Source organism: Pinus tabuliformis, chromosome X (assembly GCF_031772625.1).
Source record: "Pinus tabuliformis cultivar Carrire ecotype Pingquan chromosome X, CPIR1, whole genome shotgun sequence".
Lineage (NCBI taxonomy): Eukaryota > Viridiplantae > Streptophyta > Pinopsida > Pinales > Pinaceae > Pinus > Pinus tabuliformis.
Window position 1 is genome coordinate 568,075,563 of NC_142308.1, and position 72,089 is coordinate 568,147,651.

At 39.3% G+C, this 72,089-nt stretch overlaps 1 protein-coding gene across 1 annotated transcript; it reads right to left on the reverse strand.

Annotated features, from left to right (window-relative positions):
* Positions 1-17,177: 17,177 nt before the first annotated feature.
* Positions 17,178-46,849, reverse strand: LOC149141285 (mediator of RNA polymerase II transcription subunit 10b-like). The gene is made up of 5 exons (XM_089447192.1): positions 46,459-46,849; positions 19,758-19,838; positions 19,496-19,598; positions 18,283-18,372; positions 17,178-17,470 (listed from the first exon to the last, which is right to left on the reverse strand). Exons 1-5 carry the CDS (start codon positions 46,632-46,634, stop codon positions 17,399-17,401), a joined length of 522 nt encoding a protein of 173 aa, XP_089303318.1. The 5' UTR covers positions 46,635-46,849; the 3' UTR covers positions 17,178-17,398.
* Between the last annotated feature and the right edge of the window lie 25,240 nt (positions 46,850-72,089).

Consider the following 72,089-nt stretch of genomic DNA (forward strand, 5'->3'; position numbering starts at 1 on the left):
AAAATTTTACTAAGGAAAATCTAAAGTTACAAGTCCTAAATTTTCCTAAGGCGATCTGAGGTTTATGGCAAAGTTAAATACAAAGTGATAGAAGATGTTCCAAGACATTGTTTTGAGGCTAATCTGAAGTTTCCTCTATGGTTGATTCGAGCTTCTCATTGGGAGCAGTCTAAGGCAATTTCTTGTTTTGATCAAAGGCATATATGAGATTTGTTGAAGACCTATTTGAGGCAAGATTGGAGGCATGTGTTCACCTTCTTTGCAACCATTCCTATTTATTTTTTGAACTAGACTAAAGTTTGTTCTGGAGCACATCTTGAAGAAACTTGTTGGTCGGGTTGAGGAGCTAGTTAAGGATATTTGAATGAAGCTTTGGAGGTATGGTTTATAATCATTTTTAGATTGTATGTTTAGATAATTACTACAAGTCAAAGTTACAGCAACAGACATGTAAACCTGAATTAGGATATAGCAAAGGCAACAATGTTTGTGAGTTATTATATTTGGGTCATTTTCTTCGGTACGGGATCCCAAGGGTTTTATTTTATCTTTTATTATTGAGGATGGCAAGGTGGTGCTAGGAATGAAGTTATAGCTTCCTTTAAGAGGTTGTCACCTCCTTACAATGGGAGTTGGTAAACCTAGGGTTGTAGCCCATCCAATTGTAGCTGGTAAATCTGGAAGTTTTAGCTTCCCTTGTAATATAAATAGATTTCTATATATATATATATATATATATATTATTCCTTTGATGTGATGTTATTGGTTAATGTTTTTGGTACTAAATTGTAAGAAAAAGTAAAATATGGATTCCCCCCCCCCCCCAAGTGTTTCCAACAATCGAAACCCAAAAAAGTGCAAACGGAGGTTAGACATTCATACTCAAATTGGATATGTTGAGAGGGAGTCTCATGCAAGTTTGAGTCCATGGGTTCATGCAAAGCCTTGCATTGCCCCACCATCGAGGTCTAGAATTAAGAGATTGTTGCATTTCAACATTCAAAAGTGGAATTTGCATAAAGAGTTGTATGTTCCCTACAGCCAATTGAAACCCCAAAAAGTGCAAAAAGAGATTAGACATTCTGACCCAAATTGGATAGGTTGAGAGGAAGTTGATGCAAGTCAAATGTTGGAGTCTGTGACTTCAACTAAAGCCTTGCTTTGCCTCTAAACCAAGGTCTAAATTAAGGATCCAATCTTTATCTTCTACAAGGTCAAATTCCACTATGACGGAACATTTTGCACAAGCATATATATAGACTTCATCCTTTATTTTTACTTTCCATAGAATTAAATACCCATCGATGAAAACTTACAAGCTTTAACCAAAGGCCATTAAGCTTTGAAAATCCCCATTGTTTTGTGCATCTTCTACCACTACGATGGATGGCATCAGAATTTCATCACTATTTAAACTCTTATGTCATTGAGGTTCATCCCTATTATGTTTCAATTAACATTGTGCTTAATAAAGAGCCCTATGGCAACTATACTTAAAGGCAAAGAACTAGAGGGTAAAGGAGCCAGAGGCAACAAGCTAGGCATTGAAGGTGTTACTAGTTATACTTTAAGACATAAGGGGACTTCAATCCCAAGGAAGGTGGTCGTATTGAGAGCTTTGCCTTAACCAACACTACTCAACACAAACACCTGATTGGAAACATCAAAAGGCCTAAAGCCACTACCTATAAAGCAAAGGAACTTAAGGCTACAGATCTTAAAATGGCACCATTGCCTACAAAATAAAGGAATTGTTGTCATTGCAATAAACACCGTCCAAAAATTCGTATACACTTGAAATTTTGGAGCCTACTATGGATCTTGTGATTGTTCCTTCCATAGTCACTTTATGGTCGATTGACGCTTTGTTAATAATTCTAGTCTTATTCTCAGTTTGTAAGTGTCAAAGTCACCTGCTTACACATGCTCTGTCCACAACAAGCTCATGAGCGCACTCTTTTATGCAAGTTTGAACAGGCATAGCACAAGTTCATCAAGATAGTGCTTGTGCAATGTTCAACCTATGTTGATAGCCAGTGTGCACTTTCATCAACAGTCTCTTACTTTTGGTTGCAGTCGTTCTTCTATTTCGGGAGTTTTTCCAACTGTCGCTTTTGCGCATCTTCGCTTTCGCAAGTGTCGCTTTCATGTTTACGAATGTAATGTGTGCTTGTTTTCACTTTAATAAGTGTTTTTTTCATGATATCTTCGTTCTCGCATGTGTCGCTTTCAATGTCGTTTGCATTTTGCAAGTGTCATCTTTTAGGCATGGAAAGTGTCCGCATAAGCAAAGTTATGGTTGTTTCAAGGGGTAACTTTGGTGTTAATGAGTCTTATTTATCATATAGACATGTATTAGATTCATTCCCAAATTTGTATGCACTGTTGCACAAATGTCATCATTGTCGTCACAAAACGTACCTTTAGTGTCGCACTTGGAGGAAGTTGTTGTATTGTTGTCGCATTGAGGGAATCATGTTGTTTTTGTCTTCTGAGTGATCAATGTTGTGTCATCGACTATTCTAAGTGTGTGATCATGTTCAGGTTTTTTCCTTGTTCACTTTGACCTTACTGCTCCCACACAGCGATTTTTTTGAAAAGCTCTTTCTTGAGCAACTTCACATCACTCAGCCCTCTAGAACTACACATTGCGCAGTCTTAACCCTCAAGCTCATCCCTTGCCTCTTGGAATTGCGCAATGCGCAGTTCCTACCTCCCAGAACTGCACATTGCGCAGTCAAAGTGCTCAACCCTGGCCCCTTGAGTTGCAGAACTATGCAGCCTTGCCTCCCAGTGAACTTCTTTTGTGCACTACCCAGTCTCAATCCTTTAGCTTTCAACCTGACTCATTGAGTTGCACAATTGCACAAGCCCTAGGCATCTCTCTCTCCAGAATTGCGCAATGGGAAACCTCAAGCCTAAATCTTGCCTCCTTGAGCCCCTCAACTGCGCAATCACCCTGCCTTGACCTTCCTGAATTGTGCACTGCATAGTCTTAAGCCTCAAGCTTCCAGCGTGACTCCTTGAGTTGCGCAACTGTGCAAGCCCTAGGAATCTCTCTTCATAACTACGCAGTGGACAACCTCAATCCTCTAGTCTACCTCCTGAACCCCTCAACTGCAAAATGACCCTACCTTATCCTTCCTTAACTGCGCACTACGCAATCTCAAGCCTCAGTCCTGACCCTTGACCTTTGGAACTGCGCACTACGCAATCCCTGAGTGAGTCTTTGAGTCCAACACCCAGTTCCAGTGCAGTTAGTGGCATTCATGAAGCATGTTAGACTAGGGGTTTTCAGACTGATGAAGGAGGAGAAGAAGAAGGAGACCATGCTGGAAGACACCCGTGCAGCTGCAAAGACAAGTTGATCATTGAACGAGAAGATGAAAGGACACCAAATAGTAATAGTCGTTGAAGATCAAGATCATAGTGGAGACTCCCTACCTTCAAGCCTTATGGAGGAGGAAGAAGAAGAACATGCACCATCCTTCAAGAAGACACAAAGATAGCCGCAGAAATAATGGCTTGACATTTCCATATCATCATTCAGTCCATGTCACCAATGTCATGTCATGTCTTATCACGTTGTCATGTCAAGATGTTATGGGAGTCATCATTTGCCACATTATTTGTGGATATCATTATTTAATTTCAATATATTAGAAATTTATGTAAAGTGGAAGTCCAAGAGTCGTCTATAAAATGTGAAAAGTCATGAAGCAGTCAAACGGTCATAGAGAAGTCAAATAGTCGTGAGAGTAGTCCAAAAGTCACAAGGGAGGTGAATGGTCACCCCATTTGTATATATACACCCTCATAACTCATGCAAAAGACTTTTCACCTTAGCTCCTCCTACCAACGATTAGAAAGGAAGATAGTTCCTTTGGAGGAGCAAGTGGTTGCTCTAATGCTCCATTATTGGAGCTATTGGTGTTCATTGTACTAATGTATCTTGGAGCTTTTGTTTAATACTCAAAGCTCGTTGAGCCAGCACACTTTTATGTGTATGTTGTAAATATTGTAAGACTATTCTTTGAATGTTTGTGATGTATGTTGTTTTCATATGTACGAAGGAAATTGAACTATTTTCGGTGACTTTGGTGCTTATCTTGTTGAAGGTGTGTTGTATATGTTTTAATAATTGTTGTTTCTATGTGAACTATTTCGCTAGCTTATCGACAGTCCACTCATATATATGTTTGTGTGTCTTTATTAGATCAATACTATTACTCCTCTTTTAAAGGCTCACTTTTATTTCCCCTCCGATAGAAGAACCTTGACACATTCTGCAATTAAACATTCCACGAGGCATATTCAGTTGTTTATCTGAAATAGCATGTACATTACTCTCTTATGTTGACCACTGTAGCCAAGGAAAATGTCTAAGAACATATGGAATTCAGGCCTTATTTCCAAAAGGGCTCCCACACAAAATAGTGTGAACTCTGATTGAAACTTTTCATCCCCCCTTGGTTAACGTATTTCCAGCACTATCAACAAATGGCGCTAGAAGGGGGATCAGATGCTAGGTTGTGTTTGTTGAGTCTGCTTTGAGCCTCTTATCTTAAATGGCTCTTCCCAAAATCATACTCCCAGGGTGTTTCGCTAACAAATCTGATGGTAAACTTTCAATCCCTAATGAGTCTCTTTATAGCTTGTCTCAATTGAAATTTGATAGTGAGGGTGAAATATCCATAGCTGAGCACATCTCTAAATTTCTCTATTTTTGTGAATTTTATTAAATCAAATGTGATGATATACTTTTCTTCATCACTCTTGAAGGTCGAGTTAACCGATGGTGTCATACCTTGCCATATTCTTCCATCCATTCATTTGATCACCTCATCAAAGAGTTTCATTTAGCATTTGATAGGTATGATTACCGAGATGTCTTTAAAAGAATTAATCCACTAAGAATGAATCTTAATGAATCAATTAAGGATTTTGCTAATTGATTCCTTCACCTTTGTTATGAATTTCCTGAAGACGATACAAATTGGGATTTCTTGAAACAAAAGTTTGAGCATTTCGTTCATATCTCTTTACATGGTGAGTCTCAACCCTTTAATGATTCAGCTCTCCCAACTTTTCAAGTACATGAGACGTTGTTGATTTTAGAGGAGAAACCTAGTATTCATTTCATTCCTTGTCCTCCTCCTTTTTCTGTGCCTTGTGTTGAATCTATTCAAATAAGAAAATATGAAAACCATATTGTTAATCTGTCTCTTCAACCTTCATCCACCTCTCATGATTTGGATCTAATGGAGGAAACCTTGAAATGGTTCATGGAGCGTAGGGTGAATTCTAATCCACTGAAAGTATTACTTCTACAAGGGACATCTGTCATCCTCTATCATCTACATGCTATGACTCTTTGTACCTTGATCTACTTGGTCAATTTGCTCCACCAACTAGTTCTTCACAATCTCTTGATTTTCAAGTTGCTGGTGCAAATTGCGATCAAGTACAAGATGGTCATATTACACAGGGATAGGAGCAGAAAAGTGAAAATACTTTTAATCTCACTTCCTTTTTTCAAAACCCTCTATGTCAAGATGTTTTTCCTTCGTTCTTGGAACATTTTCAATTTGTTAATATTGGTAGTCAATCGAATGAAGTTAATTTGCTTAATCAATCTATAGTCTTCGGCAACAATCATTCTGATGATGACGACTCTGGTTATGTATGCGATGATGAATGCCCAAGTGCACCCGTTGATATTTCGGCTTCTCGAGAAGATTTAATTTGAAAGATTTAGATCTAGAATATGATTCTGTCAAAGAATATGTTGCTAAGGAAATTCCTCTTCATCTCACTATCCCTTGTGTTCTACCGTTTGTAATGCATCAACTGCGATGAAAATACTCCATACTCTTCAAGTTCTTTATCTGATGAATTAACTTCTCAATTGACACAAGGTAGTGATGTTATCCATGATGAAAAAAGAAACAATCAAATCATTGATTACCCTTTTACCCTTGCCATCCCTTATCATCTCCTATTTTGCAGAAGGACAATTTTGCAGAAGGACAACTCTTCAAATTAGTTCTCATGAAATTTCTTCGATTCATGCATCTCTATATTTGCGACCAGAAGAATCTTTTAACTTTAGTACTCTGATTGTTGAAGTTGTAAAATCTGATCAAATCGGTGACAAAAATGGTTGTCATCCAATTAGCAGTGGTCTTAAAATCACTGAAAGTAGTTATCTTTACACCATGCATGATTTGGTTCAATCTTCAAAATGTGATTTTACAATCCTTGAAAGATTCGAGACTTGTCATGAAGTCAAAACACTTCAACTTTTGTTGATGGTTATGTTCATTGTACTGATGTATCTTGGAACTATTGTTTAATACTCAATGCTTGTTGAGTAAGCAAAATTTCATGTGTATGTCATAAATATTGTAAAACTATTCTTTGAATGTTTGTGATGTATGTTGTTTTCATCTGTACTAAAGAAATTGTACTATTTCGGTGGCTTTGATGCTTATCTTATTGAAAGTGTGTTGTATTTGTTTTAATAATCGTTGCTTCTATGTGAACCATTTCGCTAGTGGATCAACGGTTCGCTCATATATATGTGTGTGTCTTTATTAGATCAATACTATTACTCCTCTTTTAAAGGCTCGTTTTTATTTCCCCTCCAGTAGAAAAACCTCAATACATTCTGCAACTTAACAATCCACAAGGTATACTCATTTGTTCATCCGAAAGTACACATACATTACTCTCTTGTGCTACCCATCATAGCCAAGACAAATCTCTAATAAGAACAGATGGCAATCAGGTTTTATTTCTAAAAGGGCTCCCACACCAAATGGTGTGAAGTCTGATTGGGACTTTTCATCAGGGAGACCCCTTTAGTTGACGGATTTCCAGCACCGTCAACAGGAATTTAAGGCTACAAATTCTAGAATGGAACCAAAGAGACCACTAATGATGGTAGGTCACTATGGTAAAACCCTAGCTCCTTCACTTAGGGTTGTGGGGTGCTCTAATGCAATAAATAGTACTCTCCAATAGATTTGGTTAACGCTCGGCGTTATTATAAAAGACACAAACTTATGTTATTTTATTAATAATACCATAACATGTGATTAAAAGAATTCCAATAGATTCGGTTAACACTCGGCTTTTTTTTTTGTAAGCTAGAGTAGGACCTTTGATTTTCTATTTAACCAGGTTAAAATAAGTACAAACATTTGGTGGCCTCAACCCGCCCCGAAGGAAAACCGGGTCTGTTGGCCATCTTAAGTCTTTATAACCCGACCGGTAGCAAAAAAGAATAAGTCTGCTTATCCATGCCAAATAGACGTTACTACCAAAATTACTACTCTAATTTCCTATCGACATTGGAGACTATAAACAGAAAAAATGAGAGCTTATTCTCAGCGAACTAACAAGGAAAACCATTAGAACAACTAGAAGGATTAATCTACCATGTTTTCAGGTGGAGTGTCTTCGTTTTTTGTCACTGGAACTAGCTTCTTCAGCTGTTGTTGAATCTCCTCCAACTTGATGTCTTGCATGAGCAGAGTGATTTGAAGATTCTTCATTTCTCTCCTTAAATTGGGAATGCCCTGAGCCATCTCTGTCATTTCCGCTACCACCTGCTCCATTGTCTTTGCCAGTAATCTCTTCAACACCCAATATACATGTAAATCCTACTTGTATAAAGACAAGTGTCCCCTGGTATTACCCGGGTCAGGGATCAGGTTACCCCAGTCTTCCATCTCTGGTTCCGAGTCTTCCTGCGTTGCATTTGCTTCTAGTTCTTGAATTAGCATACGGATATCGGCGTCAGTTCCTTCGTTATAAGCTTTCTCTGCCTCCTGCACCATATGCCTCATGGTTTTCCGGCCTCGTCTCTGACAAACTAGAGATGGGGGTTTGAATTCCTGTCTGTCGGTTTGTCGACCTCTTCCTCTGCGCCTACGCCCCCTTCCTCGACCTGGGCGAGCTGGTTTGTTCCTCGCAGCTGTCTGACTTCCCTGCCCAACGTCGAAGGATGCGTTCCCTGTAAATTCCTCACCTCCAGGCACCTTAGTTTTCTTTTCCAGATTCGTTCCCTCCCCTTGTTGCGCTTTTTTGAGAGTTTTGTCATTCCCCGCTCCACCTTTCCTGGAATGGAATTGGTAAATCTGCTCGGGGGTCTTTTCTTCCTCCCAAACCATCTGCTTTTTCGTCTCTGACTGCCCCTTATCAGTATCTAATCGAGAACCTTGCATGCTCTTATCCTGACCTATCCGGCTCCCTTCCTTGCTAGATTCGACCCCAGCCTTTCTCATTCTCCCACCCACTGTCTTCTGACTAATATTAAGATGGATGAATTTCCCGTCCCTTTCCCTTCGTCGAACTTCTGCAGCGGTTGAACCTCTTCCCGTTTCCTTAATATTACTGGTGATATCAGAGAAAGCAATGGACAATTTTATGAATTCATACCCCTTTCTATGACGAGTTGCAGAGAAAGTCGGCCAGCCTCGAACTCCCTTCGTCTCCTTCCTTTGCCGCATGCAATCTTCAGGTCTGCCTTCTCCTGTCCTTATTAATCCTCTGCCAGCTACCCGACGTCCCATCATCCATTCGCCGTCGTTCTTACCTCCTTCCTCCTCCACTTCTCTGTCGCCTCTACTCCTCGGGATTCTGCCTAGCCTGCAGGTCGTCCCGACGTCCTGCGTAATTATAATGTTGCGTGGTGACCTGCATTGCCACCTTCCTACCTTCATTATATTTCCACACGTCGCCACCTCATCCACCCCGATCGGGGGCCATCTATAGCCTTTATCGTGAAGTTGTAATCTCATTATTATCCTGAGTAATGATTAAATTGAGGGTCTCCCATCATGGCTTTTCCAAATGAGTTGGCCATATACTGTCTACCTTCCCATCTTGTTCATTGCAACCCCAGTTAGCTAGGAAGTCCGCAGCTTTATTACCGTCCCTTCTAACATGGTTAATGATCTTGTAGTCAATGCGTTTCATTATATCTGCCAGGTCCTGAATTAGTCCGGCCGTCCTCCAACTCTTCGCTACCTGTTCCCAATCCTTCCCATTGTTCAATTTCCTGAGCATCTCTATTACAAGATTCGAGTCTCCTTCAATTTCCAACTTGGTATACCCGTTTCTGATTGCTATTTTGATGCCTTGGTAAACTGCCATCAATTCAGCTTCATTATTGCTCATTATACCCCCCTGATCAGCATAAACCCATCTGGTTTTTCCTTGATTATCTCTAAAAATGCATCTGAATCTCGCTGGCCCGGGGTTTCCCTTAGATGCCCCATCAAAATTTAATTTGATGAAGTTTTCGCGAGGACATTTGAACTTGGATGGGCTCTGGTTCTGAATGCTCTGATTTCTTTTCTTTTGAGGATAAACCATGCCATACTCCAGATTTAGACTGGTTAAGATTCGGCCTTCTTCTAGAGTTGTTTTCCAGTCTTCTTCCTCCCAGGCTTCCGTTAGGATAGTCTCTCTTATAAGTTTTTGGGTTCGCTTCCAAATCATCTCTGCAGGGTTGTCTTTGTCTTGAAATATTCTTTGGTTTCTCTCTTTCCATATTAGCCATATATTAAATCTCATTGCTAGACTCCAGGCTCTCTTAACCACAGGGCTTGAAAATTGACCTTTCCCCCATTGTAAAATGGTTTGTTTAATGTCATGGGGATCCCTGTTTCTCTTTCTAAAAAAGTTCCCGACTTCTTCCCATTGTCGCTGGGCAATAGCGCATGAGTTCAAGAGGTGTTTCCTACGTTTCTTTGTCCTGTTTGCATAGGCTACATCTAGGAGGTCCATGGAATTCTCGCTTTTGTATCTGATCCCAAGTCAAGATTCGTCATTTTCCTACTAACCAAGTGAACAAAGTTACCTTTGGCCACCAATTGTTTTGTCGTATTTGTTTCCACACGAGTGCATCCTCTTTTTGATCCTGACGGGTGGTTAAATAGTAGGCCTCCCTTACCGTGAAAGTTCCCTTTGTGGATCTACCCCATCGAAGTATATCCGGGCCTATTCTAATTTTGATTCTTCTTGATTCCATTTCTTTTACAAGTAGCACTTTCTGTTCAGGATTTATGTTGTTGTCCCATTCTTCCAGATTCCTCCAAGTTCGCTAGGTCTCATCTTGCCTTTCTTCTTTCCAATATTCACTAACATAATTTAACCCCTCCGCTCTAGCCTTCTGATATGTATTTTGCAGGACTTGTATCCCTATAATTCTCTCTCTTTGCTGCCAAGCTTCCTCCCAAAATTTAGCTAAATTTCCGTTCCTTATTTCCCAGAAAGCATGTTTGCCTATTATATCTCTGTTTTGACTAGCCAATCCCCATATTGTGGATCCCATTGGAACTTCCTCCAATCTAAGAATGCCTTCAGCAGTTGTGGGCATATTGTATTTTTGGGTCCAAATCTTTTTCCAAAGATCTTCTCCACCACAACTTCGCTCCTAGAACTTGGTTCAAAGTGTACGAGTCCCTGAGACCTAGTCCCCCTTCTTCTTTATTCTTTATTAGGCCTTTCCATGATATTAAAGCCCATTTCTTTTGCTGCTTTGGACCTCCCCAGATGAATTTTCTGAATATTTCCGTCATTTTTGTACATACTCCTTTGGGGACCACCATTGCTGAGAGAGGGTAGATAGGAATTGCTTGAAGAATTGATTTAAGAAGCACTAGTCTTCCCGCTATGTTCAGAGATCGGAAGGACCAATTAGCCAGTCTGTTCTTGAGTTTCTCAACGGTTTGCTGCCAATTTTCTATCCTCAGAGGGTTTAATGCTAATTGATTTCCCAAGTATTTTGTAGGTAATTCTCCAAAGCGAAAACCTAGAATTCTGGTCAAGTGGGCTTTGACCGCTTCTGGTGTGTTGAAGAGGAATGTGCATGATTTATCCTTGTTAATTTCTATGCCTGATGCTTCCATGAAGAGGTCCAGAATCCGTTTTACCCTCTTAACTTCTCTTAGTGAGACAGCACAAAAAAGCATAATGTCATCAACGAACTGCTGATGAGTAATTGGTAAGTTGTTTCCCCATGGCCTCAGTGCTTTGATTTTTCTCTCCCTAAGTTCTTTTTTGAAGTATCATCCCAATCCTTCGCTGCTATGATGAACAAGAATGAGGATAAAGGATCTCCTTATCGCAGTCCTCTTGTGGCATTGAAAGTCAAGGTTGGTGATCCATTTAAGAGAATGGAGAAATTGGAGGTGGATATCATATCATAGATCCAGCTTACCCATCTATTGCAAAAGCCAAATGCCATTAGGATTGTTTTGAGTTAATTCCAATTTAGACGGTCATACGCCTTTGAGAGGTCCAATTTTATCATCATTCTCATTTCCTTTTTTTGTTTCAGAGAGTGAACCACTTCCTGAGATACCACCAAGCCATCTAGAATTTGTCTCCCTTCCACAAACCCAGTTTGTTCCAGGGAGATTATACTAGATAGAATTGGTTTCAGTCTCTTAGCCATTAAAGTAGCAATAATTTTATATATTACATTACAAAGAGCAATAGGATGAAAACCTTGAGTGGTTTCCAAGTGAGCAGATTTAAGAATAAGAGATAAAAGAGTTGAGTTTAGACCAGGCCATACCTTCTGTTGTCTGCATGATTCCTCTACCACCTCCAGGATGTCTTGCCCTAGGAAGTGCCAACCTGCTTGGTAAAATTCCACTGTAAATCCGTCTGGTCCTGGAGCTTTATTTCTTTTCATCCCTTTCACTATTTCCTCCACTTCCTCCAGGGTTGCTGCCCTCATTAGAGCTAAGTTCTGATCCCTAGTGATCATTCTTGGGATTTCGTTGCATACCCTTCCTATAGCTTCTTCTCTGTCCCCTTGAGGTTCAGTAAGGATGTCTTTAAAGTATCCGACTAGAGCCTGTTCCATTTTCTCACGCTGGATTATACGTTGCCTTCCTCGTTTTTGAATGAAAAAATTATATTCCTTTGTCGATGTTGGATCATGGCTTAGTGAAAGAACTGTGTATTCTTTTCTCCTTCACGAAGCCAGTTTATACGAGACTTTTGCTTCCATAATATTTCTTCCTGCTTTCTTCGTTCCTCAAGTTGGCTTATCACTATACCTTCTCTGTTTTTTCCTCACGTTGGCCTTCTGTTATAATTTCTTGTTGCAGCACTCTCATTTTTTTCTCTAAACGTTGCTGCTCCATGAATATATTCCCAAATTCATCTTTGTTCCATTTTTTAATTTTTCCTCTGAATTCTTTTAGTTTTAGTGGGAAGGTCTGCATCTTGCTTCGTCCTCTTTGTTGGCTCTGGGTCCACCATTCCTCCACCTTTGGCATGGACCGCTGATTCCTAAGCCAAAACACTTCAAACCTAAAGGGGTGTCTTTTTGAGCTCGATTTAATATCAATTTCTAGCCTGATAGGCCAATGATCTGAGCCCATCGCTGGAAGAATCATTGTTTCAATGAATATGTCTCTATTCATAATTCGCTCCGATATTAAAAATCTATCCAGTCTCGATGCAATTTGATTTTTGCCCCCTCTTCTATTGTTCCATGTATGGATCCCGTTTGTTGTAGGAATATCAACCAATCTTTGCTCTAATATCATGTCACCGAAGGCTTCCATGTCTTGGTCTAGTCTTCTTGATCCTCCTCGTTTTTCCACTGTGGTTGTAATCATATTAAAGTCCCCACCTGCAATCCATGGCATCTTCGGGAATAGCCTTCGAATTGTTTTCATATTTTGAAGAAAGCTTCTGCGCTCACTTGATAAATGCGGGCCATATACTCCTGTAAGGATTATCCATTCCGACGAACCTATCATTCTAAAGGTTCCTGAAAGAATTCGAGGGAAGCTGACCCAATTTTCGAATTGAACTTCCTCAGGATTCCATAGGACTGCTAGCCCTCCTGCAGTACCTGCTGCATCCTGACCCATTATCTCATAGTGAGTATTAAATCTTCTCATTATTTCTTCCATTTTCTGGGTACTAATCTTAGTTTCTTGAATTATCATTATACTGGGTTTATCTTTTTTCAACCTATCCCTCAGATATCTCTGTTTTCCCTTGCTATTGAGACCTCTGATATTCCAGCTTGTGATTATCATTTTAATATTTTTTACGGTTGTTGAAATACCTCTGAGAGAGGTATAACTCTTCTTGAATTAACCAGCATCTCCCCTACCACTTGGATGGTCTCACTCATTGGACGCCTACCTCTTTTCCTTCCTCCTTTGCCAGTGCTGCCCATTCCAATACTCTGAGACCCTTGCGCTCTTATTTGTTTTGGTTGGCTTGCAGAGAGTACTCCTACCTTTTCCTTGTATTTTTGAAACATTTCTTTATATAATTGCTTTTGTTCTTTTGGTATAAATCTTTCATCTAGATTCCTCCATTCCTGAAACAGTCTCCTCATTATTCGTTCCTCTTCACTTCCTCTTTCTTTTTGAGAATCGACCTCCATTTGGGTTTGGTCATTTAGCAAATCCATGTTCTCCTCTACACCTCCTTGTTCCATGTTTATTTAGATTGATTCTTGTTCTTTTGTTTCTTTTGATAGTTCCATAGGTTCCTCATCACTTTCTTCCTTTTCCATCCCCATTTCCTCTTCCTGAAGGGCCTTAAACTTGTTTTGATTTTCCAATGGCGTACTTTTGATAGGTGATTGCAGCATGGGCGGTCCTTTTACAGATTTTCTTCTTGTGGGCACTTCTTTAAAACCCTCTTCCGTCCCTTATGTTGCCTTCTTCTCCTCTTCTTTCTTATCAGTGGATTCCTCTACAGAATTTAAAGGGCATTGTTTGAAGCATAGTTGCGGGGGAGCGCCTCCTCCCCCCCGATCCCGCTCCCAATCCGCGCTCCGGGTGGGAGCGACTCTGGAGCGGGTCGGGAGCGCGTTCACTAAAAAAAACGCCCCCTGCCTTTTTGGGAGCGTTTTGCCTTTTTTGCAATTTTTTTTTGCAATGATGTTCCAAATGCAATTGTTTTTCAAAGAAACAAATAAGTTTTTAGTGGGGCAGCTTAATGATCAAGTCTATGGCCCTAGTATTGATATGCGATTCATGGTAATGTTAAATTCTTAAAGTAAAAGTGACATTCTCTTTAATCTTCATTTTCATCTTTTTACTTAAATTTTTAACATTACCATGAAATGACTCAGGATGTTTGAGAGTGGTTCCGACCTCATTGGATTTCATATGCAAAAAGTAGAATTTTAGATTTCATTCAAAATCCAGCAGACTTATCAGTTTTTCAAGATTTCAAGATTGCATTGTTTCCATTGAATTTTGTTATGTATTAGGGTATGGAACTTGTATTTAATCAAGTGCACCAATCCCTCTATGTACCTTGATGTTAATGACATTGGTTGTCGAACTTCTCTATCATAACCCTCCTAAAAATGTACGCATCACTCAAACAAAATCTTGACTTGACATGCTATGTTTTTTCTATCTTATGTTAATGCTTAGAGGGTGATATTAATGACAAAGATCCCTATACAGATACAGAGGTAATGACAAAGATACCTCTGGATATTAAAGCTTAGAGGGTGATATTAATGATAAACATCCTGATTTTCCAACAAGACTAAAAAATTAGACATTTCTTGTTGTGGCAAGAAGCCCAAGCATAAGCGATAGATAATAAATTTACTTGTCCTTTCTAGTTTCTAGTAGTTTTTATAACTATTGACTCTTTCATATTTATTATGATATTTTTTGAAACAATATATGACAATTTAAGTTTGAAGTTGGCAATTATAACTTAGTAGTAATGAATTATAAATATGACGCTTCATGAAAGTTGAAAGTTGTTTCATTTCATTTTATAACATTTCGTTTCATGTTAGATATTATTTGTTGTAATGGTTACACTTAGCTTACAAGTACAACTTTGGTGATCAATGATGATAAATGTTATATATTGAATTTTGAAAGCTTGAAACTTTAAGATTGATGAATCATGACTCAATATGTTGTATGTTACTATGTTACTAACTTGTGGACATGGTTGATGAAGATTATAACTTCTAGATGATTGTTGTTATATGGTTCAATCTATGTTTTTTATATCTAATTCATCATTCTACATGTTTTTGTTGACATATATGTATCAAAATATAAAAATATAAATATATATATATATATATATTATACAAAAAACGCTCCGGGATTCGCTCCCAAACCTGAAGCTTCTGAAAATGTCGCTCCCGCACCCGTTTTCACTACTGCTCCCCGTTTTCGCTCTTGCTCCCAAGTAACACTCGTTTGAAGAGGTGGCCATATTCGTGGCATCTTCTACAACGGAATGGGATGTGTTCGTAATCCACTGGTTGCTGCCAAACCTCATCATGGTATTCTAACTCGATAAACTCCGACAGCGGCTCTATTATATTCATGTATACACATATCCTTGCATAGGATGTGTATCGCCCTCTTTTGGTGGTTTCTGCTACTTTAACAAATGTCCTGATTGTATTGCCTATTCCTTCTAGGATCTCCGGGTCCCAAAACTCCATTGGCAGTTCAAACAATCTGATCCAAATAGGTGCTGCTAACATTTTTCCTTGTCTGGATTATCGCAGTCCTCCCAATGCCGCATGAATAAACCAACATTGTGCATGAAGTAGGGTCCTCCCTCGAAGATCCTTTCCTTATCATCCAAGTTTGAGAATATAACTGTGAAAAAACCCTTTGCCCCCAATTTTAGATCTATATGCCCCTTAGGTTTCCACCTCTATTGTATCCATTTGGACAAATCCTTTTCAGACGGCCAAAACCCTACGAATTTACAAATTAAAGCATGATTTCTCATATAACTTCTATATTCTTCGAGTTTGTTATTCGAAATTACGAACCTGGGTTTTTTCAATGCTCTTGGGAGACACTTGCCGCTTAATCCCGCTTGCCATCGGGTTCCCATTACCAGGGGACCTCTGTAGCTTTTCCTTAAGCCACTTTGTGCTCCATTTCTGCTTGACTTCCCTGCTGTTATGTTTTTGTAGAAGGGGATCTCTCCCCTCCCCGCTTCAGCTGCCATTTCACCATTAGATCCCTCTGTTTTTGACTCCTACCTTTCCCCCGTATCTATAATCCCTGATTTGGTCAAGCGCAAGAGGAGCAAGTCCCCCTGCCCTGGTCTTCGATACCAATCTGTTCGCCGCAGTTCAGCCCCAAACCCTAACCCTCCAAAAACCCTCGCCACCCTCGGTTAACGCTCGGCTTTATTATAAAAGACAAAATTCTGTTATTTTAATAATAATACCATAACATGTGATTAAAAGAATTTAAAAAATAATAATATGTTTGTCCAGCAACAAGTTGGAATGTTTCCAGCAGATTTGGTTAACGCTTGGCTTTATTATAAAAGACACAAACTTCTGTTATTTTATTAATAATACCATAACATGTGATTAAAAGAATTTAAAAAATAATAATATGTTTGTCCAGCGACAAGTTGGAATGTTTGTCATGTGTACTATGCTCCAAGTTCAAATCTGCCCACCCAAGTTGAAGTATAATATAGCACGAGAGATCGGGTTAAAAGTCCAAACATGCATGTTACTTCCCTTTCTCAAGGTTCCGTATGTGTCATTTCCGAAATCCATCAAGCTTGGAAAGTCGTACTTGTTTCCCGTTCTAGGTGGCAAAAAATTTACACTCTTACAGTAGACTTCACCTACCGTCATGTCAACTGTGAAGGATAGTATCTCAATTTGAAACATCTTCTAAAGGGGTTTGGTGCAACATTTATATCGTCTGCTTTTTCTAATAAACCTTCTGCAACCAGCAGAAAGAAGCAACATGAAAATAGATTACAGTACTCCCTCTATGATGTAGAATTCTGCATGGCAATGAGCTTTGTTAGTATTGCTTGGAGATAATTCAAAGGGAGTGACAAGTTGACATTTTAAAACGCATTCTTTGCTCCCATCATTTCTACTGCTAAAAACATTATGGCTATTTTTAGTAATGGTCTTTATGCAGTCTGCTGTTACTTCATTATTCCAACAAGTTTTATTTGATTTATAAGTAACGCAGAAAGTCCAAACAGACATCTAGGTAGTGAATCTTGTCTCTGCTTCCAGGACAGGCATAGTTTGTAAAAATGATCTAATTTAGCTAACAAATTACTGAAATGCCCTCACAAGAAAAGCATCGCACTAAAGAACCCAAACCCATTTGGGGAGCATTGAAGGGCAACAATAACAACATAAAAAGAACTTTTTCCATTTATGGGTGTTAAAAAGAACTTAGGGCCATGAATACACACATAATTTCAACAAACAAACAAACAAAAAATTGAAGCTTGAGCCATAGCTGCCAATCACATAAATTTTACATATTCCTTTGTCTGAAGATTTTTACAACAATTATTTTAAGCAGCATCATAATCTTGCGAGCTGTACAAGAATCTGAAATATTGGCTAGTGCTCAGTCTTGATTTTTGCATCTCCATTTGGTAATCCCCCTTGTGCTTGCATTTGTTTTCTTGACTCCTGTGAAGCAGCAAATGATAAACAACTTTAGAAGCAAAGAAATTAGCAGCTGAAATGAGGATAGCAGAGATGCTTTATTTATTATGAATGTCCTTCATACTAAAGAGGACCTATATTTTCCATCCTGTCAGCAATTTAGGTTGATAATGATCATCTGAATATGGGCTCCCACTGCATTGCACTTATCCCACCAGACACTTGAGTGACTAAACATATACAAAAAGCAACTAATATAACATGCAGGCTAGAATGGGTAACATCAAGTATCAAAGAGAGAGCATGGACTAGTGTGCTGCCTCTACAGATACAAATTTCATAGTCAAAATCTAACTTACATACCAACTTCTCTGGCAATGCTGGAGGCAAAACAAAAGGAAAAAAAAAGAGCTAAATATTGAATGAAGTTCTGCTCAAAGCAGAAACAAGGAAGCATTTAGCTAGATTGTCGATATGACTATGACTGGAACACAACTTTGCCCAAAGTTGTTTTAAGCATTTGATTAAAGAGGGTTCAAAAAAATCCTAGCAAAAGCTTCAATCCAATCTCTTGAATCATCAGCAAAGTTGATAAAATAAATTTGCAAACCATGATACTGTTTCCATGAACACCTTATGCTAAGGACTCACGAGCTTGTCTGACAACTCTTATTACCTACAAACCTGGTTCCTTTTTCAATCTTGATACTCCAGACCCTACTACTATACTTTGTTAGTGCAGTATAATACTACTTATACAATGAATTAGACATAACTTAGATCTACAACACATCAATACTGACAATATTATGCATAAGAATTATAAATGTACTTACAGCAACAGATGCGGCACGCAATTCACGGTATACTTCTACTTCCTCAGGATATTCTTGTTCAAGTTCCTCCAAAAGCTGTTTCCGTAGATTCTATAGCCATACACCAATAGTAAGTCTAGCATCCAGGGTCTAGAAGGCAGAGTTAAGTATCTTAAATTTTAAACCTTGTTAAAATTGCACTTTATTCATTGCTAACATCTCCTTATGAAATTGGAAACATAAAATATTAATACACCTTCATGATACTACATTTCACCATCAACCCTACCCTGCACACAATCAACTCACTCAATTGACACCTTCTACCTCCCCTCTGAAATCTCCATTGAAAATATTGATGCTCAGTCCCATTATTTTTTGTATATTCAGGCAGAAAACTTTGCACAGAAGTTCCCAATGATCAAATTGAAAAAAAGTAAATTCAAATACAGTGTCTTTCACAATCAAATCTCAAAACTGAAAGCTGAAACACAGAAAGAAAACTCAAAACCAATAACAACAATTTACAAAACTAAAAACCAAAACTCTACTGTCAAAATTGGCAATGTCATTGAAGTCCCACCATCAAACCCTAAAACATAAAAACAAGCTACTTTGATAAATTGCATGAAATACAAAATTTAAATAAACTGATCTTTTAAAAGAGACGCTCTTGCAGAAAGATGCTTTTCGAAGAAATGATTACTCCAAACACACTGCCAAAATCATTATGATAGTCACATAAAACTTGTGATAGGGCAACAGAATTGTACAGATATTCTTCTAAATATCTAAAATCCCAAAAGCAGGTTTCCTATCAGAACCGTGTTTCATTTATTCCAATTTATTTTCTTAACTTCCAATTTACAGGACATTTCTCGTCAATGAAGGATATTGTGGACTTTGCTCGAGGACTTTATTTCATAATTAGCTTTGCTTGCAGGATATTTCTCATTCCAAAAATGCCAGTCCTCTAATACATCTCTTATTCAACAAAACTTCAATCTTCGGTATTTGGTATGTTCTAAAATGAACAGATTTTGGGTTGCATGTTCTGAAAATTAAGACAATGGAATACAGCCATAAATATTGTTTCCATAACAAGATGGAATTTGATCTCAAACAGTGCAGCAGTTGATGGATCAATTGATATTTTGTGATAACAAAATATCTTGAAAGTCTGAATTCCACAGAAAGGACACAACAAATAACAGACAAGTAGACATTTCCTCACCTTGAAAGCTTCTGACTTTCCTTTAGTTGTTTGGTTTCGCTGAATGCATTTGTTTATAATATCCTTAGTGAACTCATCGGGATTCTTTCCATCATCAATAAACCTAATACAAGAAACTAACCCACTTCAAAATTGTTTCAGATGCCCTTGTTAAACTTTAAAAAATGTCAACAAAATGTGGTGGGCAAAAAAACATTAAGAAAAAATAATACAAGGAAAGAAATATATTACTGAAAATATTTAGATCTAACATAATACTTACCTAATAACCTCAAGAGGAACCTGAATATCAGTATTTTGTGCAGCCTTTTGCATTTCATTGAGCTCATTCACTAAAAAATTTCTGTTGATTGCCATCAAAATTAAAAGTTAAACCATATTGATATATTTGCAAAACCCCATAAGTTTTTATTTGAAAAAAAAATGCATCTTATATTATTAAATATAATACAGATTCAAATACAAAGAAGACCCATCTACCTTGCTGCTGCCAAGGCAGCATTGAGATGAGACTGAGCCCTGTCAGAGCAGTTCTACTGTTCTTCACATCTTTTCTTAGTACATAACCCTTGGCACTGATTTTGGCAGAGAATTAATACAAAGAAAACCCAACCCCAACCCCAGCAACACATTTATAACAGATATGACATATACCATACAAAATCGTGATCCTAACATGAGGTCAGAGACCCAAGGAATGGCTCCACAAAACACTAATGTCATGTCACCATGCAACATGCAAAGTGTTAGGATCTAGAGCTTGCCTCTCTGTGAGGTGGCATCACCCATTGTATTATATATTTGTAACTTAAAGATATGGTTTGAGACCTTTTCCATCATATTGCTGGTCCTGTCATGTGTGTTCTATTTCTTAACACACTTCTTCGGTAATTGGATCAAGCAGAGAAACACACTGCTTTAGACAGTTTTAGGGTTACAGATCTATTCCTAGCTTAGGGAACGCCACAGGGATTAAGAACGTTGATTGTGATCCTAGTTTCTCCTAGTCTATATAGAAGATGTAGGGCACAACACCATGTTGGTTGGTTAGTTCTTGTTTTGAGCAATTGTAGTGTATTTCAGTTTCTTTTCAGAATTCGATAAAAGATTGATGTGATTGAAAATTCAGATCTGTGTATTTGCTGTTTGTATCTCCAGTGATGTGCTTTTGTCGATTAACATTTTCAGAAGTTGCTGTTTCGATTGGAGGTTTTCATGTTTTTAGCTACCTGGTGTTTAGGTTATTTTCCTGAGTGCGGAATCTGCTTACCAGAGTCTGAAAATTAACATGCTATCAGAGCATGTTCACTGCAATCTTCCAGGACTCCAGGAATCATGAGATCAGTGCACTGTGGAAAGGAGCTGTTGGAGGGTTTCAGCAGGCATGATGCCCAAGTGTCTTCAGTGTTTAAAGACACCAGAGCTGTGGTGGGTTGTGAGGTGTGATGTCCTAAGTTCTCCAGTGATTGAAGTGTTGTTGTGGCTAAGAGAAGCAATCTGTACCTGTGATAGATTTCTGATCTGGAAAAAAAAATTCCCAGCTAACTGATTGGTGTAGTGTTCCAAGAGGCACTTCCAACTTTACACCATGGAAGTGCACACTACATATGCTACTAGAGGAGGTTATCTATGGGGTTCCATTGAAGCAGCCCCAAAACACCCGCTGATCCAACGACTTGGCTAACCATAACAAGGTGGGAAAGGCAAAGCAAATCATTCTAGATTTGGTGAACGACCATCTGATCCCTCAGATTGTGAAGAAGAAATAGGCTAAGAAGATGTTTGATGCCTTGACCACTCTATACCAAAGTGAGAATATTAACTGAAAGATACATCTAAAAAAGAAGCTCAGCAACACTTGCATAAGTGAATCATATACAGTGTCCAACCAGGTTAAGAGATCAGCTTTGCTGCTGTTGAGATGAAACTAGAGGATCAGGCGTTGGTGCTCAGAGCACTAAATGAAATCCACTCATCCTTGGATGCATTTATTAGGTGTATGTTCTCAGAAGAAGCTTCCTACCTTTCAGAAGCTTCGGGATGATTTTATCCAAGAGGAGACCAAACCAGACAGTATTTCAGCCAGAGTGGAGGAAATCAGTGTTGCAAACATCCCGATAACATCTCGATTTTGTCGCTAAATCATGATTTTTTGGCCTAGTCGATGTTTGTCATTTTTTATTGATATTTTGATGGTATCTTAATTTTGCTGATGTTTTCCGATTTTTACCGATATTTTCCCGATTTTATCCCAATGCCGATGTTTGCAACATTGGAGGAAATTCAAAACCTAGCCCTCATTGGGAAGATGAAGGTGGTAATAAAGGAGGACCAAGAAGCATCAAAAGGGGAAGAAGGAAGATGGAGGGTCTTTCAACTAGGAGAAGAAAAGCCTCACCCATGTTAAGTGTTTCAAGTGCCATCATATGGGATGGAGGGTCTTTCAACTAGGAGGAGAAAAGCCTCACCCATGTTAAGTGTTTCAAGTGCCATCATATGGGCCACTAAGCTTCTAGTGCCCTGAAAAAGGGAAGAGAAAGGACAATCGGCAGCAACATAAGCAATTTGTCGAAGCGCAAATGCTTCTATAGGAATGAATGACTTAGTATCCAGAGTTGAGACGGTCTTCTCCATGGTTTCCATTAACATTGTTTCGATGTAGTAAGTGGACAGTGGAGCATCTAGGCACATGGCCTTCAACAAGAAAGCGTTCAACAAACTTCAAGAGCAGGAACGTGGAACTCGGTGATGATGTTATCCAATAACCAAGATGGATTTAGTCTCAATCTACATGCCAGCAGGTGACGCTCTTGAGCTTGATGATGTCTTATATGTTCCTGGTTTAAAACGAATATGCTATCAGTTTCAGCCAGTGACAAATTTGAGATATGTGGCCAACTTTGACAATCAGCAAGTTATTATCAGATATTGCGGTCAGGAATCAGGATCCTAGTGACTTTGGCCAGAGGTATGTGAAAGGGAGACCTTTATAGGTTGCTTGTTAATCCAATAATAGATCAAGCCCTGGTGCATTGTGGTGACCAACCATGCAAGCCTTGGCACAAGACATTTGGCCACCCGCACTATGGAGCATGTGCAAGGATTCTAGGACTTCAAGGTAAAGAAGACAAGAGTGTGCAAGTGCTATGAATTCAGCATGCATGCCAAGACGGCTTTCCCTAGCAATGTGCACAGATTGAGACTCCTAGAAACCTTGGACATATTTTATGAAGACCAAGGATGTAGTCTGACAATCCAAGAGTTTAAACTTTTTGTGGAGAATCAGACATGTAAGAAAATTAAGTTGTTGAGATAATGGAGAGTACACCTCCAAAGAGTTTGAATCCTTTTGTAGATATGTCGGGCTCAAGAGGCAGCTGATAATACTGATAAACCTCAGCAAAATGGGGTTGCGTCGAGGACGAACAAGTCCAACATAGAGACAACCAAGGTCATGAATTAGATCTGCCCCCGTTTCTTCAGGAAGAAGCATGCAATGCAATTGTCTACATTCTCAAAAGTGTCTTCACAAGATCCTGAAGCTCAATACACCAAAAGAAGCTTTTACTGGTGATAAACCACAAGTATTTGGCTTTCGTGTTTTTTGCTGTCCTTTATATGTTCACTTTCCTGATGAGAAGAGATCTCAACTTGAACCTTCAAGATTGAAGTGGATATTTGTTGCTTACAAGGAATCATCCAATGCTTACAGAGTTTATATTTTGTGCAGAAGATAGTAGTGAGCCGAGATGTTAAGTTTTATGAGGATGTTTGGTCCTCTAAGTCTCAGGAACCTGGGAGAAAAGCTTGCTGTTCCAAGCGCTGATTAACATATTTTAGAGGAATCAAATTCAGATCAGCAAGGTTCCAATTCAAGGTACATGGCCCATTTTACCACCCAGAGTACCTGTTTTACCACCCAGTACAACCAAGAAGCTGGAGGTTTAACCAGACATTATAGGGAGGCACAAGAACAAGCAGGAGCTCCAAAGACTTATTTTTGGTGAGTCATCCTCAGAAGTTTCCTAATTATGTTGCACTAATGTCTTCCATCATTGATTTAGATCAGTGTTGATAATATCGCCGAAAAATCGGCGATATTCGCAAAAATCGCGATATTTTCTCTGAGCCGAAATATCGCCACAGAAAAATCGCGAGATTTTCATGTTTTCAATTTCTCGCGAGAAATCCGAAATTTCGGCGATATTTTAGCAAAAATCGCGAGAACAGGGTAAATATCGCCAGGTTAGGTTTTATCGATTTATAAAAAGGTTTTTGAGTTTTCGATGCCCGTCATTCTGTTTTCGTGCGAGCTGGAGAGTGAGACGGAACCGGTCGGTGCTGCGAAGGAGGGTTTACCGTTTGGCTGCCAAGAAATCTTAAAAGGTATGAACATTGAATCCGACATCGTCTTGACTCTTCACACTCTTCAGTGCCGCTGCGTTTACTGTATGGCAGTGTATACATAATACATATTACATAACCGTTAACGTATTACCACGCTGTCTGTGGCCCTAGTACCTACAGTCTCGACTCTCTGCAATCCGCTACCAGTTTTCGTTTTAAATTTTAATCACCGCTACCACTATAATATATAATATATATAACCGTCGACAAATCCACGAAGACTGTAGTCTGTAATCGTTGTCTTTATTTTTAATAAAAACTTATAATATTGTGTATCTCAAGGACGATTTCGAGAGAAAAAAGACACTGCAAGTCTTCTGCAAGTTTTTATTACAAGATTTCGAGAGAAAAAAGACACTGCAAGTCTTCTGCAATCGCCATATGTGGCGCTGCAAATCTTTATCTAAGTATCTCCATTGAAAAAGACAGTAGAACGGTGAACCTATTCATAATCAAGATTCAAAACTAAATAAATCAATAATAATTATTAATTATTACCGACTTATGTTATATATATTTAAATTTTAAACTTTAACTCAAAAATATATATTATAAATAATAAATATAGATTTATTTTGGAGGTGTATTTGTAATTTTTTATTTTAAAAATGAATTATTTTATTTTAAATAAAATTTTGTTTTTATTATTGTTATTAATTTAATACTTTAAAAATTCTCTGGACAGTTCTATAAAATTATAAATACAAAATAAAAATTAAATAATTAAAAAAATTCATTTTTATATTTAATTTAAATTTAAAAATATGATTTAATTTTGAATTTAAAAATATAATAAGTTTAATAAAAACTTATAATATTATATATTACTTATTAAGTTACTAATTCCAAATTTTTTTTGGTGCTGTAGGTTTCCTTTTGAGTTAGCCCACTACAAAATACAAATATGCCAAAAAACTTGGACCCATTTTGGGAGTATGGGATCCCTGATGGTGGGACAAATCGTGCATATCTTTCATGCAAATTGTGTGGGGACAAGATGACAGGTGGGTTTACACGACTGAAATACCATCTTGCTAGACTCACTGGACATGATGTTGGCATTTGTCAAGTTTCTAGTCCGGAGCTTATACGAAAAGCTCTTGAGGCAATTGAAGAAAAGGACAGAAAGAAGGAAGAGGCGGAAAGAAACAAAGCTGAACGTGCAGGTAGATCTTTTGGGATATCTTCTCCTGATTTTGATGTTCAGGGTAGTGGCCCTACTGGCCCTAGTGGGAGGGGCTCCACAACTGGCACACCATCACATGCTAGCACTACTGCTAGTGTGAATGCGAGGTCATCATTTTTTGTTCCACGAACAGGAGCTGGAGCACAACCTGGCATAAAATCGCTTTATAAAAAAAAGGAGAAGGAAGAAGCAGATAGAGTCATGGGGAGGTGTATTTATTGGAGCGACTTACCTCTCAGCATCATAAAAACCAATCCATTTTGGCAACCAATGTGTGATGCTATTGCTGTTGTGGGCCCAGGGTACAAAAGTGCCACATATGAGGAGTTGCGGGGGCCAATTCTTCAAGCAGAAAAACAGGACATCAACTCTAGATTGGCGGAGTTGAAACAGACATGGGAAGTCACTGGATGCACAGTGATGTCTGATGGTTGGACAGATAGGAAGGGTAGGACCCTTCTAAATTTCTTGGTACATTGTCCTAAAGGTACCATGTTTATTAAATCGTTGGATGCATCAGAACATATCAAAGATGCAGCAACGATATGTGAGTTGTTAGATGGGTTCATTCAGCAGATTGGTGTGCAGAATGTGGTGCAAGTCGTAACAGACAATGCAGCTAATTATGTGTCTGCCGGCAGAATGCTTATGGAGAGGCATCCCACATTGTTCTGGACTCCATGTGCAGCGCATTGTCTTGATTTGTTGCTTGAGGATATGGGGAAACTCTCCTTCATCAAGGAGCCAGTTGATATGGCTAGGAGCATCCCCAAGTTTATTTATAACCATGCTTTTGTTCTTAGCCTTATGAGGAGGTTCACTAGAAACAAGGAGTTGCGGCGTCCTGCCATCACACGTTTTGCCACAACCTTTATTACTCTTCAGTCTTTGCTTCGATGTCAGTTCGAGTTGAAGCAAATGTTTGTGTCTGATGATTGGCGTGCTTGTAGATACAGCAAGAGACCTGATGGGAGAGCCATTGAAAAAATGGTGTACTCTGAGACATTTTGGCGTGGAGTACAAGAAGCATGTGCAATTAGCGAACCTATAGTAAAGGTTCTTAGATTGGAGGATGGAGAGAAGCCTGCAATGCCTTATTTGTATGAGGGCATGGATAGGGCCAAGGAGGCCATTCGTTCCTATTATGCAGACAAGGGTTCTGCTGGCCTTAATAGGCAGATGATGTTATGGGATGTGATCGATAGTCGGTGGACAGGGATGCTTCATCGACCCATTCATGCAGCAGCACTCTTCCTCAACCCTGCATTTGCATACAAATGCAATTTTCGTTTTGATGGCGAGGTGATGGAAGGGCTCCATTCCTGTATTCAGAGGATGGTACCTGATTCTGAGGTTCGTAGCAAAATCAGCCGCGAGATACATAATTATCAGGATTGTGTTGGCCTATTTGGCTTTGATGATGCCATTAAGGAAAGGGCCCTCTTCATGCCACGTAAGTGACAAGCCATCACTCATTAGAAATTAGAAATTTGAATTTAATTATGTTTTAACTTTTAACTTTTAAGTTTTTGAATTTTTTATTTCATTATTTTGTTGTAGATCTTTGGTGGCGAAGCTATGGTGCAAGGGTACCAAATTTGCAAAATTTGGCTATACGAATCTTGAGTCAAACATGTAGCTCTTCAGGGTGTGAGCGCAATTGGAGTGTATTTGAGAAAATACACGCCAAAAAGCGCAACAGGTATAACTTTGAACTCAAGCCTTCAGTTGAGCAATTACACTTATTGTAATTTTTAATTTTTAATTTATGACCTTCAAGTGTCAAGAGTCAAGAGTCAAGACTCATTACTTTTTTTGACACTCTTACAGGTTGGAGTTCGCACGCCTCAACGATTTGGTGTATGTGCATTACAACATCCGACTTCGAGTGAGGAAAATAGAATCACCAGTGGATCCAGATGCCATTTCCTTAGACAATATTGATGTATTGTCTCCGTGGAGGGTGGAGTCTCAGGAGCCCATATTGCAGGAGTCACCTTTATGGTTAGAGCCAGTGGCAGATGATCCATTAGAGCAGGGGCAGCAAGAGGAGGACTCGGAGTCAGAGGAGCAGCAGCACTTAGAGGAGGAGCAGGAGGAGGAGGGCACTGCGGGAGCATCAGCATCAACACCATCTGCTATAGATATAGGAGAGCATAGCTCCATGCCTATCACTCATTATTTGACATTAGGTGCAGAGGCAGTGTCAGGGCCTTCTACTACTAGGGGCAGGCCTGGCAAACAGCCCATCATGTTTTCCCGTAAAAGGGGGAGAGGGCAGTAGATAGATAGCTGCTAGTTTTATTTGTTATGCTACATGTAACTCATGATGATGAGATACTTTTATTATTATATGTGATGTTATTTTGTATTGGTTCTCCACATTTGAGTCCTTGAATGGACAATTATCAGGGATTAGCACGATTTGGTATCGCCTTTGATATATCATTTCTATTTGACATCATATATATCAGTGTTTTCTTCATATTTATGTGCCAATGTGTTTATTTCATGTTGTTATTGCTTTATATGTTTAAAAATCTGAAAAAAATGAATATATTATGCATTTTTTATGCTTGCTTTTGTTGTTTAAATTATGAACATGAAGATGTTGCTTTAAAAATTAAAATAGTTTCTTGAGTGTTTGCTGGGCACTGTATAGTTATACTCATTTAATGCCAATTTTTTGTTTTTTTTGTGCCCTAGGTTTGAATTAGTTCACTACAAATGTCAAATATGCCAAAAGCCTTGGACCCATTTTGGGAGTATGGGGAGGCTGTTGGTGGGGCAAATCAGGCATATATATCATGCAACTTGTGTGGGACCAAGATGTCAGGAGGGATTACACGATTGAAATACCATCTGGCTAAACTCTCTGCATATGATGCAGATGTGATGCCTTGTATGGTTTCTAGTGCAGAGGTTATACAAAAAGCTCGTGAAGCAATTGTTGAACAAGACAGAAAGAAAGCTGCTAAGGAGAGGCCAATGGTCTCAGATAGATAGCTGCTAGTTTTATTTGTTTTGCAACTTTTGCTACATATAAGTTTATAACTCATGATGATGAAATACTTTTAAAGTTTTATATATGTGATGTTGTTTTGTTTGAGTCCTTGATTGGACAATTATCACTATCAGGGATTAGCAGGATATGTGATGTTATTTTGTTTGAGTCCTTGATTGGACAATTATCAGGGATCAGCAGGATTTGGTATCGCCTTTGAAGTTTGATGTATCATTTCTATTTGACATCATATATATCAATGTCTTCTTCATATTTATGTGCCAATGTGTTTAGTTCATGTTGTTATTGCTTTATATGTTTAGAAATCTGAAAAAAATGAATATATTATGCATTTTTTATGCTTGCCGATATTTGCCGATATTTTGCCGATATTTTCGCCGATATTTCCGATAAGATATTTTCCGGACCCTCGCCGATATTTTCCCGATACCGATATTATCAACACTGATTTAGATCCTTCCAGTTTTGAGAAGGCAAATACAGTGCAGGTGTGGCAAGATGCCATGACAGAGGAGCATAACTCCATACTAAAAAATGATGTCTAGGAGATTGTGCAAAGAGCAAAGGGTATATCAGTGATTGATTTCATGTGGTTGTACATACTACAAAGTAAAGCATGAAATTGATGGAAGCATAGAGAAGTACAAGGCCAGGTTCTCAACAAAAGGATTCTCCTATTTCTCGGTATACTTCCATCAGAAACATATGTCTCTTGCACCAGTTTTGGGATGGCCTTTATATCAAATGGATGTAAAGACTATTTAGTATTTTCTTAATGGTTTGATTGAGGAAGAAGTCTCCATTAATCAAATGAGATGTTTTGAGGTGCATAGGCATGATATCCATGTGGGCCCTTTACACTCTGAAGCATGAACCACATGCATGGCACTCTAGGATTGATGAATGCCCATAATTTGGGCTTATCATTGTTGGATTATGTGCTTGATAGATTCAATCTACTTGTCTTGGTGCTGTATGCAGATGCATGAACCACATGCATGTCACTCTAGGATTGCTGAGTGCCCATAGTTTGGGCTTATCAAACAGCATTGTTGGTTTCAAAATTTATCATGTGCTTGATAGATTCAATCTGCTTGTCTTGGTGCTGTATGTAGATGCTTGATATATTTAAAGGTAGTTATGAGAAGTTCATTGCATGGAGAAAGACATAGTTGGCACGTAGGTTTGACAAGAATGGCATCAACTGATGCATTACTTCTTAGATCTAGAGGTTTTGCAAGATATAAGGGAGGTCTTCCTTGGACAAGGGGAGTACACTGGAGATTCTAAAGAGATTTATCATTTCAGATGATGGATTGTAAACCCTTGGCCACTCTTATGGTCTCAAATCTAAAGTTGTGTGTTGATTTAGATTTGGATTTGGTAGATCCTTCATTCTACGAGCAGTTGAATATTTCTTTATATATCTTCTGAATACCAAACCTGATATTTGTTTTGCATTAAACACTGGGAGATGGTGAGTCGGTGTCCTGCATGGTTTTGTTGATTATGATCAGGGAGGAGATGCAAGCAATTGGAAGAGTACTTCAGGTTGTTTCTTCAAATTGGGTTCAAGTATGATGTTTTGGTTCAAGAAGAAACAAGCAATATTCGCACTCAGTTCAACGAGAGGCAAAGTATATGGCAGCTAGTTCTATTAGCTGTAAGGCCATCTCGATTCACAAGTTGATAGCAAAGTTGACCAAACAAATGATGGAGCTTATTGTGGTATACTATAACAATAAGAGTTGGATCAAACTCTCTAACTATCCAAAGCTTCACTACCACTTCAGGCGTATAGATGCCTAGTACCATTTTCTCAAAGAAAATTCAGAAGGGAGCAATTGTTCTTGAGTATGTTCCTCTAGTTTCACGAAGTCACAAAATATTTTGATAAGGCTTGTGATGAAGGGGAAGGTTCAAATCACTAAGGAAGAGACTAGATTTGGTGGAGGACACTTTCCTCACAAAGAGGGATCGTTACGATTTTTACTTTGGTCGCCTTGATAGTAATTTTTACTTTGGTAGCCTTGGCTGCCATGAGGGAGTGCTTCAGCAATGCCATACCTTGATTCCTATGCATCGTGCTTATGCAATCGTGATAAGGGCACCATTGAGGATAGCAATGGTGCAGCACTACAGTTATGTAAAAAAGGAAGGCATGTACATGCCTTGCATCATACTTGTGCAATCATGAGAACAGCAACACTGAGGATAGCAATGCTGCAGCACTATAAACTCGTAGGTGCAACAATGTAGTTATGTAAAGAGAGATAGACAAGGAGTATGCATAATTAATAACATTTGCAGTATTTGATGTCATCCCAAATTTAGCATTTTAGTTTTTAAAACAGATGCTTGTCTATTTTTGAGTTTGCTTTTCTTTTTTTAACTAAAAAAGTGTGTGCAGCCAGTACCAACAACTTGCAAAGCCAATACTAGCAGGAACTTGTGACTTGGCAAGGGCCGAGACACTCCCATACTATCAGGTGCAACAATGTAATTACGTAAAGAGAGATGGACAAGGAGTATGCATACTTCCGACATGCATACGCCAACCTTGTAACATTTCCAGTATTAGATGTCATCCCAGATTTAGCATTTTAGATTTTAAAAACTGATGCTTGTCTATTTTTGAGTTTGCTTTTCCTTTTTTAACTAAAAATCTGTGTGTAGCTAGTACTAGCAGGAACTTCTGAATTGACAAGGGTCAAGACATCTGGAGACACTCCCATATGGGGGCCCCACTCCAAGGAAATGTCTACCCTTCGAACCTCATCACAACAGGTGAATATTGATCATTCAACATGTAAAAACTCTAACCCGCTCTGGTTTTGAACCTATTACTTCCAAGGAAGTAACACATGTTCTTAACCATTGGACCCTATAGGAGTTTAATTTTCTAAAGTTACCTTAGTGCTATCTTTAGGGTAGTTCTATTTTTGTCTAAAGTCCATTGAGATAAGGAAACTTCTAGTTGTAGATAGGGCACACTTTCCTAGGTAGAGAGCCATTCTTGCATGCAGATCAAACTCTCCTAGTTGATGCACTTCTAGGTAGTGGCTCAAGCAGGGAGATGCATTGTTCTAGGCAAGAAACCTAATGATGAAACGTTTTTCAAAGAAACTCAATGAAACATTACCAATTAATAATAAAATCAACTCAAGAATTTTTTAAGTGGCCACAAAACACTCCCCAAATCTGCTAAAGGGGGCTTCCTAAGGTTACCTAAAGAAGTCTTCCAACCCACTCTTGTTAATATTCTAAAATACCAAAAGATAGAAGATAGTCTCATAAACATTCAAAAATCAAACCTGAATGAAAAAAGGACACTCAAAAGAAAGAATGAGAGTCAAAACCTTGATGTAATAATCATTTAAGATACAAAAATAACATTGATAATATGGGAAGAGTAAATCTGCCATATCAAGACAGGGTGAGGGCATCCATAAATGCTTGGTAGATATTAAGGTTGATTCAGATCAACCTTGATACCTTGGAAGTCAAACAAGTATTTTAAGGGAAACTTTGCGTTAGTGCCAAGTCTTCTCGAGGTTTTGAAATTGTTCCTTCATAATTACCAACATATATCCACCTAATATCATTCTTCCAACATTCATTTGTTCGAACCTACCTTCAGCAAGAAAAAAAAATCCTTCCTAAGCTACATAGTAGCATCAAAGGAGACATGAATTTGATCAAGGGATTCCACGAGGATAAGGAAAGAATTCATAGAAGATACAATCATCTTATAGCTGATCTTCTTAATTCTAATTCCATGATAGATGTGGAGCCGAACAATGGAGTTTTACTTGGAATAATAGATAGAGTAGCAAAGCATTCTCAATGAAAATACTAAAACTTTTGTTGAGTGAAGATTAGTTAGAAAAAAGAATTGAATGTCAAATCCTTTATCCTTGAGAGAGCCCTCTCTAATCACTATCATATATGATTAAATTTAACAAAAGGAGAGACACAAGAATATTTACTTTAGATTTGAATTAATGAGGTTGAATAAGATACAAGAATGGAGGAATGTACATATCCGTCTTTTGAAACTAATACTGCTAACCCTTCTTAAGTAGTCCTTGCACCTTAAAGATGCCTGAAAGAATGGAAAGCTAAGGCAGTATTTGGAAACATTTTCAAAAAGATAATGGATTTGTAAGAGAATGACAAATCCTCCAAGACAAAATTGAGGTAGAGATTCCAACCCGGGAGAGATTTAACAAAGGATGAAATCCTTTCAAGTAGTCTAGATGGCATGTATGAGAAAGAGGAAATCTTCCAAGAAGAAATCCAAAACATGATGGTTAATAGAAAGAGACAGGAACACTAATTTTTGCATAAAACTACTTCACCTAGGAGAGCCTCTAACAAAATCTCTAGAATTGTCAAACTTGACATCAATATGGTTAGAGGCCATGATAAGATACACAAAGAAGCAGAACTCTTCTTCAAGGCCTCACTATTGGACCTGAGGTTAAGTATCCAACCAACAAAGCAGAGGTTATGAAGTGCATTCCAAAAGTGGCATCAAAGGGCGTGAACTTCAAACTCATGACCATTGTCACAAAAACAGAACTTCATGAAGTCATCCTTAAAAAATAACAAGGCACTAGGAGTATAGGGAAGATCAAAAGAATCCTAATCACTTCTCATCCCAAGTCTCTCTCTCATGTTCAGTTTATTGATAAAACTCTCTTGGTTGGATATGCCAGCATAAGGGAAGCTCAAAATATCCTAGAGATTCCAAAGTCCTTTGAGAAAGCTTCAGGACAAGAAATTAACAAGGAGAAATCTAAAGTCCTTTTCATTAAAGTCCGCCCTAAATTACAAAAAATAATTGTAGACATCTTAGGGTTTCAAAGAGTAGAGCTCCCAATCCAATATTTAGGACTCCAAGGACAAATATAAGGCACGAAGCAAGGGATTGGAATCCAATTATGGATGAATTTACGACAAATATCAATTGTTAGACCACACAAATTGCTACCTTTGGCAAGCAGAATTGTCCTCATACGATTTTATCCGAGGACCCTCTATATCAAAAGCTCTGTGTCTATACCCATAGTGCAAGCAACCATCCTTTTAAAAATAGATGGTCATTGGTAACATTAGGAACTTCTTATCAAGAGTAGTAATAAATGTAAGGAAATGTCACTTCATTTCATGGACAAGGGGAACAAGAATTAGGAGAATGGTATTGGTCAATAAAGCCTTGATAGTGAAGTTGTATTGGAGGCTTCTTAAGAGACAAGATGCACTTTAGAGTGTAAAGTTTTAAGATTGTAGTACTTGGAAGTTGGAAAACAAAGAAGCTAAAAAAATTTACAAGAGTTGGATCTTCCAAAAGGGTCTGCCATTTAGAATAGCAATATCTAGAGTAGAGTTTCAACTGGAAACCATATCTTTTGGGACAACCATAAATTCTGGCAAGATGCATGGAATGTGCACCTATCCCTCCAAAAAGTTCATTCCCTCTAAACATTTATGGAAATATCAAATCAAACAAATTAGTCCAAAATAAAGTACCCATGGATTGAAGTCCCCATAAAAGGTGCCCATGGGGAAGTGAAGACCACCTTATAGAAGGATCCTAAAGAGTTACCTATAGAACTTCACAAAGAGGAAAGCTTTCCATTCATTTGGAACTAAGCAAAGGGAAAATTTGGGAAAAAGATGGAAAATATGTCAAATGTTGGAATCCAGCTAGTAAAGGGTCTCATTCAATGAAAGAGAGTTATGCCCTATGCCTTGTTGCCACACAATCTAGCAGGGTCCTAGGAGGGGAACCTATGAGACAACTACCAGACCAAGTGACAACAATGGGACAAGGACCTACTGTCACCTCAGCCGATGTCCCCTACTCTTTACGGACTTTCACCGATGGGAGGAGTTTCGATAGGAAGGAAATCACTCGCAATGATAAAGTTAATGACAACGTATGAAGTGATTTCAAAGACCCATACGAAGAGAGGCACAATAATGGTTCAGTGCTTCAATGAAGCTAAAGGCTCTCCAAGGAAGACCTAGAATGGAGATCAAGACTTAGGGCTTGAGACTTGCAATGACAATAGGCTTACACAAGGTCAAGACTCCAGAGGTGAGATAGGACCTCTCATTAAGCTTTGTAAGATGATTTAACACCTCCCATAGGCCTTTCACTTTTCTTGAGAGACCTAGGAAATTCCTCCAAGGTATTCACTAGGTCAAGGTAAGAGAGAGGAAAGGGTTTCTTATGATTTATTCAATCGAATACTAGGCTCATACAACCCTCAAGAAAGCCACTTTTCCAAGGACAACTAACTAGGTTTCCGTTCTAGGGCATACCTAGGGCACACAAATTTATGGAGAAATAAACGTGGAAATTCTACCAAAACTTGATATCCTCTAGAGGAAACACAAAGAAAAAGTTTTGTCCAAACGGAATTTGAAAATTCCTCCTCTAAAGGATTTCACTGGATGCCCTAGATAGACGTCCAAGGAAAGAGGGGCCAAAATTTTGGACAAGAGAAAAGAAGGAAGAATCACCAAACTTCTCGGACCAGTGCCTAGTTCCCTAGGCTATCGAGTCTAAGATGATTCAAAATTTTCCAAAACCATCTTCAAGGAGGCTAAAGAATGATGCCCTAGCAGCAAATCTTTAACATTTACTCACGAAAGATTTATTAAGTTTCATGGAAAAAAAAGTAAAATCTCATCCACTAGGAACATTCATCAATTGTCATGCAATAAGTAACATATGTAATTGTCAACCAAATAGCATTCCAAAATCATTTTCAATAAATTACGGCACAATAGCATTTACTAGTTGCAACAATTCCATACATTAGACATTCTAAAAAGAAAAATACTCAACAAAAAGCACTTACAAGATGACAAATTGATATATCCATTCACAAATCATGTAGTAGCTCCAAGAAAGATCGACATTCTAGCTTCCAAAGATATCAAAATGTGCATCTAAGAGTGTCCACTAGCGTCCAAGAGAAAAAGTGTGAAACTCTTTACAAGAGAAAGATCCAAGTAATGATGATAAGTTCTGACAAATGAGACTCATCTCTATTTACACGAGTCTCTACTAATTTGATTTAGTCTAATGAGCCCCAACAATTAGAAAATAATGTGTAAATAACAAGCCTTGGTTACAAGCCAACCAAATAGGCATAATAAGTTATGAAAAAACCATCCATAAGTGAGCCGAAATGGTGACGTCATGATGAAGAAGGGTCATCGGAGCACCTCGTTGAGTCCTTTAGGTGCCAAGATGAGAGAGAGGGCTCCATGAATGATGGACAAGGGGATGGCCACTTAATCTCTATGTAAGTCATCATGTGGGTCCCCAAATGGGTTTGGGGCACATCTGTTGGTCCCATGGGTCTCCAAATGAAATATAAGCATGTACAATGCTCTAAATGTGGGCTATGATGATGGTGTCTGTCCTCCCATGTCACAAGGATGAGAGAAAGCTCCTTTGGGCCTTGGATCAACTGCCCTGATCATGCTAAGCCAACTAGGTAATGTTGGTCTAAGTGCATCATCTCATGAATAATGTGGGGCAATGAACAAACAGTTGTAGGCGCTAAGGGTGCTTATGACATGAAATGATGCTACTACACATGATGAAGTCCCATGGTTCTCAACGCATCCTCTACAAATGTCAATATGATCCTCTAGTGGGCTTGGGCCCCAGTTAAGTTTCCTAGCCCATGATGAAACCATTTGCCAATTACATATAAGATCCAATGCGCTTCCTCACCTTCCAGTACAATAATTCATTAGTGCATCTAAGTGAATCAAGCATGTTAATCCAGGGCACAAATGAGACTTCTAATGGGCTTCCCTTCCAAATTTGGGGCTTTGAGAATGTAATAGTGTTACCTCCCTAGGTAGGAGTGGTTAATAAACAACCATATTAAATGTTCCCAACCCCTAAGGGAAAGGCAATTCCAAGGTACACCCTTCAAGTGATAGGGATCATGTAAATAATGATGAGGTGGATAAAGACACAGGGGTCTCAAGGCCAAATGCCATGGGCTCAAGGGTGGTAATGATGACAAATATCCACATATTTCGATGTATAAAAGTAGGAGGGAGCAATTGTGGTACATGAGTTGCCTCGGCCTTTCTTTTTTTAGCCTTCTTCATTTGTCTTTTGCCTTTTCTTGATTTATCTTTCTTATATTGCTCAAGGCTCCCAGAGATGAGAGCATGTTGTGTATGATATAATTAGTGATTACCTCCTTAAGGTGGGGTTTTTCATTGTCCACTAGGGTTTGGGACATGCATGGGTTCCTTAATGATGGGGGGGGCACTCATGGGGCCCTAGGAACAAGGGTGATGGCCATAATGAAGGAGTAGAGCTCATGTTTGGCTTTTGCCCACGTGCTAATAGAATGTCCCATCCATCTTTTGCAATTTATGATATTCCTTTCTTTTGTTTGTGGCCATGATATGCTTTTATCTTCTTTTTTAGCTGCATCAATCCCCGGGACAACATTTCCAGGCTCAATCCAGACATGTGGACAAGGGGAGGGGGTGTACCAGAGCCTTGATGACACGGAGAGGGAAGATGATGAAATAGGGCTTGTAATGAGCGAAGGGGAGTGAAAAACAGGACCGCGCTACCGAAATCGAGGTGTCCCAATTGGTGTCCTTCCTAAAGATATAAGCCAATAAGGGTGATCCCACGGGACTAGGGTTGAGGATTAACCACTCATTTAAGGTGAGGGAACAAAACTACAGTCGAAACCCTTCCTTCTTCCAAGTCACCCAATAATCCACGCCCAAAGTGCCCAAGAAAAAAACAAGCATAAGCACCCGATTGTACAATGAAAAACATACCTTTAGGATTTAAATGGACCACCTTCAAACATACGCTCTCCATAAATGGGCGAGGGGACATATGATTGGCTTAGGGAGCTGAGATCAACTAGCACAATATATCGACTACATCAGTGGTTGTTAGGGGTTGTTGGTTGCCAACTAAAGACAAATCTAGGAGAAAAATTCTCCTATGGGGTCACCCACTTTTCGTGGGTAACATGCCTGAAGCCCGCTAAAAATCTTCAAAAAGTTCCATGCCAAAAAAGATTATCACTCAACTATTTAGTACAAATCTATCGCCTTTCTCTAGCTAACCATAGGTAAAGAAAAATTCGTGTTTGAAAAAGTTTGAGGAGAAGAGAAATTGTAGGGCCATCACAAGGTAGCAAATGGATGGAAGAGGAAAAAGATACAAACATATTCTCTTACATTGTGATTATGCTAAGCAAATATGGAATCTATGGAGCAATTTCAACGGTCATTCTCCTCCAACCTCATCTTTGATTGAGGCTCTAATATTGAAGAGGCCAAAGACATTCTAAAGATGATTGGATGGGTATCTCTAAGCTTTATTCTTTCTTTCCTATAGAAAGCTAGGAAGAACGAGATTTTTTAAGAAACAATTTGGGATGCAACATAGATTTGGGGAAGATGAAGAGGACCATTTTGGAAATGGTAAAAGCTAGGGGTAAGATGGGGCAAAACTCCAATCTAAGTGCATTAAAGTCTACCTACATTAGATTGATGGACATCCTCCTCAAAAGCTCCCTTGCAAATAGACAATGGTTAGACAAGGAGTTTTGCAAACACATATGCAACCAACCACACAAAGGATGGCTCAAGTTTTATTTCGATGGGAAATAAAAAGGAAACCTCGAATGAGCAAGAACACAAGTTATACTCAAAACTCAAAATGGCCACATAGTGTTGTGTCACTCTAAGCCTTTTGGATTAAAAATAAATATGCTTTGGTGATGGGAGTAGCTGAGTCCCTAAAACTTGATTTCAAAAGAGTCCTCTTTGAAGGAAACTTAAAGGTTGCAATCAATCACTTGCATGGAGAAAGCTTTCAGAAATAACATTTGTAGGTTAACTTACCTATGTAGCTCAAACAATGCTCCAGCAACATCATTCCTTCCTTTAATAGAACAGGATGTACAACAATTTGCATAGCAAAGCTTCAACAATAGCAAGGCACCTCTCTTCAACAAATTGTTTGCCAAAGTGAAGGTGCACTAGTTTCTATGGAGGGAAGAGAGGGGGAAGAGAGACGAAGGGAAATTAGCAAACAACTCTATTTCTAAGTTGTCTTATTTAGTTTTGCATGCATAGTTAGAGAGTGCATATCACTAAACACTCTTGCATGAGGATATTCTAGCCAAAGTTAAGGGCACAAATCTCTAGGAGGAAGCTCCTTAATTTAACATGGCTATCTATGCAAAATAAGCGTTGTAGAGATAAGGTTTAAAACTTCCGATTAAGAATTTGTTGTGCATGTGCCCAAATTCAATGTATCCATCCTCTTTCCTACTCTATAAGGTAGAAAGAGAGTGCACCTCTTTGTGCATTGAAATTTGGGACTATGAGATTGGAGTTGTTTTCCCTCTTTTCTGTTCAAAATTAATAGAAAAATCAGATGTTGTTCTGAGTCTTCAAAAAAATTAGCTTACTAATCTACTCACTATTATTTGATTTTTGACATGGGATGAAAACTTGTACTTGTTGAAACTTTTTAAGAACCCGTGTATGAATAGTGAGACTGCTACTTGTGGAAAGTTGTCATGAGATTTCAAGGGTGAGATGTATGTGATTCGTGCTTAAGAAAAGCACAATAGACCTATCAGAGGTTGTTTTTAGGTTTTGTTGATTTGTTTTTTTATACGACTACATTCAATGTCATATACAAAGACAAATTGGAAGGTTTATCTAACTTCATCCCATAGAAGTGTTATATACAAATGTTGTTGAAGGAGCATTATCCATAAGACTTTGTATAGAAACTAGGTGTAGAGTTGACCAATCCCACGTTGTTGGAAAAACATAAGAATATGGCAAAGACAAGCAAGTCATCCTTGACTCTATGAAAGATCATTTTATTACTCACATCGTCAAGAAGAGCATAATATATCACATGTTTAATGCTTTAGTCACTCTATTAAGTGAGAAAACCAATCGAAAGATGACGTTGTAAAATAAGTACAAAGCCACACATATGAGCAAAGAGAGAACTATGATGAAGATTAATGAACTTTGTGATAAATTAACAGTGATGGGAGAGGAGGTCAAGGGTGAAGAGTAGGACACATAGCATTAAGTGGATTCTCTTCTTCTTGGAAACCTTTTGTCTGTGGATTTTGTGCCCAACAAAAGCATACAACCTATAAGAAGCTACAAGAGAACTTCATCCAAGAGGAGATGAGACTACAAAGTGTTGCACGAACAAAACAAAGAAAGGAAGCAAGAAAGGAGGACCAAGAAGAGTTAAAAAGACAAGAAAGAGGATTCAAGTTCCTCTAACCAAAGAATGAACTTGAACCACGTGAAGTGTTTCGAGTGTCAAAAGCTTGGGCACTATGCTTCTCAACATCATAAGGAGAACAGGAAGCAAACAACAATAGCAAAAGCAACTTGCAAGTGCAAAAAGCATCAACTAGATTAGATGAGCTTTCATACAAGGTTCAAATGCACTTCTCCATGATCTCATGCCTATCATCTAACATTGTACTATGCTAGCTAGCATGTGGGTAGTGGAGCCTCTATACATATGACCTCTAATAAAAGGGCCTTGAGCAAAATTTGGAGTAGGATGTAGGCATGCAAGTAGAACTTAGCGATGACACCTCCTATCAAATTGCACGAATGGGATCCATCTCATTCTAGATGTCATTAGGTGATATCCTTGAGCTTACTAGTGTTTTCTATGTTCTATATGAACTAAAAATCTTCTTTTAGTTTTATTGATGCAAAATCTAAGATATATCATTGAGTTTGGTGATGAACAAGTCCTCGACTCGAAGAAATGCTCAAATCTTGATTAAGTGGCCACAGGCGTTCGAAAAGGTGGTTTTGTACAAGTTGCAAGGGGGTCCTCTGAGAGCCATCAGTGCCACATAATTAGGAAATTCCTTGGGAGGATGCCTTATGTGGCATTGATGTCTTCCATCATGGATATAGAGCCTTCTACATTTGAGGAAGTAGCAGATCAACATGTTGGCAAAATGCCATGGTGGAGAAGTACAACTCCATTGTGAAGAATGATGTGTGGATTATAGTGATTGGACTAAAGCAAAAGTCAATGATTGCCTGATCCAAAACGGATCATCATTTTATTTATCATTTATTTGGTACTTTTTAAGTCGTACAAATGGAGCTATTAGCTTGTAAGACCCATTTTAGGGGTAGTGCCCACTTTGGTGATTTGGCGTGCAAAACCCTCCAAACCTTGTTTGAGCCCTTGAATGGCCATTTTTGAGGTCAAAACTTTGCAAGCTTAACTCCCACCTCTTAGCATTGATCTACATTTGAGAGCTTTCCAACGACATGAACATCAGCTCAATCAGAGTTTGTATGTGAAAGTTATGCTTCTGCAAGTTAACCTAACCTACTAACCATGGTACCAAGTGGATGTTACATTAGCTTCCATTAACACACATGTGGAGCTAGTCAAGTGTGGACTTTCAAGAAGATTCTAGAGGGTCCAAAACACTAACATTAATAAGGGTTCAAGGATACAAAAACCCTAACGCTAACCCTAAACAATTATTAAGTTGTTAAATTCAAGGGTACTAGGAAAGGAAAGGGTTCCATTCTTATTGTATTGTTTATGATTCCTATTACCCACCCATGTGTTAATCGGAGTTTGTATGTGAAAGTTATGCCTCTGCAAGTTAACCTAACCTACTAACCATGGTACCAAGTGGATGTTACATTAGCTTCCATCACACACACATGTGGAGCTAGTCATGTGTGCACTTTCAAGAAGATTCTAGAGGGTCCAAAACACTAACATTAATAAGGGTTCAAGCATGCAAAAACCCTAACAATAACCCTAAACAATTATTAAGTTATTAAATTTTAGGGTACTAAGAAAGGAAAGGGTTCCATTCTTATTGTATTGTTTATGATTCCTATTACCCACCCATGTAGGTGACCCCTAGGAGGATTTTTTATCCTATTATTTCAGCTTGCCAACCAGTAGCCCTATCATGATCCATAGATAGCTAGCTTCGTATGTTTCTCATCCATGCTCCAATCTGTGCTTTCTTTCATCAAACCTGCTCATTTGATGAAAGTGGATCATCTATTGTAAGGTACATTAACCATTCAAGAGCTTTCATTTAATGTTTAAGGGCATTCCAGTATGGATCATAGGTTCAATTGGATGATAAATCGCTTTTGATTGTACACTTGATCCCATGCATCACCTTGGTGATTATCACTTGCCTCTAGTCCAATGTGACCTTCCTTTTAGGCCTTTTTTTTCACAATCCAGGAGGGGCACAAATAGGAGGCTCTAATGGATGGGTGCATGTCCATGGTAATTCATACTTCTTAACACCTTCCATCTCCCCAACATATCCACGTCCCATCTTCGGGTTAGTTTCTAACTGTTGCAAATATTGGTTCCTTGTTTTCCTCATCCTTGAGTAGGGGCTTGAAAATTTTGCCCTAAGAGGTTGATGAAATAGAGAGAGAAAAAGCATGTGCCAAATATTAAAATGCAGAAAAGTGGCACAGATAAAGGAAAGTTCCTAGACAATTAACCCGAGCTCTACCCCCTTGATTATCTCTCACCTAGTTACTTGCTAATGTATGAGCTATCTAAATAAAAGGAACTTTGAATATCCCAACCGTAATGAGCATGAAATGCTTCATCTTGAAGGGGGATCTTAAAGGGGTCAATAATGAATCAATGGAAGCTTGTAACCCAAGATATATATATATATAACGAAAAAAACACTGAGTGGTAAAAATAGGCCGAGGAAAGGGCTAACTCATGTCACATGATTACCCCTTTTCATAACACTCAAGGATGTTGGAATTTCATAGCCGGTATAAGACAGTGGCATCCTCCATGAAGTAAACTCCATATCATGTCATTGATCACTTACACCTACTGATTGAGCCTAAGAATTGTTCCTACCCTTAGGGTTGGAAGCACCTAATAGAGCCCTATAACAAGCCTCCCATATTTAATCATGGTAACTTGTTTCAAAAGTGTTGTTGAATGTTTTATGGCTCTAATATCTCCTTGAACAAGATTTTCATCAAGTTTCTCTCATATAACCTAAGAGTAGCTTCTTCCCTTTGAAATTCCATAAATGATAGCAGGCCACTTGGATTTAAGAAACAAGTTTGTCTTGCTCTCTCTCTCACTCCTTGAAATTGCTTCCATCAGTCCCCTTCCATAGAATTATAGCCCTAGACTAGGAAAGGGACTAGTCCTATCTCTTGTGCCAATCTATAAAATAATATAAATAAAACCCTCACTTTTTCATTTTTGATGTTTTATAGGGTAAATCACAACTAGATTCAATATTATTTACTTAAACATCATTGTCTTAGCATTAGGCTTTGTAGGCGTTCATTTGAAAAAACAAACATATTATTCTATATGCATTTTTCAGCCACTATTTAGGGATAATGTCTAGGGTTTTATTGTTGTTCGATTTATTTTCAACCATTGGAAATTGTTGTAATTTGTTCTCTTATTTACTCATTGAATAGCCCTAATTTTTCACTTATCTATCATAGATTTTAAGGTTGTTTCTTATTGCTATTATAAATTTTTGCATTTTGTAAATCTGTTGATTGAAACCCAAGTTTATAACAGCAAAGTATATTTTCTTGATGGCATGTGTTTGGGTACCTATTTGACCCCCTCTAGGTCTAACTAAGCCTTCTAGATGTAGCCATAGGGACCTCTGAACTCACTTTCTTGAAAATATACCTTAAATCACCCAAAACCTTAATCATTTCATATTTAAGCTTCAATGAATCTTGTAATATACCCCTTAGGGGATATTTAGCCTAAATCATTTGGGTTACTCAATCCGTAAGATCTATAGGGGAAGCCTCCCTTGTGAGGATCATATCCAACCACGAAAACGAGAGTAGTTGTTGAAGTGATTGTGGTAACTAATCCCATTGTTGCTCTCACTCTAGATAGCTCAGAGAGGCTTCGCACTAAGGTGCTAGATTTTGGAGTAACAATTCCATAGTTGACCATAACATTTAGAAGTGGGATATTGAAGCATAATAGAGAATGAAGAAGATCGTCTAACAACCATACTAGCCATAATGTCCATGGCAACTCCATAATGAGTGCTCCTTTCTTTGTATTTGCATTTCATAACTAAGACGAAAAGAGCAAAGCAGGGGCCTCACCTTCTAGCTAGGTTTTTCTTGTATTGGGTTTTCCCTAGGTACATATTGTGTTCATTGTGTGGACGGCGTATTATTTGCTTATCTCTTTAATTTCAGTTTTAACATATCTATTATTTCATGCATTATGCTAGTAACATTAGATCTGAAATCTAAGTAAAACAAAATACAATCAGAGATTTCAAACTATTATAGTGGAATATCCATGGCAGCTCCCAGATCACTGACTATCAGTGGCTGTATAAAGTTATGCATGCAGCAAAAGGCAACATAGAGAAATTCAAAGCTCAGTTTATGGCCAGAGGGTTCTCCGAGAAAAAGGCATTTGACTGTGAGGAGATTTTTGCTCATGTTGCAAAGTATGCCTCTATCAAATTCATTATGTCGTGTTGCCATCAGTCTTTGGTTGGGTATTTATATCAAAGTAATGTGAAGACGGAATTTTTTAGTCGTTTGATTGAGGTGGAGATGTACATAAATCAGCCAAGAGGCTTTGAGGTGCACGGGTGTGAAACCCATGTTTGCAGGTTGAAGAAAGCCCTTTATGGGTTGAACCATGCACCACATTCGTAGTACTCCAAAATCAACGAGTAGCTTTCATGTTTAGGTTTCACTAATACAGATGCAGATTCCAAATTTTACTGTTTGGTTGTTCATTCTAATCTGCTTGTTTTAGTCCTCTATGTAGACGATCATACACTTACTGGAAATCCAGTGAAATTCATTACATGGTGCAAAGCAAAATTGGAAAAAAAAAATTGACATGGACATCAGCTTGACACGCACTTTTTTCAGTCTAGAGGTGTACCGTGTAGCAGAGTGCACATGAGACCTTCCTTGGACGGGTTAAGTATGCAGTCAAGATTCCGAAGAGATTACTGATGATGGACTGTAAGCAGTCCATGGCTACTCCTATGGTAGCAAATCTGAAGTCTTTGGTTGATTTCAGATTCAGCTTTGATTAATCGATCTGTGTGCAGGCAGCTGATAGGTCTCCTGATGTATTTAGTAAATACAAGGCCTGACATTTGTTTTACAGTCAAGACCTTAAATCAGTACATGGTGGAGCCCAGTTGAGCCCAGTTGGTTCGAGTTCAGGTTCGGCAATGATTAGGTTCAGTTTGAGTTCAAATTTTTTGAAGAGGTTAGAATGATGTTTGTCATTAAGTTCGCCTATATATATATAAAATGAATTATAGGATAAAATAGTAAGAAATCAACATAAGTAAACATCAAAAATGCTATCATGGACATGGAAACTGCAAGGATAAATTACAAGCTTGAGTTGTGACATGAAGTTATGAGTTTTGATGTATGGACTTGGTCAACGGCTATGAGGTTCAATGAGGTTCGCCGAACATCAAAAAAAATTTAAGGTTCGCCAAAATTCGAGCCAAAGGTTTAAGTTCGATGAACCTTGTGACGTAGGTTGGATTCATTGGGTTAATGCAAAACATGTGTCCATCAGAGACTCCCATCTCCAATTCAGAAAGCCAGCTTATCTCTTTCATAGAAATAGAGGCAGAAGTTCAACAAGGTTACCAATAATGAGCAGATGTACCAGGCATTTCCAGGATTTTGTGAGCAAATTAAGAATTGAGAGAAGCCTGCCTACACGCTAAATTCAAAAAGGTGCCCAGCATGATGAAGAGCATTTTGCCTGAGGATTTAGAGGCCAAAGCCCAGCATCAGGCAGCCATGAAGCCCAAACCCAAGCATAATGGCTACGCTGGATCTAAAAGTTCTTTATGCCTCTAGGTATGTTTATTTCTGTTACATCAATGCCCTGATGTTTTCTCTAAGTTCTCATGTTTTAAGTAAAGTGAGAACTAGTTGTAACAGCAGTACCTACAGACCGGAACTTCCATGTTTGACCCTAATTTTGAGAATCTCCGTACTTTGTACTAGATGCTCTCAACCAGAGAACTGTATAACAAAATAAAAGGTTTTTTAATATAAACAAAAGTATTTATACAAGCAAAACTCATGTCAGAAATTTTCCAAAGTTATAAGTGCCTAATTTCTTAATGCTGGTCTCTGTTCCTCACAAACTAAAAAAATGAGGAATTGAAACCATTTAATCTTGTTTCTGCATCTCTCGTTCCAGTACTCCTTGTTTTTTATCAAGTCATATCAACCAACTAGAAAATTCTGGGTTCCTCTGCTGTGAAAAAACCCATCAGTATTTAATCGCTGGTAGACATATGTCTTGATGAAAAAACTACCGAGTCCTAAATGAGAGGTGCCGAACAAGATTAAATAGTATGGGTTCTATACTTTTTATTTATGTAGGACATAGGCATCAAAAAATTAGCCATTTACTTTGGAAACTCTCTAACATGAGTTTTGCTCTTGTGACCACCCAATCTCAAATAATTTGAAAAATAAATCCCCGACTTTGAATTGATAAAAAAGGGTCTAGAATACTTCTCAGTTTTTTTGCATTTATTTTTACCCCCACTGTCTAGTCTACATTAACTCTTTTCATGAGAATCAAAGGTCGAATTTAATTTTAAGATTGAAGATTTCGTACGTGAAATGCAACAACGTATATTCAATTTAGAAACCCTGACAAAATCCACTTTATTTTGCCTAATATTGAACTCATAATAAATAATGATGCACATTCAAATTCTACTTTTCACGGTCAATTCGAGACCTGCAAACATGATCTAGTCAACGCATTGACACTTCAACATTGTCCCTTTAAAACATCCTAACAAAACCCTAATGTTGAATTCCACTACTATTTGTATCTTCAAACGGAAACCGTGACTCAAAATATACGTCCATTCCTGCAGATAACGGAAATAAAGTTGGGACTGCGAAATCGTATTCGAGGCCGTTTCACCAACTAACCCTAGAAATGACAACTGCAACCCTGACAGAAAACCACCTCAAACCCTCCTTATTCCACCGTTATAACACGAAATTTAATGGCCAAAAGAAATACATGGCCAAACTTTTCGCAAAGTCAAAGTCCATTGTGAAAAATTAAGCAAAAAATATCGTAGCCTGCTACCAAATCCAGCAATGCTTTCACTTCTCACCATCAAACCCTAAACGTTGAAAGCAAAAGATTATTTAAAAGTATATGTATGATAAATTTAACTTTTTAAATAAGCTACTCACAAGCGTTCGAGTAGAGTGTACTGGGAATTCGCAGTGAACGATGAAACAGTGCAGTGCATCTGGTGTAGAATACCCAGAGATTTCTGAATGGATCTCAAAACTGGGTCTAATGTGGTTTTTACATCTACGGGAGCGCCGCCATTGCCTGCAGATGCCCCGGGGTTTTGGGCGTCCATGGAAATTGAACACAAGACAAAGTGCAAATCCGAAAGTGGGCGACTTGCCGGGTCCAACAGTGAGCGGGGCACGAATGACGTCTTTACGATGGAAATGAACAATCAATTACCATCGGACAGTGCAGTATTTCAATAGAAAGGTTCGTATATACACCGTTTGAGTGTGGAATGCAGTTTATACAGTTTAAACTGGATTGCCAAGCTTTAAGAGTGCACTGTGCATATTCACACGGCACGTTTATAAATATTTATGGTTTGTAAACGAGTTCGATGGATATTTATTTTTAAATTGGTAATTAGTGGGAGTAGTGTAGGTGAGGATTGACTACAAAGTTTTATTATCGATTTTTAAGATGGGTGTATTTATTTATTTATTTTCACCTTAGGGATGGGGATGTTTGGGGAAACGTTTCTCTTAAGGTGGGACACTTGATTTTAAAAATGATATTTTTAGGTGGTTTTTTTTGGGAAGCTTAATATTTAATTCTAGAGTTTTATTAATGATACGTAATTAATGGTAATGTTAAATTCTTAAAGTAAAAGTGGCATTCTCTCTTATCTTTTATTTTCATCATTTTACATAAATGTTTGAGGGTGGTTCCAACCTCGTCGAACTTCATATGGAGAAAATAGAATTTCATATCTTATTCAAACTCATATGGAAAAAATAGAATTTCATATCTCATTCAAAATTTAGTAGACTTCACAATTTTAAGAATTTCATGATTGGGGGTTGCAATATTTCTATTGGATTATATCAAGTATGAAGGTGTAGAGCTCGCATTTAATCAAGAGCACCAAGCCCATAATCACCCCTTTTGAGGGGGGACATTTCCCCCTAAATTTTGTTTAATAACCCTTTAAAGAAAAGACAAAAAACAAAAACAAAAAATTAAAAGAAATAAAAATAAAACTAAAAAGGAAAATACATAACAAATATTAAAACCTAAACTAATTTGCAATCCCTAACTCACTCATTCGACTTACAAAGCTTACCTATATTTGGCTTACCACAAAGTGCTATTTGACTTACGAGTTAATTGGTGTCTCTCCTCCCTTGTGACTCTCCTTCAATGTTCATTGTCCATCTTTTATTTTCAGTTTTAACTTTCAAGTCTTGACTCTAGATATTGATGACGTTATACCGATTCTTTGACTCATCAATGTTTACTATTTTTGAGTTTGAGTTATATCAATTTACCATCCTAGTCTTCAAACTCCAATATCTATTATAGACTATTTTGCTTAGTACTAATTAGATTCTAGAATGATGAATTTACATTTTAAATCAATTTAGAATCTAGAATGATGAATTTAATTTTTAAATCAATATAGATTCTAGAATTATGAATATGGATCAATGTATTTCATTGTTGAATATTGTGGTGTATGGATGAATGATATATGCAACCGTATGAATGATGAGTATGGTTCAGTATATTTAATTATTTAAATTCCCTAAAATTTGAGGGTACTCCCACACGTCCCCCTGTGGTCTCCCTCCACCTGCGTCCCTAGTCTCAGAGACTTGGTGGAACATAGATATTTACATAGCATGGTTTTTTCTTGAATTTAGCATTATTTACTACTAGCTCTAGCAGTTATTACTCACCCCTATTTTGGATGTGGGCTCACTTTTCATTGTTATTATTTTTTTAACCATGTGAATTCGTGATTTGTGGGAGTGATTTTCTGTTGTTGATTTAAAGGAGTGATTTAGGTTAGGTTTTGGATCAAATGTATTCATTGCCATTATAACCTAAAGCATGTTACAACAATGTGCAAATTACATAAGTAATGTTGGAAGCATCTCAAGGCATATCGAAATGGACCTTTATTCAAAAGGGCGTCTATTCTTCTAGCTTTACCACAATAGGCCAACATAGGTCAACATGTTACTTGTGATAATCGAATCTAAGTGAAGATGAGAACAAGTCATCTTCCTAACCACCCAAACTTTATCAAATAAAACCATATCACCTAAAGTAATACGCTTAATTCATAAAAATACAAATTTTCACTTAAAAAGAGGAGCATGCATTATAAATCACTGTCATATTAATCGCACTACATTGTTTTTCATTCCTATCTAGAAAAACAATAGTTTTACTATGACATACATTCCTTTTACCTTGTGGTATGTTGTATATGATGCCCTCTAAGCTCCCTTTAAAGTTATATCTTGCAAACTTCCTCCCTTAGGAACACACATCCTATGGTTATATCTCAAAATTTCATCTATGTTTAAATCATAACCACTAAACTTACCTTGCATTCCTTTCTTGCTATGAGGTGTAGATCCATGGTTAGATATCAATCATTTTGTGACACCTATTGTGTTCCCTTGCATCCAACATAAGTGAAATCATAAAGAAAATTTGTGGTCAATTACTTAAGGTATCTATCACACAATTTTCTTCTCTTTTTATATAGGAAATATTAAATTCATACTCTTAAGGATTCCAACCATCGCCTTTAATTCCTATTCAAGTCTCTTTAGGTTATGCTAAACTTGTGACTCAATAAATAATGTCTATGTATCTTCAAGGCAAGGGTAATTATAGCACACTTTGAATCATGAGTATAATATTTTTTGTTGTGATCTTTCAACTTTTTGGAAACATGAGTAATATTTTTTCTTTTGTCTTATATTGATGTCATGACCAATCCATATATAGACACATTTATGCATATCACAAAATCTTTATCACAGTTTTGTACCCGAGTTGTGGGTACACTTACAAGTAAATGTTTTAAGTTGGAAAATGCCTCATGACACTTAGTTGTCCACTTGATTTATTTCCCCTTCCTCTAAATGGTCATTATCTGAATTCTATATGAGAAAATCCTTTTACAACCCACTTATAATTTATCTTTACCTTGTGCGCATCTTTTGAAAATGGCCACTTCACAAATTTATTTATTTATTTATTTATTTTATTTTATTTTTGAATCTACTAAAATACCTTGTCCAAAGATTATATGGTTAAGCCTCAAGGGGTGTAGATCAATTGGTGATAAAGTGTATTGTTAAGGCACTCCTTGTGACATCACTCGTTGAAACCTCGCCTAGCATGTGTGTCATGCTTGGGGAGTGCCTAGTGCACCTAGAGGTTATAGTGGTATTCATTACGTTAAAATTGGTAACTAGGGACAAACTCCACATGGGTCATCTTATTTATGACAGATGATATTTTTCTTGGATTCCTCTCTCCGAGAGGTGTAGGATTGATCTAAAGATCATCTGATTCTGACATGTACAAATGAAGTTATGAATTTATTTTGATTATGGTCAAATTGTCAAGGTCAGCCAACAAACTTATGTAGGCTCAGAAGCCAAATAGTCACGTCTATTCATTCTCAACGTTGCATATAAATAGAAGGTGACTTAGCATCATTTGGACACACTCATCTTCACACTTCTCTCTCTCTTTCCTCATTGATTGGGTATAGATTTTTGGGCCTCCCTCTCTCCACACTTCTGAAATATCAGGAGGTCGAAATTTTAGGAGAGCGAAATTTCAGGAGGCCGAAATTTTAGGAGAGCGAAATTTCAAGAGACTGAATTTTTGGACAATTTGACCAAGTGTTGACCAGTGTTGACTGCAGCTAGGGCTAACCGCAAGTGGGTTGTTTGACCAGACTTTGACTTGGCTGAATTTGACTGTTTTGAGGGTTGTTTTATCTTGCTATTTGGAGGCCGACATTGACTGAAGTTGACCGATTTGTTGAGGGTCAAATCTGCCATGTTGGCCAGCATTGACTTTTCTAGTTAGGGCTCTTTTTTTGTTGTTATAAATTATCAGATTTGTAAATTGTACTATCTCTCTCTGTTGAACTATTGAAGACTAAAAGAAGATTTGATCAAGGGTTTCCCCACATTGGGGTTTGTCCCTGGTTGGTGCCACATCTTGTGTCCTCTTGTCTTGGCTTGTCTTCTATTGTTTGTGTTTATGTTCTATTTGCATTTTAATATCATGTTGATATGATTGCTAATTTGGATATTGATATTGGGCTAATAAAGAAATTGAAGTAAAATTGCTCTAAAGCATAGAACATACCATTGTTGCCTAAAATTAACATGGTTTCAGAGTTGAGGTGAAGACAAAGCCTAAGCAAGAGTGAAAGAGCAATCACCAAAGACATTTGGACAAGGAAAAAAGGTTCAATGAGTTCCTCATCCTACTTGTCAGCTGAAGACAAGCTCCATGATAAATTTGCATATCATGGATGGAAGATGTCTCTTGGTTTGACCTTGGAAAAAAGAAGAAGTGATGGACTATGTGCTGGGTAAAATCCCTAAACCTCCTTCAAATGCATTGACTCCTGCGAAAAACAAGTACAATAGGGCTGAAGACAAAGCAAAGAAGATTATCTAGGACTCCATTGAGAAGCATCTGGTGGCCTATATCTCTGAATTGAAGACCTCCGAGGAGATCTACGACAAGTTGGTCGGCTTGTTCAAGGTTATTAATTCTAATCAAATTCTATTTCTCAAGAATAAGTCGAAGGATATTAAGAAGGGAAAGGATGAGGATATTTAATCCTATTTCTTGAGGATTACTAAGATCAAGAATGATATACTCTCGATTGGAGAAGTCATTCCTGACTGGGAACTTACTCTCAGCGCCCTCGGAGAACTCCCACCTGAGTGGTATGTATTTAAAACCACCGTCCTCAACAATGATCGAATTCCAGGGTTTGAAGAACTGATGTCTAGATGCATTCAAGAAGAAACAAGAATGGTGGAGCAATAAATGCCTTCTAATAGAAGCAACCCCACTGCATTCTATGCTCATGCCAAAAGGAGAAACAATGCAGGGTCTAAAGGTCATTTCCATGGAAAGCCTGGATCTAAGGGAGGTAGGAAGGGAAAGTGATTTGTTTGCAATAAGTTTGGCCACTATGCAAGGGAGTGTCCAAATAGAAGGAACACATCGCATGATGATGATCACAATCATTCCAAGGGAAACTTCAACAAAAACAATCAAAGGAATGGCAGGTCCAATGGCAAAGGAAAAAGGAATGTGGGACATTAAGGAAATGGTCGACCCTCCAAGAAATCAAGGAACTTCAGCCATGAAGAATCAAATGTTGTTAGCAATAAGCAAAAACAGTACTATCTTATATAGGCCCTCTCCACTGCCTCTCCTCCGGACACTTTGGTAAATTGGTTGATTAATAGTGGTGCCTCAAGGCACTTCATCGGATACAAGGAAGCCCTCTTTAATTTGATAGAAAAGGAGACAAACTTGGAGATCATCCTTGGAGAATATGCCACCTATCCCGTGAAGGGAGTAGGGAATGTTACCATTCAATTGAATCAGGGTAACACTATTCATTTGCAAGAAGTACTATATGTACCTAATCTTAAGAAGAACCTGGTGTCCATTTCAGCCATGAAGGACAAAGGATTCAAGGTGGCATTCATCGATGGAAAGGTACGTGTTTGGAAAATAAATTTTAAAGATGCTTTTACTCTTGGGTTCAGGGTTGACACTTTGTATCAAGTTGGAGGAAGTCCATAGGGAGCCATGTCTTGCGACACATCTCTACAATCTGAACTATGGCACCGGAGGTTTTCCCATCTTCATTATAATGCCCTACCCAATGTGAGACAGATGGTGACAGGTATGCCCGAGTTCAAAGTATAGCATGAAGGTGTATGTTCGGGATGTGCCGAAGGAAAAATTACAAGGGGACCATTCCCCTCAAGTAATATCAAGACCTAAGATATATTGCAATTGATCCACTCTGACATATCTGGTATGATGCCCTAAACTCTTTGGGAGGATACTTATATTATCTCACCTTTACGGATGATTATTCTCGCAAGACCTAGATCTATTTCTTAAAGAAGAAGGATGAAGTGTTCACCTGATTCTGACACTTCAAAGCCTTGATCAAAAACCAATCCAAGAAGAAAATCAAGATATTGAGGATTGATAATGGGACCGAGTATGAATCCAATGAATTCCAAGATATTGCAAAGAAGTTGGCATTAAGAGTGAGACTAAAACGCCATACACTCCTGAGCATAATGGTATGGCTAAAAGGAAGAATCGCTCTATTGTAGAAGCAGTTCGTGCCATGCTTCATGATTAAGGCCTTCTGAAGTTCCTATGGGATGAAGCTGCAAATACCACCATGTATGTTCAAAACTGATGCCCTCATCAAGCATTGGACTCCAAGACTCCCAAAGAAATGTTCACTGGTAAGAAACCCGATGTCTCTCATTTTAGAATTTTTGGAAGTCTCGTATATTTTCATGTGCCAAAACAGAAAAGAAGCAAATTGGGTGCATCTGGGAAGAAAGGAATCTTTGTGGGCTATAGTGAAAATTATAAGGGATATAGAATTTATGTGTCTTGTCAAAAGGAAGTTGAGATAAGTCGTGATGTCACCTTTGACAAAGATATGGCCCTCAGGAAGATAAAAAACCTTCCTATCCTAAGGAAGGACAAAGAAGCTGACACTGGAAATCAAGGTGCAAAAGAAGACGAAACGATGCCTGATGTTGATAAACCTATGGATCCCATTGATCCTCCTCCTCATGAGCCCTCCTCCTCCAAAAGGAGACTCTCAAGATGTCGAGAGACTCTTATGAAACGAGCTCAAGAAAAGATAGAAAAGATAGATCAACGCCTTATAATTCAACCTCTTCGAGGGGGCAACCTCCTTTACATTAATAAATGAACAATTCTTCGATGATACAAATGAAAAGACCTCCTTTCTATATATAGGAGTCTAAGGGGTCATAACATATTCAAAGCCGACATAACAATAATAATGTAAGGGCACAATAATAACAATAGTGGGCTTCTATGGGGCACAATAGTAACAATATGGGCACTACATGGGTACATCAATATAATAAGTGGGTTGTACTAATAACAATAAGGGGTTACACTAGTAGTATAGGGGCCTAACATGCCCCTCTCCTTCAAAAAGTGTTGTTCTCAACGCTTGAGTAGTTCTTGATGCTTATGTATAAAATTCTTGTCCTCCCATGTGGAATCTTTAGCGGGTAAGTTCTTCCACTTGATGAGATACTCTGAAATTGATTGATTTCGTAGCTGTCGGGTTCTTGTTTTTGTGACTGCTCCAAGTTCCAATATGATTTTTCCTTCCTCTTCAATTTTTGGCAATAGTGTTTGAATTGGGATCTTTTGCAACTTTTGAATAAGTGGCCATACTTCTTCGTCCTTCTTTCATTCATCCCTTGCTTCATTTATCCAATCTGGTTAGATAATAGAAATAGCACAAAACAATGCTTCCACATCCTCATCCTTGAAGAGTCTTCCCATTCGGTAAGGTCGCCATTTTTTAAGTGCATGTACTATTGCCAACATTTCCTTCTCATAAATAGCTTGCTTGAGATGTAGCAGTAAAAATACTCAATCACCTACATCAAAAAAAATTTCACTACGATGTTGATCTACTTGTTGTTTCATTTGAATTTGCACCGAAGTGGCGTTATCCTTTAAAATTTGGAGAACTTGTTGTTGATGCTTGATGTGATCTTTCACTGCTTGAACCTTTTTCTTCTTGATATGTCCTTCTATCTCTAGAGTTTGAGGAGTGGTAATTACTTCCAATCATTTACAAGATATGGTCGGATTCATTTCTTGATGCTCGATGTGATCTTTCATTTCTTGAACATTTTTCGTCTTGATATGTCCTTCTATCTTGATAGTTTGAGGAGTGGTAATTTCAACCAATGAATTACAAGATATGGTTGGATTCATTTCTTCTTTCTCGATGTGATATTTCACTTCTTGCACCTTTTTCTTCTTGATATGTCCTTCTATCTTGAGAGTTTTAGGAGTGGTAATTCTTGCCAATGCTTTACAAGATATGGTCTGATTCATTTCTTCTTTCTCTGGGGTGGGGTTCTGGTGTATATCTTCTTCTTTATATGTTTCTTAATCCTTTTCTTCCTCCTCTTCATATTCTATGTCAAATAATTTCTTCTCAGCACACTTATGACCTTTAGTGCATTTGCTATCACAATTGTAACAAAGCCCTTTTCTCTTTTTTCTTCCAATTGTTGTGTTGTAACCCTTCTAGGTTGTGGAAGGCTAGGAGAAACAACACTTCCATCTTTATAGTTGTGAGGGGTATGCTTCCTGGTTTCCATAATTTTGCTTTCCACTATGTTACAAAGCCCTTTTACTCTTTCCAATTGTTGTGGTGTTGCTCTAAAGAAGGTGTTGCTCTTTGTATCCTCATAATGTGCTATCATTTCCTCCGTGAAAATTCACCACGTAACAAGTTGTTTACGAGAACAAAGCCCTTCATACCATAAAAATTGATCCGATTCTAAATATGAAGATGCAATACATACCTTTTGTAACAATGGTACACCATGTAGATCAAAATATTGCTCCATTTGAAGTATCCAATTTACCGGATCCTTGCCATCAAACTTCCTCATCTTGCCTTTTCTTGATTTTAGGAGCTCGAACTTGAAACGACTGTAACTCTGTACTTTTGGATCTTTAAGTTCCGAAATTGTGATCTGTAGTAGCCTTCTATGTCTTCTTTCCAATTCCACCAGTCTTATCCAAATTGGATTCTCCAAGAAAGAGTTATGCACAATCTCCCAAGATGACCTGATTATAGACCTTTCCAAAAGAGCGAACTTGTATGAAGTGCCACATGTCAGTGTTTCAACCTTTGGCACTGAAAAATATACACAAGAAACTACAGTTTGTCCTCTTTCTGTACCTTCTTACGAAATTTCAATCCGATGCTCAGAGAGAAAGTTATGACGATTCCCTAGGTCACCCGTTTGGAATGCAATTCAGGAGTTTGCAAAAAGACCAACTTCCTCAGATCATATCTCTGCAAATATAGCGCGAAAAGCTCTGAAGTTCGAACCCGAGATTCAGCGCAATGTCTTCTCAAATGGGTTTTTTTTTAGATTTTGAAACGTCGCAAAAAAATAAAAAATAAAATAAAATAAATAAATAAATTTATAGCAAAAATGCCACGATTACCTGTTTGGAGCAGTGAAACCCTAGAATCCAAAGCTCTGATACCAAATGTTACGAAACCAACGCAAGAAAAGATAGAAAATATAGATCAACGCCTTATAATTCAGCCTCTTCAAGGGGGCAACCTCCTTTACATTACATAAATGAACAATTCTTCGATGATAAAAATGAAAATACCTCCTTTCTATATATAGGAGTCTAAGGGGTCATAACATATTCAGAGCCGACATAAAAATAATAATGTAAGGGCACAATAATAACAATAGTGGGCTTCTATGGGGCACAATAGTAACAATATGGGCACTACATGGGTACATCAATATAATAAGTGGGTTGTATTAATAACAATAAGGGGTTACACTAGTAGTATAGGGACCTAACAGAGACACATTGCACCAAGGGGGAATTTCTATGAAAGCAAGAAGCCAAACAGGTATCAAGGATATTTGACTGCCATGAGCACTATCATTCAAAATGAGCCTTCATCATTCGAAGAAGGTGAAGCATCAAGTATGGAAGGATGCCATGAATGAAGAATATGAGTCAATTATGAAGAATGATGTCTGGGATGTGGTTCCTAGACCCCAGGACAAATTGTTTGTCACCTCTAAGTGGCTCTACAAAATCAGGCATGGAGCTGATGGAAGTGCAGACCCTCTCATTCACAAATGTAAGAGGGAGTTGGCTTCTGAGTTTGAGATGAATGACCTAGGACCGATGCACTATTTCCTAGGGCTAGAGGTATCACAAAAGCCAAGTGAAATTCTCCTCTCTCAAGGAAAATATGTTGTGAAGATATTGGAAATATTTTGGATGGGGGACTGCAAGCTCGTGACTACTCCAGTGGAACTTAACTTTAAGAAGTTATGTGGTAGTGTTGTTGGACCTGAATTAGGAAATGCTTATGAGTATCGTTAACTCATAGGAGCACTGATGTTCTTGGTGAACTCCTGTCTGTACATATTCTTTGCAGTTAACACATCGAGCCAATATATGGTTGAGCCTCATCATATACATTGAATTGGTGCCAAGAATCTTCTGAGATATCTTTGGGGCATAATCACTCATGGACTGAGATACACTATTGGAGATGTGTGTTGCATGGTTATTCTGATGTTGATTAGGCTAGTAGTGTGGTGGATTACAAGAGCACTTTTGGATGTTGTTTTTCTTTGGGCTCTACTTCGGTATCCTGGATAAGTAGGAACCAGAAATCGGTTGCCTTGAGCACCGCCAAGGCCGAATACATAGTTGCTAGTATGGCCTCTTGTGAAGCTTTCTGGTTAAGGAAGCTCTTTAGTGGGCTATTTGGACATGTGTTGGATACCACCATGATCCTATGCGATAACCATAGTGGGATCTGATTATCAGAGAATCTCGTGTTTCATGATCGCTCCAAGCATATAGATATCAGGTACCACTTTATCCGGGATATGGTACAACAAGGAGCAATAAGGTTCCATCACATTGGGACTGATGAGTAGGTCATTGATATTCTAACAAAGCCCCTGGGGAAGGTCAAGTTCTTGGCCTTCCGAGAACGAATCGGAGTCGTGGAGAGACCCTCTTACGAGGGCCTTGTATGAGATGGACATTGAGCTCTGGGAGCTTCGGGGGCCTTGGGGTACTTCTTGGAGTGATGAGCAACCATAGGGTGAGTGGTTCAGCCTTCCCCTAGTGGTTTGTTGTGTAAAGGGTGAGTGGTTCAACCTTCCTCTGTGATACCCCTTGGCGACATGTAGGTAGGATGAGTGGTTCATCCTTCTTCTGCTGAGACATCCTACCCATGCATTCTGGGACTCATGGGAAGTACATCCCATCTGGCCAATGAGTATGGAAATGAGGATAGGGACCATAGTACTATCGATGAACGCATCATGTACTACCGTACTCCCTATGCTAGGATGACCCATATTGATCTAGGATCAATTGGAACTGAATTTAGGTCAGTAAGAGTGGTATGAGACACTCTCTTTTGATTAGAACTGACTTCAGGTAAGTAAGAATGGTATGACACACTCTCCTTTGATTTGGACCGACTTCGGGTCAGTAGAGAATGGTATGATACATTCTCGATCACTTCTTCTTCTTCATAGTTCAGCAAAGTAGAGCAGTGCATTGATGGCAGAGATAGTATAGATTGGCAGACGAATTAGCAGATGGAGTTCTCCCTAGTTAAGAGGGAGTGTTAAAATTGGAAACTAGGGCCAAACTCCACATGGGTCATCTTATTTGTGACAACTCGTATTTTTCTTAGATTTCTCTCTCCGAGAGGTGTAGGATTGATCTAAAGACCATCCAATTCTGACATGTACAAATGAAGTTATGAATTTATTTTGTTTATGGTCAAATTGTGAAAGTCGGCCAACAAACTTATGTAGGCTCAGAAGCCCAACAACCGCGTCTATTCATCCTCAACATTGCACATAAATAGAAGGTGACTTAGCCTCATTTGGACACACTCATCTTCACACTTCTCACTCTCTCTCCTCATTGATTGGGTACGGATTTCTGGGCCTCTCTCTCTCCACACGTCTGAAATTTCAGGAGAAAGAAATTTCATGAGAGCGAAATTTCAGGAGACTGAATTTCTGGATGGTTTGATCAAGTGTTGACCAGCGTTGACTGCAGTTAGGGCTGACCGTAGGTGGGTTGTTTGACCAGACTTTGACTAGGCTGAATTTGACTATTTTGAGGGTTGTTTTATGTTACTGTTTGGAGGCTGAAGTTAACTGAAGTTTACCGATTTTTTGAGGGTCAAATCTTCCTTGTTGACCAACATTGACTTTTTTGGTTAGGTCTCTTTTGTTGTTGTTATAAATTATCAGATTTGTAAATTGTATTATCTCTCTTTGTTGAACTATTGAAGACTAAAAGAAGATTTGATCAAGGGTTTCCCCACATTGGGGTTTGTCCCTTGTTGGTACCACATCTTGTGTCCTCTTGTCTTGGTTTGCCTTCTTTTGTTTATGTTTATGTTCTATCTGCATTTTACTATCATTTTCATATGATTGTTAATCTGAATATTGACACTGGGGTAATAAAGAAATTGAATTAAAATTTATCTAAAGCATATAACATACCATTGTTGCCTAAAATTAATAGATTAAAATCAACCATGTGTCACATGAGTATGAATCCCACCTAATTGTTGATTCCTCCACACACACACACACAAAAGATGATATGGTTCAAATAATGTATCTCACTTTGGAAGTAGGAACATTTTGGTGGCATCCCATATCACAAATTTTCTATTAGAAATTGAAACATAAACCTAAGGTGCTCTTAGTGTTGCTTTTATGACTTCTAACAAATAAGAATATCATTTAAGAAGACTTGAACATACTTATCCAAATATTTCCTAAATGCTACATACATCAAACTCATAAATATTTTTAATGCATTGCGTAGTCCAAATGACACCGTGACAAACACTTAATGTCCAAAAACGAGTTTGAAATACAATTTTCGAAATATCTTATGCTCTTTGTATTTGGTGATACCGTGACCTCAAGTCAATCTTTGAAAACCTTGGGACAAGATAACTAATTCTTGTCATTGCCTTATTCATTGCATAATAATCTATACACAACCTCTCAAGGCCTCATATTTCTTGTTCAAAAATATTACTAGTGCAACCTTGAGTGATGCACTTGGTCTTATAATACTTAAATCTCCCAATTGCTTGAATTTCATATGCAACTATAATGGAATTGTTACTTCCTCACATCTAGGATTAAATAGAGGAAAGTTTTTTTTCTTCCTATAATCTAGATCATAGACAACTATTCTATAGTTTATATGAGTGTTACTATGCATACAATTGCCTAAAGATGTCTCACGTATCATGCTCAACTCACTCATTTGACAATTTTAGTGATTGACACACATTAGGTACATTTGTTCATTGCTTCATATTAATTGTTGACAACATATGTATTTGGCATGAAGTGGTGATCATGGGTTGAATTGGATAATGGATCATGAAGCTTTGAATTTGTGCCTCTTGCCTTGTTTCACCTTGGTGGTCGTCATCGTATTCAAGTATAATCACTCTTGGGTAGAGAGGTACTACTTGGCGATTTTTGCAGGGGTAGCATATTTATGTTCCAATCCATGCATAGCATATTTCATTTTGCACATCTCCATACTATTATATTTTGCATTGGTTTTCAGATGTCACACATGTAGAGTCATGCACTATAATCCCATGAAAAGAAATGGATTGAATGCCTGAGTTTGATGCAACTTTATCTAGAAACAAAAGAAAAGAAGGAGCAAAATATAAAGTTCAAAATGCAAAAGAAAATGAAGGGTTATGAATGATAATTCAAAATCCAAAGTAAAGCTTGGGCTCTACCCCCTCATTGTGAGTCTATTGCCCCAAGTTCTATGTAATGAAACACGTTCCTAAAAAGGACGAAGTGAAACTATGTGAAACTCCATGCAATAAAATGCATAAGAAATAAAAGGGGATTCCATTAAAAAAAAGGGAATGAAATAAGACAAGAAAAAGGAAATAAAGGGATAGTAAGACAAAGTGTTTAAGAAACTTGGTTAGCAGGGGGGGTGAATTAGTATAAAATTGATTTGATCATCATTCACCAATTTTTACTTCTCATTAAACAATTAACTTATCCATTAATTAACCAATAGAACATATGATCAACAAATCAAAAACACAATACATGAAAAGGCAAACTCAAACCACATAAATATCACAGTCATAACATATGAACACCAAGGATTTTAGGTGGAAACCCTTCGAGAGAAAAACCAACGAACGCCTTGCCTTCTTATTCTTCTTATCAATCTTCTTTTACAATGTATTGGCACCAACCAGTATGCCACCACTCACTTGCAAGATATGCAAGCACCCACTCGCTTTTTACATAAATTTTTGTAGGTGCCCACCTATAGGAGGCTTCAGCCTCTCGTTTCTTTTGAAAACTACAACTTGCTAGAAGCACCCACTTCCACTACTTATAGGCTCCAACCTATTCTTTTTCAAGCTACTACCTGAAAGGAGACAACAATCCCCTAATAAAATTTAAAATTTAATTTGTTGGTTTACCTAGTCTTTGAATTATAAGTTCTTTCATTTTATTTGGCTTTGTTCTATACTTAGTCTTTGCCCCTTTATCTTCTCTATCTCACTTTTATTGAAAATGCCGCAAGAAAATCCTAATTTAATTTTGCCATGATTAAATTAGGAGACATTTCAATTTCAATTTCAACAAAATACTTGGAGGTAGTTAACTGAGGTGACATAGCTCTTGTCACTCACTTAACTCGGTAAATTTGAGTTGGAGACACTTGAGTTTAGCTCTACGTGATTGATTACTGATTTGTAGAAATCTATTTCAATTAATTTGAGTTATTGTTAGTGTAGCTAGTTCTCACTGTTAGTAGAACTAATGGAGGTTTAGTCAAGGGTGTGTAACTTTTTTCACATTGAGTGATCATCCATTTAAACTGATCAATCAGTCTAAATTAACTCATGCATGTAGAGAATTCGAGTTACCCATTTGAGATTGGAGTTTAAGGGCAATGTTGTATCAGTGGTAGAATTTTCCAAGTTGTACAGGTGGTGCATGCAGTCAAAGAAGGGCCTAAAGGAATTGCACAATCTCAATGAGTAATTTCCCTAATTAATAGGGGGTTAATTCATCATCAAACAACGCAATGAAATAGGAGCTTGGAAGGTTGAGAAATTGGCTAAGTATTGGCTTGATTCAATCTGTGAGGCTTTGAGATAGATTATACTAGTGCAGAGGTTGTTAAGGCTTGAGCAAGCATTATATTTCTTCTCTTTTCTTTTATTAATGAGATACATATAGTAAGGGGTTTTGAGCAGTTGCTTTCCCCTAGATAAATCTCTCTGTATGTGTGTTGAATATTTATGCATGTTAATGATTTGTGTTCTCGATTGTGATTTGATTTCCGCAAATGAGTAGAGTATCTTCAAGTCTTGTGATCTAGTAAATTTCATGAGCAGTTTTGAATCTACACATTAAATTTCTACATGGCATCAAAGCAGGAATCACAGTAGAGAAGAGAATTCGAAGTTGTCTTCGCAAGTGGATTGAATTTTCAGCATCAATTCTTATGAGCTAATAGGATGGCTTTCTATAGACTGAGACTCGATTATGCCCTTGAGGGTAGCTCGAATTATGTTGCTTACAAGAGGCAGTGTTGGAAGATAAAGGGATGAAGGAATTGATAGATAATGATATCTTGAAGCCTCCAACATCTAATGCTCAAGATCTAGCAGAATGGAAGAAGTGTTGAATCTCCATGGGAAAGAGACTCCATATGCAATGTGGCAAGCCTTACCATATTTGTTCTAGAATAGTAGTGACCACACAAAGTTGGAACTAAAGGACAACCTTCGGAATATCAAGATGCATAAGAAGCGTGACACAAATCCACAGTACCTCAACAGGTTCACACAATGTCGTGATGAACTTGGTCGAGTTGGTGTTACTATAACAAAGGATGATCTGCTAAGCCTAGAACTTCTAGACCTTCCCAAGAGCTGGCATAACTACCAGGATTCGGTAAATGTTAGGGAGAAACTACCAAATTGTGAATGCCTTTGATCTCACTTGGTATAGGAGGAGATAAGGCAAAACACCAGAGACAAAACCTCATCCAAGGGTGGTGATGAGGAGAATTGTGCCTTGGCCAGAAAGGCAAAGAAAGGGAAAGGGAAGAAATCCCAATCCAAAGTAGAATTAGGTCAAGGGGGCAAGAAGAAAGACTTGTTCAAAATCAAGTGCTTTCATTGTCATGAACTGGGACACTATGCAATGAAATGTCCACACAAGAAAGCATGCAAGAAGATTGCAAGAGGAGAAGCAAGTGAAGCCTTGGCTTCATAGTTCAAACTTGATTTTACCTTCGTTGCATGTATGGCAAGCACAATGATGGGTAGTGTGTGGTATCTCGATAATGGTTCCTCATTCCACATGACGGGCAACAAAGAATTTTCTAGTGACTTGGAGGAGAAGAATATCCAAATGCACATCAAGATGGGAGATGATGGAAGGTATAGTGCAACTAACATTGGTACCGTTGCTTTCAAAGGGAGTTTGGCTCCCCTCTCAGGCTCAAGGATGTGATGTATGTACCCAGTCTAAAGAAAAATTTAGTCTCCATCGTGATGTTGGAAGATTGTGTCTATGATGTGATATTCAGCAAAAGAAAGGCTTTCTTGAGACACATTGCCATGGGACAAGTGAAGCAGATCGGGGTTCAAGAGAAGAACCTCTACAAATTAGATGTGGAAGACTGTGTAACATTAAGCACAAAAACATAGAACATGCAGATTCGAGATGTTGATGAATTATGGCATAGAATACTTGACCATTTGCATCATGGTGCTTTAAAGATCATGCAATAGATTTCTCCAAGCCTCCCCAATGGAGCACTAGAGTAGCGGGATACATGTAAAGGGTGTACATTGGGGAAACACATAAAAGCCACCTTCAATGATCGGGACAGTAAGGCGCATGCAATCCTTGAAAGGATCCACTCTGATGTATGTGGACCTTCCTCGACAGCCTCCACTGCCAAGCACGGGTATTATGTTATATTTGTGTATGATTTCTCACAAAAGTGCTAGATCTACTTCATGTAGAAGAAAGACCATACATTCTCCAAATTTATTGAGTTTATAGCACTTGTTGAGAAAGATATTGGCAAGAAATTAAGGCTCTCAGGAGTGATAATGGTGGTGAGTACGTTTTGAATGAGTTTAAATTTTTTGTGTGCAAAGGAATGCATTCAACGGGAGTTGGCAGCACCTCATAACCCACAACAGAATGGGGTGGCTAAGAGGAAGAACAAAAGTATCGTGGTAGCAACACGGGCGATGTTGCATGACCAAAGCCTACCTTTACCCTTGTGGGATGAAGCATGCAACACAACGGTCTATTTGCGAAACAGGAGTCCTCACAACATTCTTGGCATGAGTACTTTAGAGGAAGTTTTTTCAAGGAAGAAACTAGATGTATCACACTTCAGGATCTTTGGATCATCAGTTTACTATCATGTTTCTAAGGAAGCAAGGAAAAAGCTAGAGCCAACAGTAGAGTTGGGCATCTTTGTGGGGAACACCGATACACCTCACAACTATTGGTTGTACTTCCCATCCCTTAGGATGACAGTGGTCAGACGAGATGTGAAGTTTGATGAGGAGAAAGCAATGATGTGTTCTCTTGAGAGGGAGATTCAGTTGTCACCTGATCAAGAGCTTTTGGCTCCAAAGGAAGAACCCCAGGAAGTTGTGTAGCAGCCACAAGCAGAGGAGGTGATCCAGGTGGATATTGGTGGCCACCTGCCAAGTCCACCTGGACCCCCACCATTGTCTTTCTCAGCATTCTCAGTTTCCTTAATTGTAGCACAACTTACTATTTTTAGTAGTTTTTCGGGTCCTGAACTTCTGGAGCCGTTTTGAGGCCCTAAACGACGTTTTTTGGGGAATCCAACAATGATAGTGCTCGGATAGATATTTCTAATGAGCTATTATACGCGTCAAACGGAGATCATATGCCAAAGTTACGACCCCGGGAAGTTGATGTACCAATTTACCCCCAAACGGGGCCCACAGTTTGGCGTTTCATCTCCTAGGGTTAGGTTTTGGAATGTTAAGGGTTTTCCATTGTTTCTCAACAATAAATAGGCCTTGGAGCCTCATTGTAACACAGTTCAGAGGCATGTAGCCATCACATCTCTTCTCAGAGATAAGCTACCATCGCCCTAGCTGGTTTATTTCCATTTCTGGTTGTAAGCATATTTCAGTATTTTCCATTAATGAAATGAAGTATTATTTCCGCTACATCTTTGTGTATATGGTTATCTCTGTAATTTGTTGCGTTCCTATTTAAATCCGGATCAGTGGTATCAGAGCGGTCTGCTTTTTCTCTGTTTTTCTTTGCATGTCCCCAACAAGGTCGGGATATAAGGAGTTAGGGCTTGAACTGGTTGAACCTTTACAAGATCAGCCGCGCAAATCCCAACGGCCTCCCATGGCGGAAAAGAAGAAAGACGAGGGGGCAGGAGATCCCATCAAAATCTTGCTCGAAGAAGCCCTCGAGCGACAACGGAACGCGATGATGGACAGCTTTGCCCAGATCCTTTAGCGGCTACCCAGAAGCAACGCATCGGCTTCCAGCAACTACTCTGGAAACGCCACACCCTTTAAGGTACAAGTTAATTTTGAAAATCCCCATATTCGAGGGTTAGATAGACGCAGATGCCGTAGATAAATGGTTAAATCTGCTAGAGGGTTATTTTTCTGTTCATGAATTTTTGAGTCGGGAAAAGATTGTTTTTGCTCTTCTCAAAGCAGCCCCCCATGTCAAAGACTGGTGGGAAACCTACTGCGAGCAGAAGGATGAAAGTACTGGCTCACTATTTTCAGCCGCACCCACCTGGGATTCGTTCCGGGATGCCATCAAGGAGCAGTACTACCCTGTCGGAAGCTATGAGGATGAATACATAAAGTGGACCACGCTGCGGCAGGGAAGGGACCAAGACGTGCCGGAGTTCACCAATCTTTTCCATACACTTCGCACGAAGTTGGGTATCAAGGATTCGGAGCAACATTTGATACTCAAATACCGTGGCTGCCTGCACAAGTACATCCATGAGGAAATACAATTCCTAAACATCCCCTCGCTCGGCGCAGCATACCGATATGCCGTTAAGGTCGAGCAGAAGTTTAAACAAAAGAAGCGAGACTTTGGATCTGTGAATCCAAAGCAGGGGAAAGGTGCCCCTAAACCACAGAACAAAGGACAAAGCCAAGGCGGGACAGCCCAAGACAACCAGCCGAAGCTACAAGCAAAGAACAACGCCGCGAAGCCGAGAAAGGACACTGGAAAATGGTGCGAGTTCCATAAGAGCTCCACTCACAACACAAGTGAGTGTCGGGCCAAGCAGTCACTGGTGGCTGAGCTAAAGGTTTCAGAATCAGATGCATGTTCCGACTCTGAGTCAGAACCCGATAAGGGGTATGAAAAAGGGAAGCAGATCATTGATGCGGATCCCAGCGCCACTGTTGCTACCGCAAAGATCCAGAAAAATGAACCCGAAGATCCAGAGGAGGAGGAGCGTCTCTTCCACTCCCAGATGTGGGTAAAGGGCTCCCCGATACAGTTCATTGTTGATAGCGGGAGTCAAAAGAACCTCATTTCGGCAGAGGTCGTGAAGCGGTTGGGCTTACCGACCACAGCACATCCACAACCATACACCATTGGGTGGCTTCACCAAGGACGAGATCTTCGCGTGAGCCAACAGTGTCGCCTTCCATACAACATCAAGCCCTTCACGGATGAGGTATTGTGTGACATTGCTCCCCTTGAAGTTTGTGATGTATTACTAGGACAACCATACTTGTGGAAGCGACATGTTGTGTATGAATCAAGGCCCCGTGCTGTTATTATTACATTGGGAAATAAGTTGTTCAGGATACCAGAGGTAGCACCACCTGCCACCATCTCTTTGATTACTGCAAAACAATGCAGTAAGATCATTTCCAAAACCAGGAAATTTGTTTTCCTGATGATACGCCCTCAAGGAAAGAAGAAGACAGTGGCCGCGGCCTCCAAACGGGGTCCCTCTGCACGACAACTACAGATGGACAAGGTTGTGGAGGAGTACGAGGACATCTTCACCTCCCTGGCAGGGGTTCCTCTGCACTGTCAAGTCAAGCACTCCATCGATCTGACCCCAGGTGCGCCGCTACCCAATGGACCAATTTATCGGCGCTCCGTTCTGGAGAACAATGAAATCAAGAGGCAGATTCAGGAGCTCCTGCAGAAAGGTCACATCCGTCCGAGTTCATCGCCCTGTGGGAGCCCGATCGTGTTGGTACAGAAGAAGGATGGGACGTGGAGACTCTGTATTGACTATCGGGCGCTGAACAAGATCACTGTCCATAATAGGTACCCGATCCCCGGATTGATGACCTCCTAGACCAACTAAAGGGGGCGAAATATTTCAGCAAGATCGATCTGAAGTCAGGATATCACCAGGTACCAATCGAACCCTCCGATGTGTGGAAGACTGCCTTCAAATCCAAGGAGGGCTTCTTCGAATGGTTGGTCATGCCTTTCGGATTGACGAATGCTCCTGCAATCTTTATGAGGCTAATGGATGACATCTTGCGGCCATTCACCAACTCCTTTGTAGTAGTATACTTGGATGACATTCTGATCTTCAGCCAGAGTTGGGAAGAGCACCTCCACCACATCCGAGAGGTTCTCCAAACACTGCGGCAACACAAGTTATGTGCCAATTTGGAGAAATGCACTTTTGGCATGACCCAGGTTCAGTATCTGGGATACATCATTGATGAACAGGGGGTGCATGTCGATCCAGCCAAGATCCAAGTCATTCGGGATTGGCCCTCTCCAACCACTCTAACAGAGCTCCGCAGCTTTCTAGGTCTTGCCAACTTCTACCGCAGGTTTGTGTTGGGGTTTTCTCATATTTCTTGGCCCTTGATTCAAGTCACCAAAGGCGGGGCGAAAGCAAAATTCTTTTGGTCTGAATCTCAACAGAAGGCATTCAGAGAGTTGAAGGATCGCCTCTGCACGGCACCAGTGCTCGCGTTACCAGATTTACAACAACCATTTGAGGTCGAGACAGATGCCTCTGACTATGCTATTGGGGCAGTCCTTACTCAACATGGACATCCAGTGGCATATCACAGTGAAACACTTTCAGACACAGTTCGGAAGTACCCCACTTATGATAAAGAGATGTATTCCATTGTACAGGCCAGCCGACAATGGAAGCATTACATTTTGGGGAAGGAAACGGTCATCCACACAGACCACCGACCTCTGCAGTTCATACAGACCCAAGGGAAATTGCAGAATGATCGCCATCAGAAGTGGTCTACATACCTGCAACAGTTTCACTTGAATATCAAGTATAAAAAGGGCAACACCAATAATGTTGCAGATTGCCTCAGTCAGCCACCGATCATGGCGCTAACCACCGTGCTCAACTCTTGTGGGCACGAGACTTCTGATTGGCCACTTCTATACAAAAGCGACCCAGAATTCGGCCACACATACCAGACACTCTTGGAGGGTCGACATGTTGCAGATTTTCACCTCCAGGACGCCCTATTATGCCACCTCGGTCACCTTTGTGTTCCTTCAAGCGAGCGTGCCAAGATGATTTGGGAAGCACACTATAGTCGGGCTGCTGGGCATTTCAGGGTCGAGAAAACAGTGACAGTACTGCAAAATTATTTCTATTTGCCGAATCTTCGACAAGATGTTGGGAAGTACATCCGATCATGTACTGCCTGTGCCATTGCCAAACCGACCATTAAGAAGCACAGCCTCTATAACCCGTTGCCTACCCCTAGTCGACCTTGGGAATCCATCTCCATGGATTACATGTCAGGCCTTCCTTCCACTAAGCATGGAAATGACTGTGTTTTTGTGGTCGTCGACAGGTTCTCGAAGATGGCCATTATGATGGCCTGCAAGAAGAATATCACAGCAGAAGCCACTGCTAAACTCTTCTTTGAACGAGTGTGATCGCACTTTGGGATCCCACAGTCTATCATCTCAGATCGGGACAGTCGGTTTCTCAGCACAGTTTGGTCCAGTCTCTGGTCAATGCTGGACACCAAACTCACGAAGTCCACAACCTTCCATCCTCAAACTGATGGCTAGACAGAGGTTGTCAACAGGATGATTGTGCACATTCTGCGCATGTATATCTCAAAGCATCCACGCACATGGGACGAGAGCCTCCCCTATGTTCAGCATAGCTACAACCAAGCTCTTCACAGCTCCACTGGCCATAGCCCTTTTCAGGTGGGTTTGGGATTCCAGCCACTATGCCCCATTGATGTGGCCATGTCCCTTGCAGCTACTCACATGAATTCAGCTCATGTCCAGTCCGAAACAGATAAGGCCACCAGCTTCATTGAGCGCATCCAACATATTCGCCAGCAGGTCCATGACATTCTTGAGAAATCAAATGCCAAGTACAAGCAGCGACATGATCAACACCGGGTGCCACACAAGTTTCAGGTGGGCGACAAAGTCTGGTTGCATTTGTAAAAGGAACGCCTTACTGGAGCCTATCGGAAATTGAGACCACTCCGATATGGTCCTTACACCATTACTAAGGCTATGGGAGACAATGCATTTGAGCTCAGCATTCCCCCATTCCTTGGCCTGCACCCAGTGTTCAATGTGGACCGCCTTCGGCCATACTTTCCACCATTGCTAGACACATCCGGCATTGCAGAACAGCTCAAACCCACAGAATTAAATCCAGATTGCATGGAACAAGCTACAACTGATCGGATCATGGACACACAGATCAAGAACACTTGCCAACAGAATATCCAACTGTATCGAGTTGTCAAAGCAGGCCAACTCCTTCAGCAAGGTAAGTGGCTCACCAGGGAACAAGTTCAGCAGAAGTTTCCTCATCTCATGGAGGAGCTCAACGCAATGGGGACCATTGCTTCCTAAGGGGGGAGGAATGATCCAGGTGGATATTGGTGGCCACCTGCCAAGTCCACCTGGACCCCCACCATTGTCTTTCTCAGCATTTTCAGTTTCCTTAATTGTAGCAAAACTTACTATTTTTAGCAGTTTTTCGGGTCTTGAACTTCCGGAGCCGTTTTGAGGCCCTAAACGACGTTTTTTGGGGAATCCGGGGGCAACATGGGTCCATGGAATGGACCGATGTTGCCTATTCCAACAATGATAGTGCTCGGATAGATCTTTCTAATGAGCTATTGTACGCGTCAAACGGAGATCATATGCCAAAGTTACGACCTCGGGAAGTTGATGTACCAATTTACCCCCAAACGGGGCCCACAGTTTGGCGTTTCATCTCCTAGGGTTAGGTTTTGGAATGTTAAGGGTTTTCCATTGTTTCTCAACAATAAATAGGCCTTGGAGCCTCATTGTAACACAGTTCAAAGGCATGTAGCCATCACATCTCTTCTCAGAGATAAGCTACCATCGCCCTAGCTGGTTTATTTCCATTTCTGGTTGTAAGGATATTTCAGTATTTTCCATTAATGAAATGAAGTATTATTTCCGCTGCATCTTTGTGTATATGGTTATCTCTGTAATTTGTTGCGTTCCTGTATAAATCTGGATTAGTGGTATCAGAGCGGTCTGCTTTTTCTCTGTTTTTCTTTGCATGTCCCCAACAAGGTCGGGATATAAGGAGTTAGGGCTTGAACTGGTTGAACCTTTGCAAGATCAGCCGCGCAAATCCTGACGGCCTCCCATGGCGGACGAGAAGAAAGACGAGGGGGCAGGAGATCCCATCAAAATCTTGCTCGAAGAAGCCCTCGAGCGACAACGGAACGCGATGATGGACAGCTTTGCCCAGATCCTTCAGCGGCTACCCAGAAGCAACGCATCGGCTTCCAGCAGCTACTCTGGAAACGCCACACCCTTTAAGGTACAAGTTAATTTTGAAATCCCCATATTCGAGGGTCAGATAGACGCAAATGCCGTAGATAAATGGTTAAATATGCTAGAGGGTTATTTTTCTGTTCATGAATTTTCGAGTCGGGAAAAGATTGCTTTTGCTCTTCTCAAAGCAGCCCCCCACGTCAAGGACTGGTGGGAAACCTACTGCGAGCAGAAGGATGAAAGTACTGGCTCACTATTTTCAGCCGCACCCACCTGGGATTCGTTCCGGGATGCCATCAAGGAGCAGTACTACCCTGTCGGAAGCTACGAGGATGAATACATAAAGTGGACCACGCTGCGGCAGGGAAGGGACCAAGACGTGCCGGAGTTCACCAATCTTTTCCATACCCTTCGCACAAAGTTGGGTATCAAGGATTCGGAGCAACATTTGATACTCAAATACCGTGGCTTCCTGCACAAGTACATCCAGGAAGAAATACAATTCCTAAACATCCCCTCGCTCGGCGCAGCATACCGATATGCCGTCAAGGTCGAGCAGAAGTTTAAACAAAAGAAGCGAGACTTTGGATCTGCGAATCCAAAGCAGGGGAAAGGTGCCCCTAAACCACAGAACAAAGGACAAAGCCAAGGCGGGACAGCCCAAGACAACCAGCCGAAGCTGCAAGCAAAGAACAACGCCGGGAAGCCGAGAAAGGACACTGGAAAATGGTGCGAGTTCCATAAGAGTTCCACTCACAACACAAGTGAGTGTCGGGCCAAGCAGTCACTGGTGGCTGAGCTAAAGGTTTCAGAATCAGATGCATGTTCCGACTCTGAGTCAGAACCCGATAAGGGGTATGAAAAAGGGAAGCAGATCATTGATGCGGATCCCAGCGCCACTGTTGCTACCGCAAAGATCCAGAAAAATGAACTCGAAGATCCAGAGGAGGAGGAGCGTCTCTTCCACTCCCAGATGTGGGTAAAGGGCTCCCCGATACAGTTCATTGTTGATAGCGGGAGTCAAAAGAACCTCATTTCGGCAGAGGTCGTGAAGCGGTTGGGCTTACCGACCACAGCACATCCACAACCATACACCATTGGGTGGCTTCACCAAGGACGAGATCTTCGCGTGAGCCAACAGTGTCGCCTTCCATACAACATCAAGCCCTTCACGGATGAGGTATTGTGTGACATTGCTCCCCTTGAAGTTTGTGATGTATTACTAGGACAACCATACTTGTGGAAGCGACATGCTGTGTATGAATCAAGGCCCCGTGCTGTTATTATTACATTGGGAAATAAGTTGTTCAGGATACCAGAGGTAGCACCACCTGCCACCATCTCTTTGATTACTGCAAAACAATGCAGTAAGATCATTTCCAAAACCAGGAAATTTGTTTTCCTGATGATACGCCCTCAAGGAAAGAAGAAGACAGTGGCCGCGGCCTCCAAACGGGGTCCCTCTGCACGACAACTACAGATGGACAAGGTTGTGGAGGAGTACGAGGACATCTTCACCTCCCTGGCAGGGGTTCCTCTGCACTGTCAAGTCAAGCACTCCATCGATCTGACCCCAGGTGCGCCGCTACCCAATGGACCAATTTATCGGCGCTCCGTTCTGGAGAACAATGAAATCAAGAGGCAGATTCAGGAGCTCCTGCAGAAAGGTCACATCCGTCCGAGTTCATCGCCCTGTGGGAGCCTGATCGTGTTGGTACAGAAGAAGGATGGGACGTGGAGACTCTGTATTGACTATCGGGCGCTGAACAAGATCACTGTCCGTAATAGGTACCCGATCCCGCGGATTGATGACCTGCTAGACCAACTAAAGGGGGCGAAATATTTCAGCAAGATCGATCTGAAGTCAGGATATCACCAGGTACCAATCGAACCCTCCGATGTGTGGAAGAATGCCTTCAAATCCAAGAAGGGCCTCTTCGACTGGTTGGTCATGCCTTTCGGATTGACGAATGCTCCTGCAACCTTTATGAGGCTAATGGATGACATCTTGCGGCCATTCACCAACTCCTTTG

What these genes read in the sequence shown, in the direction of transcription:
- LOC149141285 (XM_089447192.1), bottom strand. Translation starts at nt 46,634, where the DNA reads ATGGACGCCCAAAACCCCGGGGCATCTGCAGGCAATGGCGGCGCTCCC. An exon ending in TACACTCTACTCGAACGCTT is followed by an intron (nt 19,839 to 46,458) that starts GTGAGTAGCTTA and finishes GGCAATCAACAG; the next exon opens with AAATTTTTTAGTGAATGAGC. An exon ending in TGCGTGCCGCATCTGTTGCT is followed by an intron (nt 17,471 to 18,282) that starts GTAAGTACATTT and finishes GCTGCTTCACAG; the next exon opens with GAGTCAAGAAAACAAATGCA.